Source organism: Mobula birostris, chromosome 26, assembly GCF_030028105.1.
Source record: "Mobula birostris isolate sMobBir1 chromosome 26, sMobBir1.hap1, whole genome shotgun sequence".
Classification (NCBI taxonomy): domain Eukaryota; kingdom Metazoa; phylum Chordata; class Chondrichthyes; order Myliobatiformes; family Myliobatidae; genus Mobula; species Mobula birostris.
The window spans coordinates 4,916,585-4,988,673 of NC_092395.1; the positions used below are offsets into that span (position 1 = coordinate 4,916,585).

Here is a 72,089-nt window from a genome sequence, read left to right on the forward strand (position 1 = left end):
CTGAGACCTCAACAGTGGAGCTGGTGGAAGACAGCGAGACATCAGAATGGCAGTGAAGGCTGCATTAGTGTAGGGTCCCCAGTCATCTTGCACTCCATGCTACAGGACTCTGATCCCAATCTGTCATGGACCATGGGTGGCTGCCTGCGCATCAGCCTCCCCAGGTTAAATAAAGTCACGCATTATTGTTCTCCTTTCAGGGAATCCACCAACCCCTTAGGAGAGCATCATGCTCGATTCGAGTGATTGCAAGAAGGCATCATTGAATCTTTGAAGTATTTTTGAAGAGTGAATTTAGTCAGTATTCCTGTGCAAACACAAGGGAACTGTTCAGATTATCATCACGTAGTAACTCTAAGTTCCCAGAATCGTAATTCTTCCAGGGAAAGATATATCGCAAACCACCTGCGTACAGGTCACCACAAGGAAACGAAGCTAGAGAGTGCTTCAATAAAATTCACAAGAGAAATATTGCCAAACCAGAAGCAAGTTTGGTCTTGTACCGAAAACAAGTATTCCCTCTCTCCAGGGAGCCTCTGCTTTTCTATATCAATGGCATTTCTAATAGAGGCCTATTTAAATATTCACCAGCACCAGCCTACCCACTGGCGAGGACATAGATACAGAAAGGTGTCGGAAGAGGGCCAGTAACATCATAACAGATCCCACCAACCCCGCTCATGGACTGTTTGACCCACTCCCATCAGGGAGGAGGCTACGTAGTGTCCACACCAGGACCTCCAGACTCAAAAACAAGCAAGAGAGCATCTGCAGATGCTGGAAATCCGAGCAGCACACACAAAATGCTGGAGGAACTCAGCAGGCCAGGCAGCATCTATGGAAAAACCAGTTACTTTCCCCAAGCAGTAAGGCTGATCAACACCTCCACCCACTAACCCACTCCTTCACAACCCCAACCACCACTACTTTATCATTTCCTGTCAAAGTCACCTTACGTACAGACATTTCTGTGCCTAGCTTAGCTTTATGGACATAAAATCAATCTACGAATATAAGCCATCTTATGTATTTATTTTTATTGTGTTATTTATCTTACTGTATTTTTTATGCTGCATCGGATATGGGGTAACAATTACTTTGTTCTCCTTTACAATTGTGCTGTGGAAATGACATTAAACAATTTTCAAACTTAAAACAAATATCGCCAACATTACAGGTGTAGTTAAAGCGGAAGTTGATAAGTTTTTGGTTAGGGTTTTAAAGGTGGATCAAGGATTTACTTTATTCCCCATACACATTTACATGTGTTTGGGATTTGTTGTGGTGTAAGGGTGTGACATGTAACAAGAAACACCATTCAACAATTATAAATAATAAAAATTACAGGCAGAAGGCAGGAGAAAGTTGTTGAGAGAGAAAATGAGCCATGACCAAATGGCAGAACAAAACTGATGGGCTGAGTGGCCTAATTCTGTTCCTCTGTCTTGTACTGTAGTACTGTTTAAGTGCATTAAGGATTTCTATCATCCCCACTACTTCAGGCAGTCATCCCTAGACATCATGAATTGAAATACTTACCTCTCCTCGAACCTCTCTACCTTTAACCTATGCCCTGTGGTTATCGGTTACCTACTTCTGATTCTCCTCGGGGTGGGTCAGTAGTGTAGTGGTTAGCGCAATTGGTTTACAGTGCCAGCAATCATTGATTCCCATCCCTGTCTGTGAGAAATTGGTACAATTCTCCCCATGGGTTTCATCTGGGTGCTCCAGTTTCCTCCGCCATTCCAAAGACCTATAGGTTAGGGTAACTACAGTAAGTTCTGGTGTACGATGTTGGCACTGGAAGGCTGAGGCTGGCTCCAGAACAACGCTCCTTGATTTCATTTGCTGCAAACAAGGCATTTCACTGTTTTGATGTACAGGTGACAAATAAAGCTAATCATTAATCTATCTTTAGCTCTCTCTGCAAAGGAATTGCATCTTTTTTGTTTAACCTGTCTCAGCCTTCCATGATAATACCATAACACACAGGGGCAGAATTAGGCCATTGGGCCCATCAAGTCTGCTCTGCTATTTCATCATGGCTGATTTACTATCCCTCTCAATCCCACTCTCTTGCCTTCTCCCTGTAACCTTTCACACCCTGTCTAATCAAGAACCTATCCACCTCTGCTTTAAATATACCCAATGACTTGACCTTCACAGCTGCCTCTAGCAATGAATTCCACAGATTCACCCCCCCCTCCATGGATAAAGAAATTTTTCCTTATCTCTGTCTAAAGATATGTCCTTCTATTCTGAGTCTGTGCCCTCTGGTCCTAGATTCACTCACTATAGGAAACATCCTCTCCATACCCATTCTATCTAGACTTTTCAATATTCATTAGGTTTCAATGATTTTATATTCCTAAATTAAATCTCCCATCGTAAATACAAGAGATTCTGCAGATACTGGAAATTCAAGGGTCTCAGCCTGAAACATCAACTGTTTCTTTCCCTCTATGGCTGACTTGCTGAATTCCTCCAGCATTTTGTGTGTGTTGCTCTAAATCTCTCCTCAGCTGTCTTTGTCCCAAAGGAAACATCCCGAGCATCGCCAATCTGCCTGAGGACCTCCTTTGGCCAGGGTTGACCATGGACGTTGTGCCCTCGCTCTCTACGTTGTTGATGAGCACTGTCAGTCGATACACAAGTCGGGGCAGTATGATCTGGAGAGAAAGCCGTTGTCCATTCAGCAGGTTCCCCTCTCCACGTGGCTGATGAATCCATAGGATGAGCAGAGACCAGTACATTTGGGTACCAGCAACTTCGCAGGAGTTGCCAGTCAGCATTGAACTCAACGTAGGAATGCCTTAGGGTCTCCAGCTCCAGATTGTTCCCTCGGGCTTTACTCCCAAAGCCTTCCCCATGAGTGGGTATAGCCCCAAGGCAGTGGAAGTTTGAGATCAGAATTTTCGTTCTCCCAGATGAGGTACCAACCACAGCTTACAAGCCCCATTTGAGCAACCAGTTTTAAATTGCCAGTAACCCGCCCTTGCTCCTTCTCCCATCAGTAGGAACAGTTCTGCTGAGCTTAATAGCCAAGCCACACGTGAAGGCCAGGAGCTGTCAGAGGTTATTTAAGATGCATGTCATTGGGAGCATTTAATAGGTACTGGAAGCTTATCCGAACTATCCTACCCCCGCCCCCGGTTGACGTTTTGGGCCGAGACCCTTCATCCAATAACCAGAGAGCAGATGCTGGGTAGGGAAGGAATAGCTAGCTCCAAAATCCATACTGGGATTGGGATTGAGTCTTAATCACATATTCCATATTCAGCCATCTACTTCAAAACATTGCCTTTGGTTGTGTGATGTCAGTCATCACAATCAGTCACTATGTGGTTGCTGTTGTACACACAGTTGTTGAGGCTATGGAAACCATTCTTCCAATCCCTAGTTTCACTTATTTGAGCGAGCAAACATAATAGTCACTGTGAGAATAATATCAAACCTTGATTATTCCTTCAGGTATGCTGACAGGAATGTCTGTTGGATTTACCTTCAGGAAGGTTTATTCAGGAAGTATGTATTGCAGATACAGCAATAATAGGGTGGAGGGACCCACAGCAGGTTTATGAGAATTCCCATTGATCCACCTTTTTTTTAAAACACAGGTGGGGTCATTAATAAAGGACTGGTGACTTCATGGAGAAATGTCAAATTATCTCACACCCAGGAAATGGTGCAGCTCCTCAACGTGATCTGTCACAAAGAGACCCAGCCGGTTACACTCAGAAATTAGAGACATCTCGGTGACTGACGAAATGCTATGATGTAAACCTTCAATCTCTTTTCACTTTTGTTTGCATCCCTGAGAAAAGATGATTCTCGCAAGAAGTTGCAGCATTGTTTTCTTGAGAATCATCTGGGTAATAAAAGGGTTATTGCAAGAGGTGTTCTTGAAAGCTCTGGGCTGTACTCACTGGAGTTTAGAAGAATGAGAGAGATCTCACTGAAATGGCTTGAAAGAGTGGATGTGAAGAGTATGCTTCCTATAGAGCTGAACACCACAGATCACAGCCTCAGAATACAAGAACATCCCTTTAGAACAGAGATGAGGAGGAATTTCTTTACCTGGAAGGTGGTGAATCTGTGGAGTTCATCGCCACAGAAGGCTGTAGAGGCCAAGTCATTGGGTATATTTAAAGCAGAGGTCCTTGATTAGTAAGGGTATCAAAAGTAATGAGGAGAAGGCAGGAGAATGAGGTTTTGAGAGGCATTAAATCAGCCATGATAGAATAGCACAGCAGACTTGATGGGCTGAATGGCCTAATGCTCTCCCTCTCTTATAAGATTACTGAAATATTAAATACACAACAATAATAACCTTAGGGAACCATCCTCAGCAATGTACACTTTTCCAGCCGTGGTAACTACCTTACGAATCTCCTCTCCCATTAGATGCAAAGAGTTGCAATTTGATTGGATTAAAAACCAAAAAAAGGAAGTATGTGGACGTGTGGTTGGGTTAAGTCGCTCTCTGATCTTCACAATTTAGTTGCAAACGTTTTGTCACCATGCAAGGAGACAGCAAGGCATCAGTGAGCTGTTGATTGTTGTGTGTCTGTAAACACACAACATAGTGTGTCATTCTGTAAACAAACTCGTAGACCTCCACCTTATTTATGAGCCAATGCGGGCAAAATTCCAGACCACGGTGCTTGAGGTCCACCACGCAGCCAATCAGTGATGAGATTTCCTTCCCACATCACAACTGAGTTTCCAGAATTATGACCAATCAACTGATTGTTAAGTATATAAAGGCCAAGCACTCGGAGGACGCATCACCATCAACAATGCATTGACAATGTCTCATCGGATGGTGACGAAATGTTTGCAAGTAAATTGCCAAGATGGGGGAGCAACTCAACCCAACCATCAACCAACCGAGGTACACATCTTCCGAGTTATTTTCAACTTGAACGTGAGTTTCCTGGTCTGTAAGTCATCAGCACAAGAGATTCTGCAGATGCTGAAAATCCAGAGCAACACACACAAAATGCTGGAGGAACTCAGCAGGTCAGGCAGCATCAATGGAAATGAATAAACAGTTGACATTTCAGGCTGAGGCCTTTCATCAGGACTGGAAAGGAAGGGGGCAGAAGCCAGAATGAGAATATGGCGGGAGGGGAAGGAGGACAAGCTGGCAGTTGATAGCTGAGACCAGTTGAGGGGGAAGGTTGTGGGTGGGGGAGCAGGAATGAAGTAAGAACCTGGGAGGTGATGGGTGGAAAAGTTAAAGGGCTGAGAAGAAGGAATCTGATTAGAGAGGAGTGTGGACTGTGGGAGACAGGGGAAGAGGAGGTGCATCAGAGAGAGGTGATGGGTGGGTGAGGAGAAGAGAGGGGTAAGAGTGGAGCCAGAATGGGATATGGAAAAAGCAAGAAGTGGGAGGGGGAGAGATGGCCAGAAACTGGAGGAACAGGTGCTCATGCCATCAGGTTGGAGGTTACCCAAATGGAATATGAGGTGTTTCTCCTCCAACCTGAGTGTGGCCTCATCATAGTAGTAGAGAGGGCAAAAGACAAACATACCAGTTTTGGAAAGGGAAGTCAAACTGAAATGTGTGTCCATTAAGAAATCCCGTCTTTTGTGGTTGATGGAGCGAATGTGCTTTACGAAGTGATCCCCCAATCTCTGTCAGGTCTCACTGATGTAGGGGTGGCCACACCAGAAGCATCCATCATGAAGGAGCATCACCATCCAGGGGTGTCCTCTTCACATGACTACCATCAGGGAGGAGGCACAGGGGACTGAAGACAAACTCGCAATGTCTTAGGAACAGGACAGCTTCTTCGCCACCACCATCAGATCTTTGACCAGTCCACCAACTCATGAACTACCTTGCTGTCTTTTTTAGAATCAGAATCAGGTTTAATATCACTGGCGTATATTGTCTAATCTGTTGTTTGAGGCAGCAGTACAACGCAATACATAATAATAAAACACCTATAAATTATAATAAGAAATATATATAAAAATTTAATTAATTAAGTAGTGCAAATGGTGACGGGTTGGAGATACGTCTCTCTCAAAGGAGGTGTAAGGCGCTCCTTCCCACCGCTGGCCTACAGGTCACCCTTGGGCAAGGTGGTGCCTATCACGAGTCCTGGTTATGTGACCACAGAACCAGGCAGACAACCTCTGAAGAGTAATGGCTGGGGTCACCCATCTTGTAAAGTCGCTGCCTAGAAGAAGACAATGGCAAAACACTTCTGCAGAAAAATTTGCCAATATCACTCACAGTCGTGTAAAGACCATGATCGCCCATGTCATACAACAAGGCACATAATGAACAAACGAGTGAACAAGTGCAAAATGAGAGCAAAAAATAGAAAAATATGGTGAGGTAGTGTTCATGTGTTCATTGTCCATTCAGAAATCTGATGATTTCTATTTTTTTGAATTTTCTATATTCGTTATGATAACAGATTTTTAAAAATGTATTGCAATATAATGGTGCTGCAAAACAGCAAACCTCACAACCTGTGTCAGCTGATTCTGACTTTGATAACATACCAATGTGCCGGCAGAAGATTTGCAAATTACTTTCACAGAAATTTTGAGAGGTATGGTAGAGGACTGATGCAATTCCTGGGCAATATCACCATTTGCTGAGGGACTCATTCACCGGGCAGGGTGTTATTGACTCACTGTGGTACATGAGTCACAATTTCGGGAGTTTTGTGAGGTTGTGCTGTCAATGTAGAATTATTGCCAAACACAAAGCCAAAGCAGATGATAAGTTGCATCAGAAAAAAATGAACATGAATAATTATTCATTCCAAGGTTTTAGCACAGGCTCTGTTTACTTGGCAAGTACTTCTGTTTTGTAAATATATTTACTAAACAGAACATTAGTAGCATCATGAAGGGATCTGCCTACCCTGTTCGTGGACTGTTTGTCCCACTCCCATCAGGGAGGAGGCTGTGTACCATCCACACCAGGACCACCAGACTCAAAAACAGTTACTTTCCCCTAGCAGTAAGGCTGATCAACACCTCCACCCATTGACCCACCCCTCCACACAACCCCACCACCACTACTTTATCACTTCCTGGCAGTCACCTTATGTACAGACACTCCTGTGCCTAGCGTCACTTTATCGACGTACAATCAATCTCTGTGTATAAACTGTCTTATGTATTTATATGTATTGTGTATTTTTATTATTTATGTTCTTTATCTTATTATTTATTGTGCTGCAACAGATCTGGAGTAACAATTAAAATATTTCATTCTCCTTTACCCTGGTGTACTGCAAGTGACATTAAACAATCTTGAATCTCGGATCAGGGTGGCGGGATTGAGATACATCTCCACCAACGGAGGTGTAAGGTGCTAACCTGCAGGTCACCCTTGGGCAAGGTGTGGCACCTGGCTATTCCACCCCCCACCTCACGATCAGGGTCAAGTGAAGCCACGGGAGCAGGTGGTGGATAGTCGTATGATCAGCTGGTGCATATCACAAGTCCTATCACAAGACACTGCCCAGAAGAAGGCAATGGCAAACCATTTCTATAGGAAAATTTGCCGTGAACAATCATCGCCTGGGACATACTACATTGCACATAATGATGATGTCATTTGACACGGCACATAATGATGATGTCAAACGACATGGCACATAATGACGATGATGGATGTGAACCCTGAACAGAGGCACAAGGATGTAAAATTATTGGGTCATACAGCACAGAAACATAGAACATAGAACATTACAGCACATTACAGGCCCTTCAGCCCAAAGTTCAAAGCAAAATTATTATCAAACTACAAGCTGTATATGCCACCATATACAACCCTGAGATTCATTTTCTTGTGGGCATACTCAGTAAGTACAAAGAAATGCAACCGAATCAATGAAAAACAACAAGACGGACAAAAACCAATGTGCAAAAGTCTACTAACTGTGCAAACACAAAAAGAGAAGAATAACAAGAGATAAATAAGCAATAAATGTTGAGAACATGAGTTGTGAGACCATAGGTAGTGGAACTGGATCAGTGCTGGGATATTTGAAGTTATTCCCTTTGATTCCAGGAGCCCACATTGAGGGGTAATAACTGTTACTGAACCTGGTGATGTGGGTCCTAAGCTCCTGTACCAAATGGCAGCAGCAAGGGTCGGTGGGGTTCCCTGATGATGGATGCTGCTTTCCTGTGACAGTGCTCGATGTAGGTGTGCTTACGATGTTGTGCCAACCTTTTAACCTACTCTGAGATCAATCCAACCCTCCCCTCCAACATAGCCCACCGTTTTTCTATCATCCATGCGGCTTTGAGGAAAAACTTCTTCACACAGAGAGTGGTGAATCTGTGAAATTCCCTGCCACAGGAAACAGTTGAGGTCAGTTCATTGGCTATATTTAAGAGGGAGTTAGATATGGTCCTTGTGGCTAAAGGGATCGGGGGTATGGAGGGAAGGCTGGTACAGGGTTCTGAGTTGGATGATCACCCATGATCATACTGAAAGGCGGTGCAGGCTCGAGGGGCTGAATGGCCTACTCCTGCACCTATTTTCTATGTTTCTATGTTTCTAAGAGTTCCCTAAATACCGCAACGTATCTGCCTCTACCACCATCCCTAACAACATTCGCCACTCTCTGTGTAAAAAATCTACTTCTGACATCACCCCTGTGCTTTCCTCCAACCACCTTAAAATGATGCCCCATTGACACCAAAGCATCTTTTCCCTACCAGTGTTACAGATGAAGATTAGCTTTATTTTTTATGTGTGCATCAATACACACAGTGAAGTGCATCGTTTTGCAGCAAATCGAATCAGCAAGGGTAGCCTGCAATGTTGCCACACTTCTGGCTCCATCTTAGCACGCCCTCAGCTAACAAACCTTAACCCAAGTGTCCCTGGAATGTGGGAGGGAACTGGAGCACTGGAGGAAATCCAAGCAATCACGGGCAGAACATTCAAGGTCCTCACAGACAACAGCAGAAATGGAGCCCCAATCTTACAGCTGACGCTGTAAAGCATTGTGTTAACTACCATGCTACCAGGATGCATGCCAAGATGCCAAGCCAGTGGACAAAGACCAATTTAACTAAAGGCAGAGCACAGCTGAGTTCTCAGATTCCCTGCGTTGGTGTAACTGCCCTGTGCCATTTGTGGGCCTCATCTGTGCAAGGCAATTTTTGCAAGAAATGAAAGCCCATGATGAATGCCACCACGGCCTCGATCTGACGCCCGGAGAACTTCGCAGAAGTTGCTGCGTGCAGACAAAGCATAAGTTCCATTTGCCAGAGGATTTTAGATAAAATTCATTGAAGTGGCTCTCAGATTCATTCCACAATTCACGAGGATTTCTAGGCTGGTAACTCAAAATGGGACATTACAAAAAATCAGAAACAGAGCCAGGTTTATTATCACTGACTTTTGTATGTTTTGTGGCTGCACTGCAGTGCAATATGTAAAATTTACTAAAAATTACAATAAAATATAGATTATGGTGAATAAGTAGTGCAAAATGAGTGGGGGGTAGGGTTCGTGGGTTCATTGTCTATTCAGAAATCCGATGGCGGAGGGAGACAACCTGCTCCTAAAGCATTGAGTGTTTTTCTTCTGGCCTCTGCTTTGGTGGTAGCAATGAGAAGGGGGCACGTCCTGGGTGATGAAGTGGGTGGGGGGGGGGAGTCCTTAATGATGGATACTGTCATTTTGAGGCATGGCCTTTTGAAGGTATCCTCGATGCTGGGGGGGGGCGGGGGTTACTGCCCACGACAGGACGGCCCGAGTTTATAACCTTCTGCAGCTTTTTCCGATGCTGTGCGGTGGCCCCTCCATACCAGTCAGTGAAGCAACCAGAATGGGATTGGTGGAAGATGAAGGAAAAGAGAAGTGGAGATTCAAAAGGCGGGAGATAGTCAGATGTGACATCAGGGTTCTCCTTCCACGGAGTTTTGTGAATTTTTAAAGCCTCTTACACTAAATAGAGGGTGGTGAGAGTGTGGAACGAGCTGCCAGCACCATTTTGATTTCAACGTACAAGAGAAGTTTGATGGAAGGAGTGTGGAGGGCTATGGTCCAGGTACAGGTCAATGGGAGTAGGCGGGCACAGACTAGATGGGCTGAAGGACCTGTTTCTGTGCTATAGCTTTCTATGACTCGATGAATCTAAACTACCCCCAACTAACATTTATTGTTGGCGCTCTGCACACAAAGATTATAACGGCTGACTGTTTGAATATTTAGAAAATATCCCTGGAATGTTCTTCAGGCTGGTTTTAATTTCAATGTGCAGTTAAACCTTAACATTCCAACTAATGAAAAACACATGTATGTCAGTCTGACGGGGAAAGCATCTGCATCTTCCTCTGGCGTCATCACGAGAGGGCCAGGTTATATGTTCCAAAGCCTTGGCCAACAGACCAAAACTTCCCTTCAGTCAAGGATCTGGATGTACCTTTTTCTAAATAAATATGTCTGATGTGCATAAACAGAGAGCATTGCAAAACTCATCTGGGTAAAAAGTTCAAGGTTCTTCACAGTCACACTGGTCTGGGCTGGGCAGGCGTTGAACAGGGTGGACGATGTTGGCAGTGAAGTTACCCAATACCAAAGAGTCTCCTCCGTACCCACAAGAAGGTGCCAAATAAAACCATAAGACCTAAGAGCAGAATTAGGCCATTTGGCCCATCGAGTTTGCTTCACCTTTCCAACATGGCTGATTTATTATCTCTCTCAACCCCACTCTCCTGCTTTCTCCACATAACCTTTGACACCCTGACTAATGAAGAACCTATCAACCTCTGCTTTATATATACCCAGTGACTTAGCCTTGACAGCCACCTGCAACAACAAATTCCACAAATTCACCACCCACTGGCTAAAGGAATTCCTCCTCATCTCTGTTCTAAACGGACGTCCTTCTATTCTCAGGCTGTGCCCTCTGGTCCAAGACCACCCCCCTCCCCACTATAGGAAACATCCTCCCAATATCCACATCTAGGCCTTTCAATATTCGGCAGGCTTCAATGAGATCCCCCCTCATTTTTCTAAATTCCAGTGAATACAGGTCCAGCGCCATCAAACACTGCTCATGTTAACCCTTTCATTCCTAGAATCATTCTCATGAACCTTCTCTGGACCCTCTCCTTCACCTTTCCCTCTCTCCTCCTTCCCTTTCTCCCATGGTCCATTGTCCTGTCTGATCAGATTTCTTCTTCTTCAGTCCTTTACCTCTTCCACCTATCATTCCCCAACTTCCTATTTCACCTTCTCTTCCCTATCCACCTACTTCCCCCTTCACCTGGTCTCACCTATCACCAGCCAGCTTAGATAGATAGATAGATAGATATACTTTATTGATCCTGAGGGAAATTGGGTTTTGTTACAGTTGCACCAACCAAGAATAGAGCATAAATATAGCAATACAAGAACCACAAACAATCAAACAACAAAATGCAAACTATGCCAGATGGAAATAAGTCCAGGACCAGCCTATTGGCTCAGGGTGTCTGACCCTCCACGGGAGGAGCTGCAAAGTTCGATAGCCACAGGCAGGAACAACCTCCCATGACGCCCAGTGATGTATCTCGGTGGAATATGGCCGGAATCCAACAGCAAAAAGTTCAATATCCGGTCTACAAACACGTTCCTCGATCGTAATATGACCCGGATTGCACCATCCGTTGTTAACCAGAACAGCAAGCCCCCAACTCCTTTACGCTTACCACTCTCAGTGCACTTCCGGTCAGCTGGAACGGTCTGGAAGCCGTCCATGGAGAAGTTTTGATCGGGTATGTCCTCGTACAGCCCCGTTCCGGTGAAACACATAACACTGCTCTCCCGAAATGTTCTCTGACGCCTGGCTAGCACCGTGAACTCGTCCATTTTATTACCCACCAAACTCCTCTTCTCCGTAAGTCTCTGTTGTCTCGACCCGGTCCTCTTTCCTCACCTTTGTGATCACCCTCTGCATCCTCTGTGTGTTTTCCTCCAGATTTCAGCAGGGGTGTGCGCCGCTCTGCTCGCTAAACCGGCCGGCATAAGCTAAACCAGCTGGTCCCTGGAATAAACAATGCGATCATACTGCTGCCCCGCTAATGAGACGTGTCTGAATGTAACTATTTCCAGCGCTAATAACCCAAATAAAACTCTCTCTACCAGCATGTTAGAGCGGGTGCAGCTTCAACGTGTTACCGTGAAAAAAAATACAACAAGTAACGTAAGTTAAAAAAGTAAGAAAACTAGTCGGAACGGTTGTAACAGGCTGCATGCACGACCGGTGCATGCGCACGTATTCCCTCCTCTTCTGGTTTCTACTCCCTTCCTTTTCCACCCTGATGAAGGAACTCAGACCGAAACATTAACTGTTTATTCTGCTCCATAGAAGCTGCCTGACCTGCTGAGTCCCTCCAACACTTTTGTGTGTGAAAGACATCCCTTCGGAACAGAAATGAGGAGAAGTTTCTTTAGCCAGAAGGTGGTGAATCTGTGGAATTCATTGCCACAGGTGGCTGTGGAGGCCAAGTCATTGGGTATATTTAAAGTGGAGGTTGATAGGTTCTTGATTAGTCAGGGTGTCAAATGTGGAGAAGGCAGGAGAATGGGGTTGAGAGGGTTAATAATCAGCCATGATGGAATGGAGGAGCAGACTCGATGGGCCAAATGACCTAATTATGTTCTGAGTTCAAAGTTCCAAGTACATTTATTATCAAAGTATGTACACTATATAAAACCTTGAGATCTGTCTCCGTTCAGGCACCTGCAAAACAAAGAAACTCAACAGAACCTATCAAAAAAGACAAACACCCAAAGTGCAAGGAAAACAAAACAAATCGTACAAATAACAAAAGTGAATAAATAACATTCAGAAAGTGAATCTAGTCATCTCTGCAGCCGATCCAGGAGCCCGGTAATTGCAGGCCACAGCCCCAGTTCAGCACAGAGACGGACGAGCAAAACTCGCGAGCGGTGAACTGAACACTGGCCCGTTCCTCGCCTCCAGCCCCAACACTCTCACCTTTTCGTTCTGGCCTGGCATTCAAATCAATGCTCGCGGACCCAGGCCCTCCCGCTTGATACTATGTCTTATGTTTATCTTTTAAATAAGTGGCGAAGACTACGTGTGGTGGTGTGACGGCAGCAGAAGATCAAATTGAATAGCAATCGGAGACACTGATTTCCCATTTTCCTAATGACCTTGGAGACCATTCTGCCTATTGAGCTGGCTCTAAAGAGTATTCCTATCGATCTCGTTCCCCCACATACATTCCTGTAATCTTTCACATGCTCATCCACTCTGTCCTGGTTGTCTTGTCACACATCTACACCCCCTGTAAGTTACAGCCTTAACGTATTTACAAGACAGTTGTGCAGGCGAAGGTTTGCACAATGTCCGAACTGATGATGCATGCCGCCTGATGTCACTATGCAGACTGCATGGCCGTGGTCTGTTTGTCTTACACAAGGAGAAGTTTGCAGAAGATGCAGGCAAAGTGTCTGATTGCATTTCATCAGAGGATTTTAGATAAAATTAATTTCTGCAGCTCACAGGCTCATTTCACAATGTACGTGGATTTCAAGGTTCAAGTTTATTTATCATTTGTACATTGAAATGCGTTGTTTACGTTAACCACACACACACAAAGGTGTGCTGGGAGCAGGCCGCAAGTGTCGCCACACATTCCAGCCTCAACATGGCATCCCTCAGTGCTCAGCAGAACAACACACAGAACACAACAAGCAACAAAACAACAACAGCAAAACAAGCGCCGTTCGTCTCTCCCACAAGCACAGTCCTCTAACCCCAATACAGTCCTTTCTCTCCGGCCACCTTCCTCCACTAGACTTGGACTCAAGCTCATTTCTGATGCGGCCATGCAGGCCTTCGACTACACCAGTGGACTCGCAGAGGCTTATAGACCCAGGGTCTGGCTGGTGGGTTTTAGCCCCCAGGTTCCTGATTTGACCTTCAAGCCCTGATCTTCGGCATCAACCACAGGACACACTGATTTCCGAACACCATGCCTCAAACTCAGAACCCCAAACTCTAGCCCCGATCTTTGGCATTGACCACGGACCCACTGATCACCAAACCCCATGCCTCAAACTCAGGACCCGAAACTCTAGACCTCAAACTCTGGTCTCACCCAATAAATCAAAATGAGACATTACAAATACTTGGGTAGGAGCAGGAAAAGGAAAAATAATAATGACAAAACAGGAGTGGAGGTTCAGAGGGATAGAGATGGTCTAACAGAGCACATTTGTGCTTCAGACTGCACAGTCTCAAAATACAACGTCCTTTCGAACAGAGATGAGGAGGAATTCGTTTAGCCAAAGTGTGGTGAGTTTGTGGAATTCATTGTCAGATGAGGCAGTGGAGGCTAAGTCATTGGGTGTATTTAAAGTACAGGTTGATAAGTTCTTGATTAGTGAGGGCATCAAAGGTTACAGGGAGAAGGCAGGAGAATGGGTTTGAGAGGGATAATAAATCAGTCATGATGGAATGGTGGAGAAGACTCAATGAGCTGAATGGTCTAATTCGGCTCCTATATTTTAAGGTCCCATGGTCTTATAGTCTTTCCCCTTTCTCTTTGCCTCTCCCATCAGGCAGAAAATTCCAAAGCCTGCTACTATCAGACTCATTTCCTCATTATGATCTTGCACTTTTATAAAATTATACAAGAAGGAACACACAATTCACCTTGTTGTGGGCCTTGCATTTTATTGTCTACCTGTATTGCACTTTCTCAGGACTGCAGCATTATATCTTACCTTCCGTTGTTGCCGTTCCCCCACTATGTGCTTATACTTTGAAATGACCTGCGTAGATTGTCACGGTGGCCGCTGGCAGGACTGGACCCAGGTGTGGTGGAACAGCAGGCTCTGACAGGCTTAACCCTAGGTACGGAGCAAAGGCAGACTCCCGTGCAGAGGAGGAAAGGAGAGGTTAGATACAGGAATACCAACAGGAATGACACAGCGAAAGAAGTCTTTCTCCATAAACTTAAGGACGCTGTTCCAGTGCTGATCTATAGTCCAAATTAAGTAATCATGGAATACAGAAAACCCATGCCAGTCGCAACTAACTTGTCAAGATTAAACAGAAAACACCAAGGCTCAATGGCTCCAGTTAAAATTCAAAGATTCAGAGTGCACTTATTATCAAAGATTGTAAATTATACAAACTTGAGATTTGTTTGCTTACAGGCAGTCGCAGATCAAGGAACCTGAATGAACCCAATTTAAAAAAATAAGACCAACCCCCAGTGCCCAGTGAAAAAGAGAAAAAAAAGATCAAAACAAATCATGCGAAGCATAGAAGCGAGCAACAACAGCAATCTGAAGCAAATTGATTCGTTAGTTCCAAATCCCCGGTGTAGGCTCAAAGCCTCAGAGTTCAGTTCATCATATTCGCGGGGCAAATCAACAATTAGTAAATACAGGTGCTCGAGAGAACTAGAAGCCTGATGCTCTACAGCAAGCTGCAGAGGCCTGCAGGGCCAGTGACAAAGATGCTTGCAAACTAAACTTTTCATTGCATCTCAGTACGTTTGCCAATAATAATCCAACTGCCAATCCCAATTTTAATTCCAATCCCAAACTGCCAGAACATTCTGGCCACCTGGGAGTTAACTTAATTTCCTATTTGGATGGCCCAATGACATTTATTGTGGTTCCATTCTATTTGCGCAAGAACCATTGGGCAAGAAGAAGGCAATGACAAACTACTGTAGAAAAAATTGCCAGGTGTAATCATGGTGACGGAAGGACCACAATCGCCTATGTCATACGACACGACACATAACAAACGAATGAATGAGCTCTTGATCTCCTTGTTTACATCGTTGTGGCCCTGAAGCTTATTATCTGCCTGGATTTCGCCTTATCTGTAACACTTCATTCCGCATTCTGTCATTGTTTTCCCTTGTGTGACCTCAATGCACTGATGTGATGAAGTGATCTGTGTGGAACCATGAAAAAAAGGTCTTTCACTGTACCTCAATACGTGTAACAACTCTAAATCCAATTTCCGTTCCACTTCTCCAGCAGACTGTGTCCAAATCTCATCTCTGGTGCTCACTGTATGGAGTTTGCATGTTCCCTGTGTTACTCTGTGTATCCTCTGACTTTACCCCACATTGCGCAGGTTACTAGGCCAGTGTAGACTATCCCTCCAAGGGAAATTAATAGGCACTGGGGAAGAGTAGGTTACAGAGAAAATTAGTGGATTGTTTTACAAACTAATGCAGACTCAATGGGCCAAAGAGGCTCATGTGGTGTCTCAACCTAAATCTTCAACTATCTCATCCCCCACCACATTGATGTGTCCTAGTCCAATGAGATTCTCCTGCACGTAGCCTTTGTTGCTCTAGATCCCAGTAGCTGCAGCCTCTTGTCTCTCTTCCCTCCTGTGTTGTAAGTAAATACTATGCAAAAAAAGATAAGGTGGTCGACAACATTACCTCTAATATTTTCCACAGCTGCACAGACCAGCCTTTGCTCAGAGCAGGAAATGTTTACATGGCCTGACAACTGCACTTCATTTAAAATTTTTTTTTGTAATATGCACATTGAACAAACACAAACCACAACTCATGTAAACAATGTTAGGCAGTCGAAACAACTGACAGGCACAATGGCAAAAGTAAAATGTTTTGGCTAGACGGCATTGGCATTCAGCAGGCCTGCAGTTTATTAACAATGAGCCACGACTTCCATTTTGTGTTTATCATTGCAATTTGTAACAGTGTTGTAACTTGAAACACTGACAATGTAAATTCGTTGAAGTGCAAAAATTTTCGAAGTAAAGGTTTGGTACATTTATTATTTAGAAAATTTACAGATTATTTTCATGAATATATATTACAGGGTATATCACAAATATATTAACATAATTTCAAAATTATATTAACAGCTTATAATAGAAAATTCCAGTGCACAGCAACAAAGGCTATGTGCGTGGGAGCATTTCAGTTACTGCATGACTGTGCACCCTCGCAGCTTACTGAAGAGGCCTTATAAAAGTATTCAACAGTGGTGTTTGACCTGAAATAGAAGCAAACGACAGAATCAGTTTATTGGTGGCATCCATTAGTCTCACGAGACCATGGATCTGTGCCTGGAAAGTCTTGCTTCTCCAGGGCACAGGTCTGGGCAAGGTTGTGTGGAAGACCGACAGTTGCCCATGCAGCAAGTCTCCCCTCTCCACGACACCAATGTTGTCCAAGGGAAGGGCAAGGGCCGATATAGCTTGGCACCAGTGTTGCCGCAGGAGTTGGCAGAATGAGGTTGAAGGCAACGTCGGACTGCCTTAGGGATTTACTCCTCAGGCTTTACTCCCAAAGCCTTTCCCATAAGTGGGTATGGCCGCAAGGCAGCAGAGGTTTGAAATCAGAGTTTTCCCTCTCTTAGATGGACTGCCTTCCCAGGCTGACGAGCTCCATCTACCCGAATCAGTTTATTATCACTGTCTAATTTGTTCTTTTGTGGCAGCAGTACAGATCCAAGGCATAAACTTACTATACATGGAAAATAATTAAGTAGTGTGAGAAACACTACCAGAGGTAGTACATAAGAAATAGGAGCAGGAGTAGGCCATCTGGCCTATCGAGCCTTCCCCGCCATTCAATAAGATCATGGCTGATCTGACCATGGGCTCATCTCCACCTACCTGCCTTTCCCCCATAACCTTTAATTCCCCTACTATGCAAAAATCTATCCAACCTTGTCTTAAATATGGTAGCCTCCACTGCTTCAATGGGCAGAGATTCACCACTCTCTGGGAAAAGCAGTTCCTCCCTCATCTCCATTCTAAATCTACTCCCCCAAATCTTGAGGTTATGTCCCCTAGTTCTAGTCTCAGCTACCAGTGGAAACAACTTTCCTGCCTCTAACTTATCTACCATTTTCATAATTTTATATGTTTCTATTATATCTCCTCTCATTCTTCTGAATTCCAGTCTCAATCGTAGTCTAACCCCCTCATCTCTGGAATCAACCTGGTGAACCACCTCTGCACTGCCTCCAAAGCCAGAATATCCTTCCTCAAGTATGGAGACCAGAACTGCACACAGTACTCCAGATGCGGCCTCACCAGTACCCTGTATAGTAGTAGCATAACCTCCCTGCTCTTGAATTCAATCCCTCTAGCGATGAAGGCCAACATCCCATTTGCCTTCTTGATAGCCTGCTGCACCTGCAAACCAACCTTTTGTGATTCATGCACACACACTCCCAAGTCCCTCAGCACCAGCGGCATCACAGGAGTTGCCAGTCAGTGCTGAACTCAGTGTCGGACTGCCTTAGGGACTCCAGCTCTGGATTTTTTCCTCAGGGTTAACTCCCAAAGCCTTCCCCAACAGTGTGTATAACCGTAAGGCAGCGAAGGTTTGAGATCAGAGTGTTCCTTCTCCTCAGTGAGCTGCCAATCTCAACTAAAGAGCTCTACCCGGCCAAAGCGACCAATTTTAAGTGCCGGTAGCCAGCCTTTCCCCTTCTCCTGTCATTGGAAATGGTTCTGCTAGGCTTAGCAGCTGAGCGACATGTGAAGGCAGGAGGTGGACTTGGTTGTCGGGCTATTTGAGACGCATGCCACTAGGAGCGTTTAATAGGTAGTGGGAGCTTATCCACCCACCAATCCCGGCAATGACAACCTGAAGGAATCATGGTTATGCGCCCTGAAATTCAGCTTACAAGAAGGGTCAGAGCCGTCTCTATTTCCTGAGGAGACTGAGGTCCTTTAACATCTGCCAGCCAGTGCTGAGGATGTTCTACGAGTCTGTGGTGGCCAGTGCTATCATGTTTGCTGTTGTGTGCTGGGGCAGCAGGCTGAGGGTGGCAGACACCAACAGAATCAACAAGCTCATTCGTAAGGCCAGTGATGTTGTGGGGATGGAACTGGACTCTCTCACGGTGGTGTCTGAAAAGAGGATGCTGTCCAAGTTGCATGCCATCTTGGTCAATGTCTCCCATCCACTACATAATGTACTGGGTGGGCACAGGAGTACATTCAGCCAGAGACTCATTCCACCGAGATGCAACACAGAGCGTCATAGGAAGTCATTCCTGCCTGTGGCCATCAAACTTTACAACTCCTCCTTAGAGGGTCAGACACCCGGAGCCAATACGCTGGTCCTGGACTTATTTCATAATTTACTGGCATAATTTACATATTACTATTTAACTATTTATGGTTCTATTACTATTTATTATTTATGATGCAACTGTAACGAAAACCAATTTCTCCCGGGATCAATAAAGTATGACTATGGACTATGACTATGACTATGACTATTTCAGTGAGCAGGAAGATTGGTGGACAGGGTATAGAATTCTACAATGTGTTGATCACTCAGTGAGACCGAGATTGTAAACATAAGATTATGTCATTGCACTTGAGGAAGTGCTTAGACAGTACATTCTTCTCGAACCGGCTCGGCGAAGGTTAAAAAAGTGCGCGTCCCAGGCGGTCCGATTGTCTGATGCAAGCTGGGTGGGGATGGAGCAAGGCTGGGGCGAGGAAGGAGTTAAGTGCACGTAGCGAGGAGCGCTGTGATTGGCGAGGCCGGGCTGGGTGCTGGGTGCTGGGTGCTGGGTGCTGGGTGCTGTGCAGGGCTGCACACTGTTCCCAGGCTCCGTGGCTCCGCGGCTCCGCACGTCCCACTGTCCCGCACGTAGGCGGTCCCGCAATTGGGGCTGCGCTCTGTTTACAGACGGGAGGTTATAAATCCGCTCGTCGCGCAACAGCCGCTCGTAGATTAGCACTAGGCTGCTGGCTGGCTAGTGAAGGAGTGTTGTGCGGGTAAGTGACCCTATCTCTTGTGTTCATGTCTGTGGGTTCCCAGTGCAAATTTAAAGTGCCCACTGACTATTTTTGAATGCAGCTGCTGCACAGTAAAAGCAGGCATTGTAAAGTGTATTTTATGACATGGTTTAGAGAAGAAGAGCTTGGTAGGGATAAATCTGAAGTGCGACCTAGCTCTTGTTTTGAGATTCGTGCGGATTTAATGAAACGGAGGCGCTCCTCAATATAATGTAAGCCTTCTCGTTTGCGTTTCAGGCCATATACACTGAGACAATAGCGGGTTCCTGCCTTCTTCGTATCTGAGACTTTTTGTGGATTTTTTTTGTGTGTTTTGGAAATTGTTACTGGTACTGTGAAGAAAAAAAATGGTTCAGAACAAGATTGCAGAGCTGAAAGGTTTCCACCGTTCCTTTAAGGTAAAAAACTCGCGAGTGTCAACAGAGTGGGTGGGTGGGCGGAGGGAATTGCGGAATAATTATTTATTTGCAAAGAGGCATGAAAATATGGGATTAAATGTTGGTGCGGCCGAACTGTGGCAAAGGTGGGCTATGTAAGCAGACCCGCCGCTTGAAACTAAACAGACAATGTTTTTTCCCGAATTTTCACTGCGCCCTTCTTACATGAATTACTGGTTATTTGGGTTTAGATGAGCTTTTCAGTATGTGAATTAATGTTCCGGTCTTTTTACTTTAAAGCCGCCTCCATTTTGTGGTCCGGCTGATGCAAGAAACAAGTAGGCGGACTTCAGCATATTGCTGAAAGATCCTCAGAATTTTAAATATATATTATGCGTTCTAGTTCTGCTTTGTAGAAACTCTACATTTTATTCAGAGCTAATTTTATAATAATTTTTCAGGGCTCTTTTATAAACAACTTGCTGACGGTTACTATTGTATGACAGGGTCAGACTCCCTTTGATGGATATTGTGATGACACTGAACCATCTCATATTGAGAAGGTGTTTAATTTTGACCGTCCTGGAAGACCTGGTAAGTTGTCAGTGAGTTCAGTTTTTTAATATATTGCATTGTATGCTTAATTATTGTGTTTATGTGCTCAAATTTGAAATTTAAAGCTATTTAAATTGTTTTTATTGTAGACATGCCCTCAAGTAAACCCATTGACATCCCAGACGCAAAGAAAAGGAACAAAAAGAAAAAACGATGTCGGGCCACAGACAGCTTCAGTGGCAAGTTTGAAGGTAGACCCCCTCTTGTAGAATGAATTATTACAGTGACAAGTTTGAAGGAGACCCCCTCTTGTAGAATGAATTATTACAGTGACAAGTTTGAAGGCAGACCCCCTCTTGTAGAATGAATTATTACAGTGACAAGTTTGAAGGCAGACCCTCTCTTGTAGGATAAATTATTACAGTGGCAAGTTTGAAGGCAGACTCTCTCTTGTAGAATAATTTACTTGTGATAGACCGCATTCCAGTGTCCAAGATTCAAGATTGTTTAATGTCATTACCAGTACACAAGTGTGAAGGAGAGTGAGATAATTGTTGCTCCGGATCTGATGCAGCACAAAAAACACAAGATGAGTCACATGATAATTAAAAAAAACAATAAATATAAATACTTTAGATGGCTTATACACTTTGTATGCCGTAAGGTGACACTAGGCACAGGGGTGTCTGTACATAAGGTGACACTAGGCACAGGGGTGTCTGTACATAAGGTGACACTAGGCACAGGAGCGTCTGTACATAAGGTGACACTAGGCACAGGAGCGTCTGTACATAAGGTGACACTAGGCACAGGGGTGTCTGTACATAAGGTGACACTAGGCACAGGGGTGTCTGTACATAAGGTGACTGACAGAAAATAAATAAAAGAAACGCACATAAAGAAAACAATTCTGGATTGTTGGTGAGTTGTGATTTAAACCTCCAGATCTAAACCACAGGCTTCAATGATGTTAATTGGTCAGACTTCCAGCTGTAACTAGAGAGCTGACTGTCAAAGAAATATCAGTCTGAAATAGTTGGTGTGGCTTCACCAGGTATTGCTGAAGTGGAGACTCAGTATGCGAGTTACAAAAATGTTTACATTTGATAATTGGATGGTAACTGTTTCATCCCCACGGTAGGGGTGTCCAAAGCTAGGGGCACATTGACTTCTCTAACTTCCGCTAATGCCCCACCTCCCCCTCGTACCTCATCCGTTATTTATTTATATACACACATTCTTTTTCTCTCTCCTTTTTCTCCCTCTGTCCCTCTCACTATACCCCTTGCCCATCCTCTGGGCTTCTCCCTCCCCCTTTTCTTTCTCCCTGGGCCTCCTGTCCCATGATCCTCTCATATCCCTTTTGCCAATCACCTGTCCAGCTCTTGGCTCCATCCCTCTCCCTCCTGTCTTCTCCTATCATTTTGAATCTCCCCCTCCCCCTCCCACTTTCAACTCTCTTACTAACTCTTCCTTCAGTTAGTCCTGACGAAGGATCTCGGCCTGAAACGTTGACTGTACCTCTTCCTAGAGATGCTGCCTGGCCTGCTGCGTTCACCAGCAACTTTGATGTGTGTTGCTGGGCAAAAGTTTATAGGCTGATGGGGGGGAAAAGATTTAAAAGGCAACCCAAGGATAACTTTTTCACACCGATGGTGTTAAGTGGAACAAGCTGCCAGAGGATGTGGTTGCAGCGGATACAGTAAGCATGTGAGAAGGTACAGGAAGGGTGGGGCTCAGATGGGTATGGGCTGAGTGTAGGAAATTGGTGCAGGCTCTGCAGACGGTGATTGGAATGGACTGGTTGGGCCGAGTGACCTCTCCCCTGAGCTTTTGCTGTCCTGACTGAAGGGGCAAGATCTTGTTCAGAAACTTAGGAGGCGTCTGAAACTGTAAACCACCTTCCTTTGGTTTTCTCTTTTGTAAGCGCAAGTGTGTAGGTGATGTCCGACAAATTCTTACTATGAATAAGTCTAGTAACTGTCCTTGAATTTGTGGAAGTTTTGTGTACAAGTTTGAGTTTTGGAGGAAGTGATGTTTACTTTTTCTTGAACTATTTATTTGTGCATTTTAAGTTTGGTCAACCTTCCTTTTGGTTGCCATGCGTTATAGGAAGGCTGTTATTAAGCTAGAAAGAGAGCAGAAAGTGTATACCAAGATATTACCTGGACTTGGGGGCCTGAGATTCGAGGAGGGGTTGTGCAGGCAAGGACTTTGATTCCTGGAATGGGGGTGTATAAGATTGTGAGGGGGGAGACAGGGTGAAAGCACAGTCTTTTTACCGGGGAAGAGGGGTACTAAAAACAAGAGGGCATTGATTTAAGATCAGAGGTGAGAGACTCAAAAGGGATATCAGAGGCGGCTTTTGCACGTGAAGGCAGTTGCGTTCTTAGAGCGAGCTGCCGGAAATGGTGCTTGAAGTGGGCACATTGGCGCCATTTAAAAGCCATCTAGGTCAGGTTCCCAGCCTTTGTAATGCCAAGGACCGACGCCATTATGCCATGGACCCCTCATGGGTAGAAGAGGTTTAGAGGGATGTGGGCCAAGTACAGGCAGATGGGAGCAGCTGGCGATGCTTTGCTCTGACCGTATGGGTGTGTCTGTGCTGACCCTCTCTGTTTTTTCCCCCGCAGATGTTTACAAGCTGAATGGAGAGATGTTGGGGGAGGGGTCTTTTGCCAGGGTACAGACCTGTGGAAATCTAATCACCAATAAAGAGTATGCTGTGAAGGTGAGTGTTGCACCCCGTACCTCGGAACGTACACTCAGTGGCAACTCTATTAGATACACCTCATTAATTCAAATATCTAATCTGCCAATCGTGTGGCAGCAACTCAGTGCATAAAAGCATGCAGTCATGATCAAGATCTTCAGTTGTTGTTCAGATCAAACATCAGAATGGGGAAGAAATGTGATTTAATTGACTTTGACCATGGAATGATTGTTGGTGCCAGACAGGGTGGTTTGCGTATCTCAGAAACTGCTGATCTCCTGGGATTTTTGTAGGCAACAATCTCTAGATTGTTCCCAACCTGGGGTCTACGGACTGCTTGGTTATTGTTAGGGGCCTGTGGCATAAAAAAGGTTGGGAACCCCAGCTGTAGAGTTTACAGAGAATGGTGCAAAAAAAAAATCCAGTGAGTGGCAGTTCTATAGACAAAAATACCTTATTAATGAGAGAGGTCAGAGGAGGATGGTCAGACTAGTTCAAGCTGCCAGGATGGCGACAGTAACTCAAATAAAAACATGTTAGAACAGAGGTGTGCAGAAGAGCACCTCTGATTGCATGACATGTTGAACCTTGAAGTGGATGGGCTACAGCAGAAGACCACACTGGCTTCCACTCTTGTGGCCACTGAGTGTGGATGGCATCTACTGAGTAATGTGTTAGTTTGGGGGGGGGGGGTGGGGGGGAGAGTGGTTAGCTGCATTAGGAACTGTTACTCCAAGACTTTTTCCTTTTCCTTGCCAACTAGTTAATAAGGATGTGACTGGTTTTGGTGCTGGTATATTGTCCTTTTTTTAAATTCAGATTTTTATTATTATTATTATTATTATTTTACAAAGTAGCACAGCATATCACAGAGCAGATACAGTGCAGTATATTTACACAGCCGTCCCATGACAGGAAAACAAATAAAACTTAGAGGCAGAAAGAAGTTCTAATTTAAGTTTAAATTAACATCCAACCAAAATTGATCCCACGCATCTTGCACTTTTCCCTCACTGTTAATTCTTCCCAACGTGTTCATATGATGAAATCTTAATCATTTCCTCAGTCCATTCCTTCACAGTTTTTTCCAGTTTTGCAATATAATTCTTGCAACTGTGATGAGACCCACCTTTAAAATAGTAAATTTGCCATTGTTTACATTAGGTATCATTGTCCTATCATCCAGCAGACAAAGCTGTGGGCACAAGGGCAGTGTGGGACCCGACCAATTCCCCAACAAATCAACAACTTTGCACCAAAATGGACGAACTATGGAACACTCCCAAATCATGTGAAAATATGTGCCCACCTCATTTTTACATTTCCAGCATAAATTATTATCAACAATCCCCATTTTGTAGAGCCTAGTTGGTGTCCAATAATATCTGTGTACTATCTTATACTGAATAAATTTCCCTCTCGCTTCCCTAATATGTCTACCCACATTTGATAAAATATTTGACCACCCATTATCTTCAATATCGCTTCCAAAGTCCTTCTGCCATACTGCTCTGAGATTGTTACACGGTTCACCCACAGAGTGCTTGAACAGTTTATAAAACACTGAGGCTTTATGAACTTCCTGTGCTAATGGAAAGTATTCAGTTAAAGAGTTACTTTGTGGGTCACTGTTCTTAAATATGCTACTAATGCAATGTCTTATTTGTAAATACTCTGGTATATTGTCCTTGTGTCCAGTGGTAGGATATGCATCACACAGTCATTGTGGGCAGAAGGGCCTTTTTCTGTGCTGTACTCTAGTAGAAGTGTCGAAAGATCAACTTGATGCACACAAGAGGGAACTGGGAAAATGTCATCGAGCCCAGGTCATGTTCAGAATGAGTTGATATTGACATCAGGTTGCAGGCTGATATCCCAATCACCCTCCTGCCTCCACAGACGCTGCCTGACCCACTGAGTTTACCCAGCAGTTTGGTTTTGACTCTAGACCTCAGCATCCATCGTCTCTTGCTTCACAGCCTTCTGTAGCTGTTTCAGTGTTGTGGTCGGTGGAAGGCTAACGTCACGCACCACAACTCTGAAACTGTGCTAATAAATCATATTGAGAACAAGAGTCCTTGGGAATGAGTTATGGAATCAGTTGTCTTCTCTTGCACTCGGTTGTTTGTTAGTCTTTGCTTATGTTTAGGTTTTTGTAAAAAAAAAAAGTGTGAGGGGCAAGTTTTTCTTTACAGAGTGGTGGGTGTCTGGAATGCTTTGCCTGAGGTGGTGGTAGAGGCAGATACATCAGGGACTTTTTAAAAGACATTTAGATAGGCACATAGGAAAATGGAAGGGAATGGGAATCGTGTAGGTAGAAGGGATTAGTCTAGATGGCCTTTTGATTATTTAGTGTAGTACAGCACTATGGGCCGAAAGGCCTGTGCCAGTACTGTACTGTTCTGTTGTTTAATAAATTCTATTATAGTTCTGTGTTTTCTTGCCTATAAAATGAGTGTCAGGATAGTATATGTTATAATAAATTTACTGTGAATTTCAAGGCTGGTACTGGCCACCTTGGTAAATTGGGTCATGTTTACTGAGATACGGTGAAAAACTGTCTTGCATGCCATCCGTACGGATTAATTCATTGAATTAGTACAAGGTAAGACAATAACGTGGAATAAAGTATTACAGAGAAAGTGCGTGGCAGATGATGAGTTAGATTTGCAGAGTCAGATTTAATATCACTGGCATATGTTGTGAAATTTGTCATTTTGCAGCAGCAGTAATTTGCAATATGTAAACTAAATTACAATAATTGCAGTACTGTGCAAAAGTAAAAAAGTTCTGTAAAGTGAAGATGCTTTCAAAAATAATGAAATAATAAGTTTCTAAATATCAAAAAAATTACTATTAAAAAAGGTAACCAGTAAAAAAAAACTAAATCAAATCAATATTTGGTGTGAGCGCCCTTTGCCTTTAAGACTGCATTAATTCTCTTGGGTACACTTTCATGCAGTTTTATAAGATAATCAGCTGGTAGGTTGTTCCAAGCATCTTGGAGAACTTGCCACAGTTCTTCTGCAGACCTCGTCTGTCTCACTGACCTGACCAGACTGCGTCGATGATTTTGAGATCAGATCTCTATGGAGGCTAAACCATCTGAAACTATATTTTTTTAAAAAAATCTAAGGTGCTTAAGACTTTTGCACAATAATGTATATAGGAAAAAAAGTGCAAAAAGTTTTTTTTAAAAAATGGTGTGCTAGTGTTCATTGTGCATTCAGAAATCTGATGATGCTGCGGAAGAACCCTTTCATCTTACTGAACAAAGGACCATTCAGTAGTCTTACAACAAGGATAGAAGCTGTTCTTTGAGCCTGGCTGTGTGTGCTTTCAGAGTTTTGGTATCTTCTGCCTGCTGGGAGGGTGGGGTGGGAAGTTTCAAACTTTTGACTCTGCAGGAGGTGGAATTGGTAGAAATGTCATAACGCGGAGCACAGAGCTTTGTAGCTGCCTTCCGAACTACAAGTAAGAAAACGATGTGGGAGATTGTGGTAGCTACAAATAAATATGCAAATAACTTGCTGTACAAATGTCAAAGCTCAGAAACAGGTTTATTATCTCTGATTGTCGGTAGACTTGTTTTGTGGAAGGAATACATAAAATATACTACAAATTACAATAAGACTATATTAAAAAAGTAGTGCAAAAAGAGAACAAAATGGTGAGGTGGTTACCATCTGTGGATTTTGGTCCATTCAGAAGTCTGATGGCGGAGAGGAAGAAGCTGTTACTGAAACGTTACCTCCTCCCGGATGGTAGTGTTATGAACAGGGCACATCCTGGACGGTGGGTTCTTTCATGATGGATCCCGCTTTCTTGAAGATGTCCTCGATGCGAGGGAGACTAGTGCCCATGATGGGGCTGGCTGAGTTTGCGGCCATCTGCAGCTTTTTCTGATCCTGTGCAGTGGCGTCTGCATAGCTGACGGCAATGCAACCAGTTAGAATGCTCCCTGCAGTACGTCTGTAGGAGTTTGCCAGTCTTTGGTGACATACTGGGTTTCCTCAAACTAATGAAATGCTGGCTTACTTATTACCTAAAGAGTTCTGAAGGCAAATTGACAGCCGGACAGGCTTCAACCCGAGGGGATGGGTGATGGTATTCTTGTAAAAGTGTAGGCTGAATAACTATTAAATCTACAGCTGGAGTTGCAATTTCAGCTGTGGAGAGGGGATAAGAGAAATGCAGGTGGTGGAGAGACAGTGGGACTGGCTAATGGAAGGGTGAACAAGGGCCTCCTTGGGGGATGGAGCCCTTTTGACAGTCTGGTCTGTTGTGATGGTTGTGCACTTGTGCATGTTGGTGCTGGAGACAATGTAGAGAATGATTTTGAATCCCAGCCCAGAGTGTAATTTTTTTTTAAACTTGAGTTTCGGGTTAGTTTCCTGACCATACTTGGCAGTGGCCTTGGCGGAGGAGGATAAACTTTGTGAAGACTAGCTAAAAATCTCAGAGTTAACCCATAATTCTCATGTGTGAAACTCTGTGAAATGATGCGGGCTGGTATTTATGCACATTTTATTCCATATCCAAACTTTAACCTCTAACTTTATTTTTTTAATATAATTCCTTACAATTGTTGGATGTTTTTGTTGCATGTCATGCCAACACACCACAGCAAATCACTAATAAATATAAATGTATATGGCGAATAAAGTTAATCTGTGATTGTTAAACCGGTTAAGACCAGTGTGGTTGCAGTGGGACAAGATAGACTTCCTTCTATAATGTAGGACACAACATAAGGAAGGTCAGGGGTTTTACATTGTTTTGAAATGACAACATGAATTTTAGTATCACTAGTAGAAAGAGGCCAGAAATGATTTGGAGTTACTAAGTGTGACCTGAATAAATATGGTGGCTGTGTAATGTGGAAGGAAAGGGGTATTTAAAATACAGGCGACCTTGAGTTCAAGTTTATTGTCATTTGATTACATAGAAACATAGAAAACTCTATAGTACAATACAGGCCCTTCAGCCCACAAAGCTGTGCCGAACATGTCCCTCCTACCTTAGAACTACCTGGGCTTACCCATGGCCCTCTATTTTTCTACATGTACACAACCAAATGAAACAACGTTCCTCCAGACTACAATGCACCCACAATACATACATCACACACAACACATAAAACAAAATATTACCATAAGTAAGTTAATAAAACATAATTCAGAGTGCATGTTGTGCCAGGGCAGTTAAATGGCTCACTGTACTAGTGATGAGACCTCGGAGGTTAGTCTCACAGCCTGAGGGAAGAAGCTGAACCTAGTCTGGCAGTCCTAGACATGATGCTTGTGTACCTCCTTTCTGATGGTAGTGAGTCTAAGAGACTGTGAGGTGGATGGGAGGAATACTTTGTGCCCTTCATCTGGAATGGGAGGGAGTGATCCCCTGGGCAGATTTTGCTAAATGATATTTGAGGCCTCAGGCAGACATTCTGCAAGCTGCAAGCAAACGGTAGCTTATTTTCAATGAAAATCAAAAACAAAATTCATTACTTTGAGGTAAAACAAGGGCAGTGCAAGTGAAGTGTCTGCCAGATTTCTAGAGGATGAATATGGAAGCTGTAAGAACAGAATCCTGCTTGCGCTGTCTGTCCCATTATGATCTTGCGCCGTGCTGTTTATGTGTGCTGCACTTCCTCTGTAACTCTGCCCGCTGAGAACGGAGAAGTGTTCGGCATGGGGCTAGTAATCCCGTCCTGTAAAAATCCAGAGCTACAGAATGGCTACAGAAGCTCCAAAGACCTCATCCTTGGAAGAGGAAGGATCGTCGATGGGCGGACCCAGGACAGGGGACTCTGTCAGCAGCCTACGCCCCAATAGAGGTGAAGGACTTAAGTCAAAGAAGAACTTTCTTTGTTGCTGTTACACTTGATTCTGCATTGTTATTGTTCCACCTTAATGCACTCTGTAATAATTTCATCTGTATGAACAGTATGCATGACAAGTTTTTCCACTGTATCTCAGTACCTGTGACAACAATACACCAGTTCCAAATTCTGTTAACCCTTCAGAGGGTCGGGCGGCATCCGTGAAGAGAGACGGATAACATTGGGGATTTCTCCTCACAATGTGCTCAGTGTTCCCAGCATTCTGCTTGCAGCTTGTGGAAGCCCCGAACGTTTGCCTACCTTGTCGAAGATTTAAAAACAGCAAAGAACATAATTTTGTGTACCTCTGTGAAATCTAAATCTCCCTCCCCCCATTCTCCTGCGCTCCCAGATTTGATGGAAGTTTACAAAATGGAGGGGTAGAGGTCGGGTAAATGCGAGCAACATTTTTTCCACGGGGGGGGGGTCAGACTAGAATGGGAGGTCATGGTTTAAGCGTGAGAGGTGTGAAATATTTAAGGAGAACACGGGGGGGTGGGGAATCTTCACAGAGGGTGGTGAGAGTGTGGAGCGAGCCTTCAGTGGAAGTGGGGGGTATGGGTTTAGTTTCAATGTTTAAGCGAAGTTTGGATAAGTACATGGATGAGAGAGGTATGGAGGGCTATGGTCCAGGTGAGGGTCAATGGGGCTAGGCAAAATAACAGTTTGGTATGGACTAGATCGGCCGAAGGGCCTGTTTCTGTGCTGTAGTGTTCTATGACTTAAAAGAGCACTTAATCCCATTACCTGCACTTGCCCCATGGCCTTCTCTGGCTTGCCTAGGCAATTGAACGTTCTCAGGGTATTTGCCTTTACCACCTTGGGCAGTCCAGTCCGGATTCCAGCCACCCTGTGTGTGTGGGGAAAAATGTCTCCCTTGGATTGGATCCTGCCCTTTACTTCTGCCTTCTAGTGTCAGACACCTCTGCTGGGGGTGAGCTGGTGGAGAAGAGATGGGCGGCACGGTAGTGTATTGGTTAGTGCAATCACCTGACAGCGCCAGTGATCGGGGTTCGATTCCTGCCACTGTCTGTCAGGAGTTTGTACGTTTTCTCTGCGACCGTGTGGGATTCCTCTGGGTGCTCCAGTTTCCTCCCACATTCCCAAGACGTCCGGGTTCGTAGGTTAACTGGTCACGGGTGTAATTGGGCAGCGTGGGCTCGTTGGGCTAGTGTGCATGCACCGTATTTATGTTTGTTTGCAGATACCCCAAAGGGTAGGCCCTTCTGGCCCACCAAGCCATGTCACTGGATTTGACCCTAGCTTAATCACAGGACAATTTACAACCTCCTAACTGGTACGCCTTTGGATTGTAGGAGGAAACGGGAGCAGCCGGAAGAAAACACGGGAAGACATATGAACCTCCTCACGGGGGACGCTGGAATTGAATTCTAGCTCCCTGAGCTGTAATATCATCGTGCTGACCGCTACGCCAGACACGAAAATGTTAAGGGTATTTGCCTTCTCCCTCTCGGGCAGTCATCTAGATTCAGCTACCCACTGTGCGGGGGAGAGTATTTGTCCTCGGACCCTCCCTAAACCTCCTGCCCCTTACCCCTGCCTCTCTGCTGGGGAGTAACGCAGGTGGATTGATTCTGGTGAGCAACAGAGAGAGCCCAGCCACTCTCACGGGGTGTGACTGTGACCCAGTTGTCTCCAGCGCAATCAGGGCTCATGTTATTGGTGAGTGGAGAGGGTGGGGCTGTTGCCTGCAGCCTGTCTCATGAGCGCCTGCCAGTCAGGACATTGTGTTCAGGGCTGGCAGCCAAAACAACAGCGGTGTTGGTTGGTGTCACTGGGGGAGGGGACGGGAGGGGAAGAGCAAGAGGAGATATTGAGACTGCAGCCATGCAGCTGCTGTGTGCAAACTTTTTCTGCTTGGAGCAGCTGTTTTTAATTTGTGCCCGCAGTGATCACTATAGAGCTTTCCATTTCAATTGCATTGCTGAGCTAAAGAAGCTACCAAATCTTCTGAATTGGGAGAGGATTTGAAAAAAAAAGAGACAGCTTTAAAACATTTCCTTTGTGCTAAAGGAAGCTGAGTTCAGATGGTATGTGAATGGAGTTAAGTGCATTGGTGGAAAATGCATGCTCTTTTTCTCCTTTTCGTTTCCAACTTCAAATGTTTTTGTTAAACTTCTTATTTTAAAAAATCTTTAGACCAAGTGTACATGTGTTGTGTGATAAGCTTTTTTAGGGTGGTTCTGCCTTATGGTTCTGTGTGTGATATGCTTCAGTACAAAGTGTAAACGTGTGTTTGCCTTGTGAGTGGTTGATATCAGCAATATTTTTTTCCTGGAGGCTTTTAACCCTTGCTCAAATTTGGACTCCTGAACCAAACATGGATTACTTCTCACTCCAGCACTGAACTACTTATGGGCTCGCTTTCAAGGTTCATAGTAAATTTATTAGCAAGCTACGTACACTACCCTGAGATTCATTTTCTCCCAGGCATTCTCAGTACATCCAGAACAAAAATGGTAACCACAATAGGATCAGTGAAAGACCATGCCAACTTGGGCATTCAGCCAGCATACAAAAGACAATAAACTGTACAAATATAAAAAGTAAGAAATAATAAATAAGCAATGAATATTGATTCTTGAAAGTGAGTCCATGGGTCATGGGAACATTTCAGTGATGTGGCGAGTGAAGTTATCCTCTCTGGTTCAAGGAAGCTACAACACATTCTCAGTATTTTTTTTCTGTCTGTCTCTCTTTTTTCCTGTATTTGCACAATATGCCTTTTGCGCATTAGTTGTTAGGCCATTTTGTGTGCATTTTTTCAATGTTTCTATTGTGCTTCTTTGTATTTACTCTTCAGCACAGCATTGTGGGCCGAAGGGCCTGTATTGTGCTGTAGTGTTTCTACAGTTCTTTAAATGTCCACAAGAAAATGAACCTCAGTGCTGTATATAGTGACATATACGCACATCAATAATAAATTTATTTGAACTTTGAAATCAGCAAAACTGTCGATGAACTGTGACCGTGCCCTGTTGGCGTGGAATGTGTGGCGACAGTTGCGGGCATACCCTTAGGCATTTTGGTTCTAACGCAAATGGCACGCTTCATTTCACTGTTACCGTGTACGTGTGGTAAATAAATCTGAAGTTGAACCGTCAGTGACAGACCGTTTAAGGCACAGTACTTGCTGCCAGAAGGAACCAGTGTACAAGGCATGCATTGGAGACAGGCTGCAGATGCTGGTTTATTACACTGAGTGCTCCATTCTCCTCCCACATATAGGTCAGGGTTAGGAAGTTGTGGGCTTGCTATGTTGGTGCCAGAAGCGTGACAACCCTTGCGAGCAACCCTCAGCACATCCTCAGACTGTCGGTCGTTGACACAAATGACACATCTCACGGTTTCTATGTAGGCGTGATAAAATAAAGCTAATCTTATTAATCTTGTTACAGATTATTGAGAAACGACCGGGCCACAGTCGCAGTCGGGTGTTCCGTGAGGTGGAGATGCTTTATCAGTGTCAGGGACACAGGTACTGGTTGGCTCTCAGTTAATCCTAAAAGAAGCAAGAGCCTGTTAATGCTCCCGATGTTGGTGTTTGCTGACAGGATCAATTTTAGTCCATCAGGTGATTGCCATAAATAGATAATCCTGATGTAAGACAAGGAAATGACTTTGTTTTAACAAAGCTTAAATGTGGCAGCAGCACAATTATTTCTGCTACGCTGCACTCTAATCTTGTTGGAATATTTTCCCCCATTCAGTGGCATCTTTTATTTAACAAGCCAGCAGTTTTTCATTGTATAAAAAAAATTTCAGCACAGGGTGACGTCAAATGTTTGAATAGAGCTTGGCACATTAGATGTTGCAGACTGAATTGTGATGTTTCGCTTTTTAGAACTTTTTTTTTAATCCTTTACCTCAGGAACATTCTTGAACTTATTGAATTCTTTGAAGATGAGGACAAGTTCTACTTGGTGTTTGAAAAAATGGAAGGAGGTATGAATCTTAACTAATTACTGGGTGTTTTTCGTCAGTGCAGAGTTTGAAAGACGTCTAACCATGGATTCCCTTTCTCCCACAGTCCACTCTCCTCTCCTATCAGATTCCTGCTTCAGTCCATTACCTTTTTCACATCACCTCCCAGTTTGTAACTTCATCCCCCTCTTCACCTATCACCTAGCTTGTCCTCCTTCCCCTCCCCTCACCTTCCTATTTTAGCATCTTCTCCCACTGCCCCCCCCCCCCAGTCCTGATAGAGAGTCTCGGCCCAAAACATCAACCATTTATTCCCTTCCACAGATGTTACCTGACCTACTGAGTTCCCCCGCCATTTTGTGAATGTTGCTATGAATGCTCAAAGGCTGCCTTTGAGTCAACACGGTCTGGTGACAGGCCCTTTGCCACTCTGTGCTGGCCAGCACATACCCACCCGTCGGCACTTGGCTCATAGCCTTAAGTGTCTTGGTGACTCAGGTGCACCCCTGGTTGTGAGAGTGTCTGCCTCCAGCATTCCATCAGTGTGTTCCCACTTCCAGCCGCCCTCCGGCTGAGGGACGTTCCCTTGTATCCCCACTAAACTCCTCACTCAGACTTTCCCCCGCTGGTCACTGACACTTCCTCCATGGAGACGTGTTTATTACTGTGTACCCTTGCTTTGCTTCTAATAATTTCATGAAGCTCCACATCTGGTCACCCATCAGCCTACCCCACTCCAAAATGCCACACATCACTGGCTACAGTGACTTTTCATCCATCTAATCTTGATTTTGGGATCATTATTTGCGTTGTCTATTCCTGTAGATTTTTTTTAATTTCAAAAGTAAATTTTGTTCATAAACATATATGATATATATTTGTGTGTATCTGTATGTAAAATGTGTGTATATATTTTGAATAAATTGCTGCAGATTTTTTAAATTTCAAAAGTAAATTTTATTCATAAAATATACACATAGGAGAAAAAATATTGCAATCTGTTTGCATGAATCGTCTTTACGTTCAGTAGTATGAATATTTTTGAAACCGTAGGTCCATTACCACTCACGTACCCCACTGGGTTTACAAAGTTCAGATGTCAGAGAGGCTTCCCCTCCTGGCTCAGCCCCTCCAGGTACAACAGTGGAAGGAGGCCAGGTCCAGGCTGTGCTCCTGCCCCAGCGAGCCCTCACACTGGCAGCAGCAAACTTCAGTGTGTCCCTCAGCACGTTCTCCCACTCTGAGTGGCGAAATCTCTAGTCAGTCAGGAAAGGATAATGAAAACATCGTGATTAGCTTTCTGTAAGCCTTATGGCCTTGGAGCCACTTTACATTTGGCCTGTGTGATTTTAGTTCAAATCAAATAGAGAATGCCTACTGGTGAAGAAGATAAATGGATCACTTTAGAGAGATGTTTGGATGTTGCCAAGTATTTGATAAGTGTTTACCTTATCTCTCTGGAAAGTTAGAGCTCCGATTAGAATCTTTACCAGTTGGTATGATATACGTTGAACTTCGATAGCAATCAATGTTCCCTCTAATTTTTTTTTACAGCTGTACAGACCAACTGTTGCTCTGAGCAGGAAATTTTTGTGTCCTGAAGACTGTGCGGCACTTTATAATAGTATTGTATAAAAGAAAGTCCCAGCTGCGTGGCAATAAAGGCTATGTGCGTGGGAGCATTTCAGTTACTGCATGGCTGCACAACTTAGAGGGAACGGTGTTTTTTTTTTAAAAAAAAATTTTAAAACATACAGAAAATTTGAAATGAAAGAAGAAGCTGGAAACATTCAGCAGGTCAGGGAGCAGAGGGAGCATCTGCAGAAATCAAGGTTAAAGATCAGCTTTATTTGTCACATGCGCATCAAAGCAGAGTGACCACAGTCCACAAATGTCACTGTGCTTCCAGCACTAACATAGCACTACAGACCAACCCTAACTTACATGTCTTTGGAATGTGTTCGGAAACCAGAGCACCCAGAGGAAACCCATGAGTTGTGGGGTGAATGTAGAGATTGCTTACAGATAGCAGCAGGAATTGAACCCCAGGTCATTGGCACTGTAAAACGCTGTGCTAAGCTAGCTGACCAGGAGATTTCCACCCCCCTGTCCCCCGAGTGGCCCTCTCCCCTTTCCGTACCACATGGCTGCAGATCATGAGCACGGGCCAGCTCCGAGACTTCATCAGCCTCTTTCCACAGATGCTGACTGGCTTGCCGAGTATTCCCAGCTTTTCCTGGTATTTACTTCAGTTTGCCTAGTTACCTGCAGTTCAGGTGGGAAGGTGCTCCCTGGCGCAGAGCACATTTTGGATGTTGCATTTCATCTGTCACTGCAATCATTGCTTTTTTTTTCCCTCCCCAGGGTCTGTATTAACGCACATACACAGACGAAAGCACTTCAACGAACGGGAAGCCAGTATTGTTGTCCATGAGATAGCAAGTGCATTGGACTTCCTCCACAACAAAGGTAATTTTCCTATTGCAAGGAGTATCTAGACATGGTTACAAATGCAGTTAATATAGAAAGGGAGAGTGTACAAGGTGGCAATGCTGTTTTTCAAGTAGTGAGCACCAGATGACCACATTTTTTTACTTTGTTTCGTATATGCTCAGTGGCCACTTTATTAAGTAACCCATACACCTCGTTAAGGCAAATATCTGATTGGCCAATCACATGGCAGCAACTCAATGCATAAAAGCATGCAGACATGGTCAAGAGGTTCAGTTGTTGTTCAGCCCAAACATCAGAATAGAGAAGAAGTGTTATTTAAGTGACTTTGACTGTGGTGTGATCGTTGGTGCCAGATGGGGTGGTTTGAGTATCTCAGAAACTGCTGATCTCCTGGGATTTTCACACACATCCAGTGAGCAGTAGTTCTGTAGGTAAAACTGCTGAGAGAGGACAGAGGAGAATGGCCAGACTGGTTCAAGCTGGCAGGAAGGTGACAGTAACAAATAACCCCATGTTACAACAGTGATGTGCAGAAGAGCATCTCTGAAGACACAACACGTCGAATCTTGGAGTGGATGGGCTACAGCAGCAGAAGACCACACAGGATTCTACTCCTGTACCTAATAAAGTGGCCATTGAGTGTAGTTATGACAACTGTGTCAATACGTAACGGCAACTTCGGTAAGAAGGAAATAACTGAAAATGTTCATCTCCATTGGGAACTGGAAGTGTAGGAAAAGCTTTACTCTGTTAGCTAACTGTGTCTCCACCGATGCCATGTCCTTCTCAGCTTCTCCTTGGGCTGGCAGGATCCACCACGGTCGTTGTCCCATTTATCCAACTCGGTCCATTCTCACCCAACGTGCGGCGTGGTAGCATAGTTACAAATGGCCCAAACTTGAAAAATTTATGGTTTACTTCAGGTTGGTATTGACATTGCTTTGAAAGTAGTCGACATATGATAAGTATGCGTGGCAGGGTAGCGTAATGGTTAGCACGACACTTCACAGCATCAGCCATTGCCTGTAAGGAGTTTGTACGTTCTCCCTGTGACTGCGTGAGTTTTGTCCAGGTGATGAGGTTCCCTCGCGATCCAGAAGTGTAAGAGTTACTAAGTTATTTTGTTCCTCAGGTGTAAATGGGTGACGGCCTTGGACGCAAAGGGACTGTTACTGTGTTGTATCTCTAAATCTAAAAAAAGTAATAAATTACTATTTTCATCCTTGTGTAACCAATACCATTTGGCACTCCTCCGTATCCCCCATCTTGGATCCAACAACCTTGGTGTCAGCCCGAGGTGTTTATTTGTTGAGATCTGGCTCAGCGCCGGCCCTTCTGGCCCTTCGAACCACGCCGCCCAGCTATTCCCCGATTTAACCCGAGCCTAATCACGGGACAGTTTACAAGGACCAATTAATCTACCAACCGGTACGCCTTTGGACTGTGGGAAGAAACTGGAGCACCTGGAGGAAACCCGCACAGTCATGGGGAGAGCATACAAACTCCTTATTGACAGTGGCAGGCATTGAACCAGGTTGCTGGTACTGTAAAGTGTTGTAACCATTACGGTACCGTGCCACACGTATTTGTCATGTGTCGACTACTTTCAAAGTAATGTCAGTACTAACTTGAAGTAAGCCATAAATTTTTCAAGTTTGGGCCATTTGTTACCCAGCAGCCCCTCCCTGTGACGTTCAGATGAAATGATTTGGGTATGGAAGGAGAGCTTTATACCAAAGGCTGATCCAACTCCACTAACGAGAATTCTCTCGTTTGTTAGGCATGGCCCACCGCGATTTGAAGCCGGAGAACATCTTGTGTGAAAACCCAGAGCAGGTGCGTGCCTTTGGAATCCGTATGAAGTTCAAGTTTATCGTTACCTGACTAGATATAGATAATCAAATGAAACAATATTCCTCTGGACTACGGTGCATCCACAAAAAATGTATCACACACAGTGCATAAAACAAAATATTACCATAAATAAGTTAATAAAATATAATTCAAAATACATGTAGTGTGTAGCACAGGTAAACAGCTCACTGTTCTAGTGATGGGATCTTGTTGGTGGCAGCCACAGCCTGAGGAAAGAAGCTGTTACCCAGTCTGGAAGTTCTAGTCCGGATGCTTCTTTATCTCCTTGCTGATGGTAGCGCGTCAAGGTGATTGTCACATGGGTGGTAGGACCCTGATAACCCTCTTGACAGTTTTTACTATCCTGAATTGGAAGGGATTTTCATTAAAAGCAAATGAATGCACCTTTTCATTTGGGAAGAATTTGTTAATGATTCCAGTTTTCCGAATTAAGAGTCTAGCAATCTAGAAACCAAAAGCAAGCACTCACTAAGTAGGAATGAGGGTTTAATGGGGGGTCCCAGTCTTTCTCATCGTGGGTCTCCTTGGGGCACAGCCAGGACTACCTGTACTAAAACTGGCATGATGTTATCACCTCCCCTGAGATGAATTGGTCCTGTAGACTGGTGAGGAGGGATAACATGTTTCTGTAAAACAAATCAATCAATGAATAGCATTGTTGGACATTTGAAACTAAATATAGAAATACACACTGGCAGTCAGCGCCATGGGGGAGTTTCGTCTAGGACAGGGGTTCCCAACCTTTTTTATGCCATGGACACCTACCGAACCGTGGACGCCAGGTTGAGAACCCCTGATCTAGAACCTTTCTGAAACAAAAGCAAGGTGGTGTTGATATGCCGATATGTTGAGATTAGGACATACAGACCCTTCAGTCCATTATACTGTGCTGAACTTTTAACTACTCTAAGATCAATCTAACCCTTCTCTCCCACATAGCCTTCCATTTTTCTATAGGCCATGTGCCTATCAAAGAGCATCTTGAATGTTAGGGTGCCCAGCACTGTAGTAATTTTATGTATTACACTGTACGACTGCCCCAGAAATAACAAATTTCTTGCCTTATGTGAGTGATGATAAGCCTGATTCTGATATGGGTCTCCATTGTGGACTGAGAGTGGGAAGGGGGCAGGGAGAGGGGAATCATGGTTGGGAAAAGAGGAAGGGAGAGGGGAGAGAGCGGGAAACACCAGAGAGACATTCTGTAATGATCAATAAACGAATTGTTTGGAATCAAATGACCTTGCCCTGTGCCTCAGGGCTGGGTGTGTCTGCACCCGTGCCACACCCCCACCCTGCCCCTGGCACAGTACAGTACTGTAGAGCAGCGCTCTGCCACCTGTCCCACATCCCTCCTGTGGCACTTCACCCTCACCATTCCAACACCCTTAGCTCCCAGCAGATTTACAAATTTGCTCTCTGCTCCATGTTGACAAATACAGTACTGTGCAAAAGTCTTGGGCACCCACTTGCGTATGCATTACATGTAATAGTACATACGTATTACATACCTGGTTGGTGAGGCTTGGTAATAATTTAAAGACCAGTATGATGAACCCAGCTGAAATTTGTTTATCAGCTTGTGATTTAATTAATGGCTTTTTCTTCTTTTGCCTTTCAGCTCTCTCCTGTAAAGATCTGTGACTTTGACCTGGGAAGTGGGATAAAACTGAATGGAGACTGTTCCCCCATTTCGACCCCTGAACTTCTGACGCCGGTAAGCGGGGAGTTTAATTAGAACTGTTCTCTGAATTGCACACAGGACCTGCACTTGCCTCATCGCTGTGAAATCTGGAGCTATTAAAAACCTGAAATTCTGCGGCAGACTGCAGATAACTTTATCGTGTTGTAGAGATCCACTTGTTTTAAGATGATCTCAGCTGTCACCAATGGCCCTTGGTCTTTTGCATTGAGGAGTGAAAGGCTTCTCAGATTCAGGTTGCTGGATGTGGGTTTGATTGCAACATTTAAGAGAAATTTGGATAAGCTCATGGATGGGAGGGGTGTGGAGGACAATGGAGCAGGTGCAGTTCAATGGGACTAGGCAGAATAACATGGGCATGGACTAGATGGGCCGAAGGGCCTGTTTCTGTGCTAGAGTGCTCTATGACTGTAGGTTAAATCACATGGCTACAGTGTTTTGGAAAGATTAATCCTGGCCGGTTGGAGTTGGAGGGGTATGGCCTTTCAAGTGTCGCTGAACTTGTGAACCCTCGCTGGCTCGCATGCTGTTGTAGAGTTCTGTTTTGGTACTGTTCTAGTTCAAGGTCGTCATGTTCCAGCCAACAACTGCTTTCTTAGAAAGATTTTCAGCAGTCCTCGGGGATCATGGGCAGGATAATTTTCATTGCGCTAATAGGCTGCCCGGGAGGAGGAAGACCTATGTTTTGGCAAAGTGCTTGAAGTGAAACTGTCACAAATACTTTCCTGTTCGGATTTGTTTATCGAAACACGCGGTGAGATGTGTCATTTACGTTAGTAATCAGCACACGTAGGGATGTTCTGGGGGGCAGCCCGGCAGTGCCACCACAGTTCTGGTGCTAATACAGCAGGCCCCCAATACTCAGCAGAACAACACTAGCTGGGCCCTCTGTTGGCCAGGGTTGACCATGGAAGTTGTGCCTCAGCAGTCTGCGTGATACACAAGCCAGGGCAGTACGATATGGGGAGCAAGCTGTTGCCCGTGCAGCAGGCTCCCCCTCTCCACGCAGCTGATGAACCCAAAGGAACAGCAGAGACGATAAAGTTTGGTACCAGCGACGTAGGAGTTGCCAATCAGCACTTGACGTAGGACTGTCTTAGGGATTCGAGCTCCTTGGGGTTTATTCCTGAAACCTTCCCCATGAGTGGGTACAGCGGAGGTTTTCCTTCCAGATGAGCTGACGAGCCCGTCTGCACAAAGCCACGGGTTTTGAGGTGTCAGTAGCTGCCCTCCCCCACCCCTTCTCTCAATAGAAACTGTTCCGCTGGGTTTGGTAGCTGAGCCGCATGTGAGAGCCAGGTGTGAGACTTGGTTGTCAGAGACTATCTGAGAGGCATGCCAATGGAAACATTTAATGGGTAGTGGGAGCTTATCCCCACGACCTTCCCCCACCCCAGCTATGCCAACCTCGACACCACAAGACAGAAAATCAGCTTGTATGGATTGTGAATGTATTGCTCTGACAAATAGCTGCTGGGCTTGTACAATCAAAAAGAGGTTTAAGTGAGTGCAGATATGAGAACAAATGACAGGAGCAGCAAATCATGAACACCTCACCCAGGGTCAAGGTCCACGCTCCTATCAGAATCCTGCTTCAGACTTTACCTCTTCCAACTATCACCTTTCTGCTTCCTACTTCACTCACCTTCCCCCTCCCCTGGCTTCACCTGCCTCCCTTTTACTTCATCTCCCCTCCCGCCCCCCCCCCAGTCGCCCACCCACTCACCTCCCCCCCATCCCCTCACCTGCCTTCATCTGCCTCCATCTCCCCTCCCCCCATCCCCCCCCACATACCTTCCCCCTCCTTGGCTTCAGCTGCCACCTTCTTACTTCATCTCCCCTCCCCCCCGTCACCCACCCACTCACCTCCCCCCCTCATCCCCTCACCTGGCTTCACCTGCCTCCATCTCCCTTCACCCCCCCCCCATCTCCTCACCTGGCTTCATCTGCCACCTTCTTACTTCATCTCCTCCCCCCGTCCCCCACCCACTCACCTCCCCCCCCATCCCCTCACCTGGCTTCACCTGCCTGCCGCTTCATCTCCCCTCCCACCCTCCCGTTGCCCACCCATTCACCTTCCCCCTCACCCCCTCACCTGGCTTCACCTGCCACCTTCTTACTGCATCTCCCCTCTCCCCCCGTCACCCACCCACTCACCTTCCCCCCTCACCTGCCACATTCTTACTGCATCTTCTCCCCACCCCCACCTCCCCCTCACCCCCTCACCTGGCCTCACCTATCACCTGCCGTCTGCTTACTTCATCCCCCCTCCTCCATTTTCTGATTTATTCTGGCGCCCAGTCCTGTTGAAGCGTCTCAGCCTGAAACGTTGACTGTTTATTCCTCTCCATAGATGCTGCCTGACCCGCTGAGTGCCTCCAGCATTTTTTGTGTGTGTTACAATAAATGATGGGAGAGTATTTTGTTTGAGGAAGCTGCTGCAGTTCAGTCCGGCACACACGCAAAGCCCGGACTGTGGGTTGTCTGTTTTTGATCGCGTCCTCTGGCACCCTGCGGCAAAGTGGGTTCCGCCCTGTTGGAGCTGCCTGTTGCAGTTTTGGATGTGAGAGTGTTTCTCCGAGAAAGAACAGAGATCATTTCAACTCCGCACTAAGTTGTACTGTGGGGGAAGGGTCTGTGCACTTTGCCAAGTCAGAGCTACTTTAGCTCTGTTAACCTTTTCTTAGCAGAATCAGGCTTAATATCTCTGACAAATGTCAAAAGACAGTGCAGGATATAAAAATTATTATTGATTGTAATAACTGAACTACAGTATATTACATAGAAGTTAAATTAAGTTGTTCAAAAAGGGAGCAAATTAGTATTCATGGGTTGATTCATTGTCCATTCAGAAATCTGGTGGTAGGTGGGAGAAAGTTACCATGACACAGGAGCCATTTGTCCCATCGAGTGTTCGCCACCATTCCGTCAGGACTGGTTTACTATCCCTCTCGACCCCATTCTCCTGCGGTTATTGGCTCGTCAGCCATGGTTGGGAGCACATCTAGCAGAAGGAAACTGTCAAACCTCCGCTGCCTTATCTTCTGTGGCCTACTGTGGACAAAATGATAAAAAGATGTTCATGAGATTCATGTGGTTTTTCAATAATTGATTTTTAAATAAAGTCATACGTCTATTGTGAAAGCATATTAGCTTCTCCAGTGTTTATCCATTTCAAACGGAAATGTTTTTTCTCGGAATCGTCTTTAAACTGGGCATATAGCACAGCATGACCTGAATAGTTACCACTCAATGGTTCTCTTGTTTTAGTGCGGCTCAGCAGAGTACATGGCCCCCGAGGTCGTGGAGGTGTTTAACGAGGAGGCTTCGATCTACGATAAACGCTGTGACTTGTGGAGTCTGGGTGTTATACTGTACATCATGCTCAGCGGCTATCCACCCTTCGTTGGGAACTGTGGTACCGACTGTGGTTGGGACCGTGGTGAGGCATGTCCTTCTTGTCAGGTGAGTAGCCAAATGTTTTAATGTTTTTAAACTCTTCGGCGTTTCTAGTCACTCTGTTTTAGTTACTGAAACTTAACCAGCACCGAAGATATCTGGTGAATCAGTTACTGAAGGAATACTCGGTGGTATCGTGTGGTTCTTGCACTGAGTTGGGGATAAGTGATGTCATGAGCGTGGTCACCTTCAAGTTCAGTGCTCTCACAGGCATGTGTAAAGATCAAAGTCACCATGTACTACCCTGGGATTCATTTTCTTGCAGGCATACTCAATAAATCCAAAGAATAGTAAGCACAACAGAATCAGTGAAAGACTACCAATGTGGGGGTTCAACCACAGTGCAGAAGAACACAAACTGAAATAAATAACAATAAATATTGAGAACATCAGATGAAGCATCCTGGAAAGTGAGTCCATAGGTTGTGGGAACAGTTTGGTTTTGGTTCAAGTGTCCGATGGTTGAGGGGTAATAGCTATTCCTGAACCCGAGGCTACTTTACCACCTTCCTGATGGCATCAGTGAGAAGAGAGCATGTCCGTGACAGATGCAAATTAAAATTGATTATCCATGTGTGCAAAAAATAAACAACAGTATAAAATAACAGGACCTGTACAGGTTGAGACAGAAATCCAGTCTGAGGTTGTATTAGGGCTTTAGGTCAGTTGGGGATTCTGATGGCAGTGGGGAAAAAAGCTGTTATACCTGAAGTTGTAGGCTTTTAGGCTCCTATACCTCCTGCCTAGAGTGATGTAACACAAACAGGCCATTCGGCCCAACTGGTCCATGCTGTCTAAGATGCACATCTAAGCTACTCCTGTTTTCCTATGTCCCTCTAATGATTTAAAGATGACGTGAAATGTGTCATTTCTATCAGTGACCAGTGCAGTCTGAGGATGTGTTAGAATGGAGATGAGAAAGAATTTCTTTAGCCAGAGGGTGGTGAATCTGTGGAACTTGTTGCTACAGGTGGCTGTGGAGGTCAAGAAATTGAGTGTATTTAGGTCTGAGGTTGATAGATTCTTGATTGGCTGGGACAAGAAATGATAACGGGGAGAAGGCAGGAGATTGGGTCTGAGAGGGAAAATGGATCAGCCCTGATGAAATGGAGCAGTCTCGATGGACCAAATGGCATAATTCTGCTCCTATAACTTATGGTCTTGTGTGCTGGGGCAGCCCACAAGTGTGGCCACGCTTTCAGTGCCAACATATCGTACTAACAGTGACTCGTACGTCTTAGGAGTGTGAGAGCTCAGCATTTTTCCAATCCACATGTATATCCAAATGACTTTTAAATGTTGTTATTGTTCTTGCCTCGACGCGTGGCAGCTCATTCCACATGTCTACACACCCTCTGTGTGGAGAAGTTGCCCCTCACTCGGATCATTTGTAAATCTCTCCCCCTCACCTTGAACCTATTGCCTGTTTCCCCTTTGATTCTCTGTCCCTGCGATAACTGTGTGCATTCACCCCCAGAGGATAGATTAATGGAATGATAAATCAGTCAAATTTCACAAAGCTGTGTCTGGCCAGCTGAAGGGTAATTAATTTCTCCATAATGTCTCTCCATTTTACCCCTTCTCTTCTCCACTGCCCGTCACCTCCCTCCTGTTCTGCTCCTTCCTGTTCTTCCATAGTTCACTCGGCTCTCCTATCAGATTCCTCCTTCAATCCTTTATCTTTTCTACCTATCACCTCCCGGCTTCTCACTTCATCAACCTTCCCCCTCACCTGGTCTCGCCTATCAGCTGCCAGCTTGTACTCCTTTGCTTCCCCCATCTTCTGCCTCCTTCCTCCTTCTTTTCCAGTCGTGGTGAAGCATCTCAGCCCAAAATTCCAGTGGTGACTAGTGGTGTTCTGCAGGGGCTGGTGTTGAGGCCGCTTCTTTTCACGTTTTTTGTCGATGATTTGGATGACAGAATACTTTTCTGCAGATGAAACGAAGATGAGTGGAGGGGCAGGTCGTGCTGAGGAAGCAGGGAGACTGTAGAAGGACTTGGACATTTTGGGGGGGGGTAGGCAAAGAAATGGCAGATGGAATATAGAATAGGGAATTGTATGGTCATGCACTTTGGTAGAAGGGTTAAATGTGTAGACTATTTTCTAAACGGGGAGGAAATTCAAAATTCAGAGGTGCAAAGTGATTTGGGAGTTCTTGTGGGAGATTCCCTAAAGGTTAATTTGCATGTTGAGTCAGTGGTGAGGAAGGCAAATGCAAGGTAATAATGTGTTGGCATGTGGCCAGGTGGTTAAGGCATCCATCTAGTGATATGAAGGTCGCCAGTTCGATCCTTGGCTGAGGCAACGTGTATGTCCTTGAGCAAGGCACTTAACCACACATTGCTCTGCGACGACACCGTTGCCAAGCTGTATGGGTCCTAATGCCCTTCCCTTCGACAACATCGGTGGCATGGAGAGGGGAGACTTGCAGCATGGGCAGCTGCCAGTCTTCCATACAGCCTTGCCCAGGCCTGCGCCCTGGAAACTTTCCAAGGTGCAAATCCATGGTCTCATGAGACTAACAAATGCCTTTAAAGAATAGTGAAGTTTTATAAGGCATTGGAGTGTTAACAAATAACTCAAACCTGGAGATAAGTCTGTTTTATGGAGGGAGGGTGTAGCCTACTCTGTAACACAGTGTGTGTGGGAACATGATCTCTGCTGAAGGTGGTGAGGGTGTGACCTGTAGGGTCGTGCTGGCTAGATCGGGTGAACAGAAAGCACCATTGTCCATGTTGGGACCAACAGGGACGGCTCTATCAGTTTGGTAAAAGTGTGACTCTGGACAATTGAGACCTCTGGACACTGGGTGTTCAATAGCACAGAGATGCAGCGAGTGGAAGAAATGCATGCATCAAGAGTGACATGTTGGTCCATGGCCGCCTCTTCTGCCACGACGAGGTCACTCTCAGGTTGGAGGAGCAACACCTCATTTTCCATCTAGGTATCCTCCAACCTGATGGATGAACATCAAATTCCCCGACTTCCAGTAGTGATTCCTCTTCCCCTTTCCCTCTTCATTTCGCAACTCTGGGCTCTTGCCTCTTCCTCTCAGCTGCCTATCACCTCCCCCTGGTGCCCCTCCTCCTTCCCTTTCTCCTATGGTCCACTCTCTCCTATCAGATTTCTCCTTTAGCAGCCCTTTACCTTTCCCACTCACCTGACTTCAACTATCACCTAACTTTTCCACCTTCCCCTCCCCCCCATCTTATTCGTGACATCTTCCCCTTTCCTTTCCAGTCCTGATGAAGGCTGTTGCCCGAAATGTCGACTCTTTGTTCCTCTCCGTAGATGCTGCCTGACCTGCTGAGTTCCTCCAGCGTTTAGCATATGCTGCTCTGGATTTCCAGCATCTGCAGAATCTCTGTATTTGTGCATCAAGTTTGTTGTCTGTCACCTTTGAACCTCCCTCAAATTTGGGTGGGTTTTAATCTTCAGATGCATTACAGCTACACCTAACAGTAGTTTTATCTAATGTCCACGGTCACTTTTCCTTCAGACCATTGCTCCTGTCAGCGGCCTTTGATAAGGACAGAACTTGTGTGTCAGTCAAAAGCAGATAACTGACCTTAAACCCTGAGTAGGTTAAAGCCGATGTTTGCTTCCTGTGCTGAAGTACAGGCAGACTGTCAGGTTTTATGAAGAGTAATCCAGTGGCCCTAAGGTATGAGGAGCTCAAATGCTCAGATATCTGGGGAATTTCCACTTAATCGGGAATTAAAACAGTAACAGCAATAACAGTAACCTTGAAACTGAGGGTCTTGAGCACCAGAACTCTGGATTTTCATTTGCGAGCTTTGTGGGAGGGGGTGGAAGAGACAGCAAACGTTGCTAGTTCTGATACTGGAAACCTGGAAAAAAATATAAACTGCTCAAATATTCAGCAGATCAGGCAGTGTCTGTGAAGGAGAAAGTTATTGTTTCAGGTTCGGGAGCCTTCATCAAAATTCTGTGTCAGTCATGTTGGATTCTGGTATTTCTGATCTTAAGTTTCTTTCGGAAGTCGGGAAAAAAGGCGCAAAACTAGTTGCTTCATGATCATTTAATTAAGCGCCAATAGAAAAAAGAAAATTGAAAATGGATGGCAATGGGAGCAGAGACTGGTAGCAAAGAGAAAGGCAAAAAAAAAATAGTGCCATTGCGTGGTCAGCTTATTCTACCCATAGATGAGATGCATTCCATTTAACTTTGCAGATAGAGCCAACCAATCAGTTGCTCCCATTGAAGTAATGCAGCATCAGAGAAGCTTCCAGAATTCTCCAGAATCATGCAAATATAACCATTCTATATACATACTGTAACCACTGGGAAGTATACTAGACAGTTACATATATATAGGTAGTTATATAAAATACAGTGCCTATGGAAAGTATTCACCCACCCCATCCCGGAAGTTTTCATATTTTATTGTTTTACAACATTGAATCACGCTGGATTTGTTTTTTTTTTTTGACACTGATCAAGAGAAAAGGACTCTTTCATGTCAAAGTGAAAACAGATTTCTACAAAGCGATCAAATTAATTACACGAAAGGGTCTTTTTTGGTGGTCAGTGTCCAAAAGAAGCCAAATTAAATCCACTGTGATTCAGTGTTGTAAAACAATAAAACATGAAAATTTTGGGTGGGGGTGAACACTTTTTATAGGTACTGTACACCCGTGTAATTGTTAAGCTTCAAATAAAATAACAGTTAAATAGTCTAATCCAACAGATAAAAAATACAGACTAACCACAGATGCAGACTAATCTGCCAGATATATCCAGCGTTCAGTTTTTAATTTTTGTATTGATTTTTTATTATCTCCTTCTCATGTTATATGTCAATGGTCTGGATGACAGAATTGATGGCTTTGTGGCCAAGTTTGCCGATGATATGAAGATAGGTAGGGGCACAGGTAGTGTTGAGGAAACAGGGTATCTGCAGAAGGACTTGAATTGGGAGAATGGAGAACTGAAAGAAGCGACAGATGAAATATGGAGTAGGGAAGTGTATAATCATGACTTTGGCACAAGGAGTAAAGGTGTGGACTATTTTGTAAATGGGGAGAAAATTCAAAGATCAGAGCTGCAGAGGGACTTGGGAGTCCTCATGCAAGATTCCCTAAAGGTTAACTTGCAGGTTGAGTCTGTAGTAAGGAAGGCAAATGCAATGTTAGGTTCATTTCAAACTAGGATATAAAAGCGAGGATGTAATGCTGAGGCTTTTTTAGGCATTAGTCAGACTGCACTTGGAGTATTATGTGGAGTTTTGGGCCCTTTATTTTAAGAAAGGATGTGCTGGCATTGGAGAGGGTCAAAGGAGATTCACGAGAATGATCCCGGGAAAGAAAAGGTTTTTGATGAGGAGCCACGTGGCCGCCTCCCTGTTGGGAGTGAGACAGCAGTCCGTGAGCAGGGTGGTGGGATCCTTCATGGTGTTACTGGCCCCTTCCTGTAAATAATGTGTGTAGGTTTCGTAGGTTAAATGGTCAAGAGTGTAATTGGCGATGTGGGATGGACTGCTAGCATGCTGCATCTCTAACTGAATAAAAACATTCATCACACAGACAGGTAGCTCGAATGAAACTGCATCAAGCTTCTCAAGGTCAGCAGCAGACAGGCAGTAATTCTAGCGTTGCCCTAACACCTCCATTTCAGTTTCAGTAAGACCTGCTGTGAAGAAGTCGGGTCAACCTGTCTGTACAGTGCAGTAGTTTTGTATTTGTAGCCTGTGTGGGTAGACATCATCTGTAGTCACCGCTGACATAACAGAGGTGTGAAGCTGGAAACGGCTGCTGTGGAAACCACCTACAGAGAGAAGGGGCTCTTAACTCGAGCAGAAACAGCTTTTCAAAACTACTTCTGCTCCAGATTCACAAAAGACATGTTCCTAAGTCTATTCGCTTTTTCAAAAGAGAGTAATAGTCATAGGCAAGCAAGATGAAACCTGTGGGATTGGTGGAAGTTTGGGATTTCATTGACAGTGTGAGTTGAGGCTTGCACTACTTAACCCTCATTAGAATTGGATATAGAAATGGTAATGATCCAGAGATCGCTGTCACTGTAAACACTTTAAACCACTTTGATGCTGTTTACATTATAAATACATGCTGGTATTTATGCACGTTTCATCCCATATCCGTACTTTAATCTGTTTATTTTTTATAATTGTTGAATGTTTTATTACTACATGTCACACCTTGACCACCACCACAGCAAATTTCCAATACATGTAAATGTACATGACAAATATATCTGATCTTTGACCCAAGGATTAAATCATAAATCTTTTATTTACAGAATAACCTATTTGAGAGCATCCAGAAAGGAAAATATGAGTTCCCTGACAAAGACTGGGCTCACATCTCTTTTGGTGCCAAGGATCTCATTACGAAGCTCCTCGTCAGAGACGCCAAGAAGAGGTTGAGTGCAGCACAGGTGCTGGAGCACCCATGGGTGCAGGGGGTATGTATCCAATACAAAGGGCTGCAACTGCCCAAGCTATCAAATTGCTAAATTTCCAGCCTCTGCTCTGTATATTGCACAAATTTCCATTGATTCCTCCTATTCGTCTGTTTTCAGCATGCACCAGAGAACACGCTGCCAACACCTCGTCTTCTCCAGAGGTAGGTCGTCCGATCACTCTTCAGTTTGGAGGGGGGCGCTGTTGGAACGTTCTGAGGCGTGTTTGTCAAATGTTTTGGTTGGGACAATTTTTCTGCTTGCTGACAGCACTAACATTGCAGTGAGGGTGGAGGGGGATCTGACCAGTCAAATACGGACAAAGCCTAGAAGATAAACCATCGAGGTTGGGTGGGAGTAAAACTAGAGGTCGTAAGTTACACACACAAAATTCTGGAGGAACTCAACTGTCAGCTGGAAATGTTGGCTGTTTATTTCTCTCTGCAGATGCTACCTGACCTGCTGAGTTCGTCCAGTATTTTGTGTGTGTTACTCTGAATTTCAAAGTTCAATGTAGATATATTATCAAAGTACATATATGTCACTATATGTAACCCTGAGATTCATTGTCTTGCGGGCATACTCAGTAAATCCAAGAGCCCTGTTTATCTTCCCCCCTGACCTGGATCCACCTATCACCCGTCAGTTCTTGCTCCACCTCTTTATTCTAGCCGTCTCCCGTCTGTCTTTCACTCCCGGTGAAGGGTCTTGTCCCGAAACACTGTCGCTTGGCCGTTTTCCTCCACAGATGCTGCCTGACACGCTGAGTCCCTCCGGCATCTGGAGTATTGCTCCACATCTCAGCCTCTGCAGTCTCTCGTGTCTTCGCAAGCAGCGGTGTTGTCTTCAGCTGTACTGCTCAGCTCAACTGGTTCATCCTGACCAAGACTCCAATCTGAGCTCGTCCACTTCCCCCGGGGTCATTCTGAACTCTTCCTATCCTTGTACCTACCTAACTGCCTTGAGTGTTGTTAACGTACCTCCCTCAACCACTTCCTCTGGCAGCTCGTTCCGTACTCTCACTGCCGTCTGTGTGGGGGAAAACTTTGACCCTCAGGCTCCAATTAAGTCTCTCTCCTCGCATCCTAAACCTGTGCCTTCTGGTTCTCGATTTCCCCAAACCTGGGAAAAGAGGTGTGCACAATTACTCTCTCTGCCCCTTGTCCACATTTTTTTCATGGCTCCTTTTGTATTTTAGTTCTTTATTTTTCTGTTTGACTTCCTATCGCTGTCTTTTCTTTGTATTCTGTACAGTCACACTGATTTTATCTCTAAGCATAACCCCCCCAACTTTCAATTAATTCTGTGTTCATATTTCTGACTTTCTTTATCTGTCGACGTTCCTCCCATACTCGCACTAAATATGCCTCTCGTGAAGTTCCCTTTTTAAATACACAAGCTAGCCACTGCCGGTGACTAGTGGTGTTCCGCAGGGACCTCTCCTTTTCACACTGTCGGTGATTTGGTTAATGGGATTGATGGCTTTGTGGCAAAGTTTGTGGATGATACAGATTTAGGTGGGGGGGTAGGTAGTGCTGAGGAAGCAATGTGATTGCAGCAGGACTTTGACAAATTGAAAGAATGGGCAAAAAGTGGCCGATGGAACTCAGTATTGGGAAATGTATGATCATGCATGTTGGTAAAAGGAGCAATAGTGTAGACTATTATCTCAATGTTGAGAAAATTCAAACATCAGAGGTGCAGAGGGACTAGGAGTCCTCGTGCAAGACTTCCAGAAGGTTAATTTACAGGTCAAGTCTTTGGTAAAGAAGTCAAATACAATGTTTGCATTTATTTCAAGGGGAATAGAATATAAAAGATAGAAGATAATGCTGAGCCTTTATAAGACGCTAGTCAGGCCACACTTGGAGTATTGTCAACAGTGTTGGGCCCCTTTCTGTTCTAAAAGGTCACCCCTCAATTTTGAGGCTGTGCCTCAAAAAGAAACGATGTGCTGTCATTGGAGAGAGTCCAGAGAAGTTTCACAAGGATAATTCTGGGAATGAAGGGGTTAACATTTGAGGAGCGTTTTGCAGCTTTGGGCCTGTACTCAATTGAATTTAGAAGAATGTAAGGGGATCTTGTTGAAACCTACCAAATATTGAAAGGACTAAATAGGGTGGATGTGGAGAGGATGCTTCCTATGGTGGGGGTATTCAGAACTAGAGGACACGGCCTCAAAATTGAGGGGCGACCTTTTAGAACAGAGGAAAGGTGGAATGTTGTCAGTCAGAGAGTGGTGAATCTGTGGAATCACAGACTGTCCGTGGGTATATTTAAAGCGGAAGTTTTAAGTTTTCCAAATGGTCAGGGTATCAAAGGATATGGCAAAGTTAGGTGTATGGGCTTGAGTGGGATCCGGGATCAGCCATGATGGAATGGTAGAGCAGACTCGATGGGCTGAATGGCCTAATTCTGTTCCTATGTCTTGTGGTCTAAACTTGTTTCTTGTTCCTCCCAAACTCATACTAAATCTCCTCTGTCTCTCTGTCTGTCTGTCTATTAAATATACAATCTTTTGTTTGTCTTTTTTCTCCCAAAGTCTCTAAATCTCTCCTGTGTGTCTGTCTCTTGTGAAATTCCCTTTTAAATACACAAGGTGTTACAAAACAGCACCACCACCCCCTCTCTTGGCTGTTATTGCTGGAATTATGTTTTAAATGTTACCTCCATTCAGCTGTAAGCCAAACCTTCCAGTGCCTCCCGTTTTTTTTAAAATGAATCATTTGTTTATCAAAGGGTCTTGGCTTGTTAAAGATTTAAGCTGCTGAGACAAAGGGCTGTGAGTGGGTTATTGAGCAGTGCGGGGCAGGCGGGATTTGGAGCCTGTTGTTTATGTTACACTTTGGGTAGAACTGTGTCAATCCTTTGTTCTGCCCTGTCCCCCAGGAACAGCAGTGCCAAAGATCTCACGTACTTTGCGGCCGAGGCAATCGCCGTCAACAGGCAGCTCACTCAGCACGAAGAAAATCAGGACGAGGAGAGTCAGCCAGTCCTCATCAAAGCTACCTCATGTTCCATGCGGCTGTCTCCTCCCTCCGAGTCTAAGCTGGCCAAACGGAGGCAGAAGACGAGTGCAATCCACGCAGCCAATCAGCAGCTGTTGCCACCCTTGGTCCTGGTTGACAATTGTGCGTGACATCATTTATTCCCTGAAACACATGAGCAATTAAGCCAGGGCTCTCTGGCTGGTTTCCAATTCTGGCAATATTACAATACTGCTTCACACAAGGAGGAGCTGTTTACAGCATTTGAAACCTGTAAAGGATTGTTGCAATTATAAAATGCTTAAGAGTCAAACAGCTGAGAAGCCGAGCAAGAATTTAAGCACCTGTCTCTTCACCAAAGGAATGTTTTCTTCTTTTAAAAAAAAAGCAGTTTTTAAACTTGTACTGTGATCACCTCCATAACAATTGTGGTTTTATTTTAGCTGCTTTTTTTTTCATTGTGTTAGCTTGGGCTACTGAGACTGAGCTGTGTGTCTCTGCATTTTCCAGCAGTTCCCATTCTTTCCATTGTCTTCCCTGGGCACTGGCAATGGGGGCGGGAGAGGGAGGGAGGGCTGGATTTAGAAGGTCTCGGCTGCATAAGACTTGGGAGACTAGACACACCAAACACTCATTGAAAGCTAGTGTACTCTACAGTTTATTTAAAAACAAAAAACACAGCTACTTTTGCATGCCAGAGGAGGGTGTGCAAGAGAGATTTTTGTATATTCTGTTTTTTTTTTAAAAATACTTTAGTTGTGCATTCATCTTACCTGTCACTTTTTTTTTCCATTCTTACTGCATTTTTTGGGAGGGAAAATGTATAAATTCTGCTTCCTTAATTTCTACCAAGTCACACACTTTGATTCTTTGAATTCTGCAGCAGGAGTTAGGGAAAGACGAGAGTATTAGAGGTGGGCTTGGGACAGGAGAAAGATTTTGAGGAAAAAGGCATTCCAGATACAAAAATAAGAGTAGTCTTTTTAAGGTTTGTGTGAAATCTTCCAAATTTTATTGTTTGTGTTCATTTTGTTTTGCAAAACTCTAGATGGGCTCTGAAAGTGCCACATACTGATTTTTTTCTCTTTTCTTTTTGAAGCTTTGAAAAGTGAGTGTTAGTGTGTGTTTTTCTGTGCTTGTGGGCTTACATGCCCGTCCTTGTTAATGTGGTGGTTGTGTTCAAAGCCACTGAATGTATACTTTAAGTTTTTCTCTCTGTTGCTGACTTGAAATCCTGTTTGGAAGTGTCCAGTGAAAGTGGATAGAGAGTGGGGCAGTGGTTCCTCTGTTGCCATAGGGTGGGGTGGCAGGGAAGCTTGTAAGGTGTGGAGTTTATGTAAACAACCTCTGAGGGGGTGGGGAAACTGGCTGTGTCTCGGCCACTGAGGAACATGTAGCTGGAGTGTAACAATCCACTGCCATATTAATAGTGCTTCAGCTCAGAAGCTCGTTCCCAGGTGTGGTCGCATCTGATATTTCCCAAAAAAAAGGCTGCTCGTTTTAATGTAAGAAAACATGTCTCCCTGCTGTACAAACGAAGAGAGCTTCAAATATGTTCAGTCAGTCTCAGTCAAGCCTGCACTAAGGACAAGTTGCAGTCGATCGCTGGGTTACTGGAGGGAGCTCTTGCAGATTGAAAATGTGAAGGCCTTTGCAGGTGGGAGTGAGTTCGGTGATGTCACAAACTTTATCAGCTCTGCACAAAGGAAACACTTATGGGGTCGCAGAGGGCACTTTGCCAGTGGAGGGGTGACAATGTAGTCTGCAGTGTGGGAATGAATTAAAACTATTTCCTTCATCTTCAAGTATTTTGAGTAAAAGTACCTCAAAATGTAACAATTATATAGAAACCATTTCCTTGTAGGTGTACCTTCTGATTCTGTTTGCTGTTATGAATGGGTTTTCCTTGAATGGAAGAGTGGATTGAAAGTATCTTTTGGCTGTAACATTCACTATTTTGTTTTGTAGTTACAAGTTTGTCTGTCTTCTATCTTGAGTCTTCCTGGTGGAATCTATGCAAAAAATAATTGCATTGAGGTGATGTTTGTTGAAGTGAATGACTTTAAATTTGGACTTGCCTCTCACTTTGGGAGGATCCACGGCTGGTGGTGAACCTTCTCAGTTGTGGGAACTATTTTGGATGTGAAAATATTCAGGCAGAAACTTGGAAGCCTTTAAAATCAAAAGTTTTTGTTCTTCTGAACATTGAGTGGATGAAACTGAAGTCCAAACTCACTCATTGGAAATGTGTGAGTGATGGCTTAAGAATATCCTTTTAATGCAAGTTAGATCCATTGCCCAATCTGACTATTTTTTGAAACAGTATTATCAGCGATTGTACGGTACTTTATAATGGACCGCTGGTAGTACACGCAGCCAATTTCGACTCTTGTACATTGCTATTATGTTTTGCTGAGTATGACATGTTCTCGTTGTCTTATACTAAGACAACTAGAATTTTGTAAGTGTTGTATCATCTCATTTGAATGGTGGCCTGCGCTGAGCAGTGGCACAGCTTGGTCTAGTTAAAGCACCAGCTGTAACTGAGTACTGTTGGTATATTAGCTGGCTCCTAAGGGGCATGAAGCAAAAGCACTTTATACACCAGGTGACTGATGAGATTCACTCTGAAACTTCTTACTGTTGTTGCCAGGATATTTTGTATTGTTTTATAAAAATTTTAATAAATGCTTCAAACTTAAATGATTGTCTCTCATCGTTAACAACATTCATGTTGTACACCAACCATTGCCCATCAGATTCGGGTTAAATACCACTGACATACCACATCGATATAACCAGACTTTTGCACAGTACTTGTCAATGTGGAGTGGAGAGCGGGTTTGTAAGTTTGGCAGGAGCAAAGGACGTTGGGAATGGCAAGGGTGGTGTGCTGCGGAAGGGGTGGCAGAGGAGTTGGTGCAGGTGCTAACACACTTGTCCCTGAGACACCAGGGAAGGGAATGTGATTCCACACAGTTGGTTTATTGATCATTGCAAAATGTCTCTCTGGAGCTTCCCGTTTTCCCCCTCCTCTCTCCTTTCCCATTTCTCCCCACCATGATTTCCCTCTCCCTGACCCTTCCCACGCTCAGTCCACAACACAGATCCACAAAACGTTTGTCGTCACTCGTGTCATTAGTGTTTCTTGCAGCGGCAGTACAGCGCAGTTGTTGGATATGTGGGTTATGACCAAACAAAAAAATGGTTGGGATTGATTAGCACTTTAGTTTAACGGTGTTTATTGGGTGCATCAAAAATTAATGAAAACTGCCAGTATTTACAAAATAATACTTACAAGTAAACAATAATTGCATACTTATTCTTGTCCAGTGTGAACTCCTGGAAGCTCCGTCTCTCTCTCTCATCGTGAGGGCATTAGACATGCTGTCTTCAATTATCAACTAGTTAACTTAAGACTACACATGAATTAGAATATGATGCACTCCACAGTGTAGTTACAATCATGTTACAAAATAGACAAGTATCTTCCTTCACTACAGTATACAAACAACATTATTTACATGATTCCTTTACAAGAGAAATGGAATATCACCCCAGTGAATGGCAGGGCAGGCACCATAAAGCCAAGCGGAGTGCATCAGCTCGGTTTAGGACCCAGCAGTGAAACAGCAGAACGCTCAGCACAATCGCACACTTGCAGTGAAGTACAAATAAAGAATAAAATAGTCTGAGCTTCGGTGTCTGACTCAATGTATGTAGCAATTCCGAGGGAAAACGATGAGTTAATTATGAGAATATACCAGGAAGACATTGAAGTGCGTGCACTCACCGCAATGGCCAGGCAATGTTTGTGCGTGTGTGTGGATAGAACAAAATCCTTGTGTGTATTAATACATATAAAACCGTAGTTATATATGTGCCTAAGCCTTTTGCATAGTACCGTATGTCATGAAATGTGTTGTTCTGTGATATCAGTACAGTGCCAGTGGTTCCTTAGGTCTGTGTTGGATTCTGATGTTTAAATCCAGGGTTCTTTCGGAAGTCAGGAAAGGGGCACAAAAATTGTTGCCTCGCGATCATGTTATTAAGCATTAATAGAATGAAGGAAAGAGGAACAAACAGAAGCTAGTAGCAGAAGGTTTAACAACAAGGGATTAAGATGCAAAGATGGTGCCCAGCATGGAACAGAGATGAGGAAAATTCCATTGAAATTTTTAGATGAGAATTAACCAATTAGAAAACTAGTATTCCAATAATGTAGTACCAAATTAACCAATGAGAAATCACTTATTCGAAATTATGCAGAACAAAGAAGCTTTCTGAGCTTTCCAGAATTTTACTCTGTCTAGCCACTAGAGGCATATTCAAAGTTTAAATTAAATTCATTGTCAAATTACATATATATCACTATATACAGCCCTGAGGTTAGTTTTCTTGCGGGCATACTCAATAAATCCAATAGCCATAATAGAATCAATGAAAACTTTGCCAACAGGGCAGACAACCAATGTACAAAAGACAACAGATTGCAAATATAAAACGAAAGTAATAAGAAATAAATATCGAGAACATGAGATGAAGAGTCCTCAAAAGCGAGGCCATTGGTTGTGGGAACAGTTCAGTTGATGGGGCGAGTGAAGTTATCCCCTTTAGTTCAGGAGCCTGATGGTTGAGGAGTAATAACTGTTCCTGAACCTGGTGGTGTGAATCCTGAGGCTCCTGTGCCACCTTCCTGATGGCAGCGGTGAGAAGAGAGCGTGGGCTGATGTTGGATGCCGCTATCCTACAGCAATGCTCGGTACAGATGTGCTCAATGGTGGGGAGGGTTTTACCCCCCATGGACTGGGCCGTATCCACTGCTTGTTGTAGAATTTTCCAAGGGCAAATTTCCAGGCGCTTACAGTACTTTAACAGTTTAATATTGTTTTGCGGGCTATGTACAATATTAAACTGTTAATGCATATAAAAACTACTTAAATACCAACAGATAATTAATTGTTAAACTCCAAAGAAAATAACAATTAAATAGTCTAATCTAAGAATTAAGCAGTCGGATCCAACAACTGTCGTAGCCTGGTGCGGGTGGGGGGGGGGGAGGTTGAGGGAAGAGTGGATGAATTCCCGAGCGCTCCCAATGCCATGCATCTCAAATTGTCTCTGACAACCAAGTCTAGCTCCTGGCCTTCACGGGTGGCTTAGCTACTACGCTCAGAGGAACTGTTTCCACTGACAAGAGAAAGGGTAAAAGTGGGTTGCTGGTGCCTTAAAACCAGTTGCTTTGGAAGATGGGGGGGGGTCATCAGCTGCGGCTGGCTGCTCATCTAGGAGAAGGAAAACATTAATCTCAATCTTTGTGGCTATATGCGCTCATGGGGAAGGCTTCAGGAGTAGACCCCGAGGAAAAATCCAGAGCTGGTGTCTGACATTGAGTTCAACGCTGACTGGTAACTCCTGCAATGCCAGTGGTACCAAACTGTATCGGTATCTGCTGTTCCTTTGGATTAATCAGCTGTTTGGAGAGGACAAGCCAGCTTACTCTCCATATCGTAGTGCTCTGGCTTGTGCATGGAAAGGTAGACGGCTGGGAGGCAACATGCATGGTCAACTCTGACCAACAGAGGGCCTTAACAGTGAGTGCTGTTTGCATGCTACAGCAGCCACACCCCGGTACACTGCTTTGACAGGCATTCTAAACTGAGGGAGGGTTCATACACCGGTGAGATATGGGCAATACTGTCCTAGCATGTGAAGTCTGCTCTGGCAGCCTGGGCAGATGAGATCTACAGCAAGATCCAACAGACAGGAAGGTTGTTCTGCTACAGGCCGTGGAGAGTAAAGGGCATGGCAAGGCACAGAAGATGTCATGTTCATCCACTGCAACCAAGGAAGACCCCTGTTTTGATGACTACTCGTACCACAGGGCCCAGATGACCAAGGCTGAGAGAGTGGAACTGCCCCAGTGCCATGGCTCTTCCACTTTAAAAACTCTTCTGCACAGATCTCCTGTCATTGGAGACAATGAACAACTAATCATTTTAACTATTTAGAAAGTATCTTTGAATTGGTCCTCTTGAAGATCAGAGTGGTCGGCTATGTGCGGAACCAAGGGAAATGGGGGAGACCTTAACTAGGTTTTTTGCGTCTGTATTTACTAAGGAAGCTGGCATGAAGTCTATGGAATTGAGGGAATCAAGTAGTGAGACCATGGAAACTGTACAGATTGAAAAGGAGGAGGTGCTTGCTGTCTTGAGGAAAATTAAAGTGGATAAATCCCTGGGACCTGACAGAGTGTTCCCTCAGACCTTGAAGGAGACTAGTGTTGAAATTGCAGGGGCCCTGGCAGAAATATTTAAAATGTCGCTGTCTACAGGTGAGGTGCCGGAGGATTGGAGAGTGGCTCATGTTGTTCCATTGTTTAAAAAAGGATCGAAAAGTAATCTGGGAAATTATAGGCCAGTAAGTTTAACGTCGGTAGTAGGCAATTTATTGGAGGGAGTACTAAGAGACAGAATCTACAAGCATTTGGATAGACAGGGACTTATTAAGGAGAGTCAACATGGCTTTGTGCGTGGTAGGTCATGTTTGACCAATCTATTGGAGTTTTTCGAGGAGGTTACCAGAAAGTGGATGAAGGGAAGGCAGTGGATATTGTCTACATGGACTTCAGTAAGGCCTTTGACAAGGTCCCGCATGGGAGGTTAGTTAGGAAAATTCAGTCGCTAGGTATACATGGAGAGGTGGTAAATTGGATTAGACATTGACTCAATGGAAGAAGCCAAAGAGTGGTAGTAGAGAATTGCTTCTCTGAGTGGAGGCCTGTGACTAGTGGTGTGCCACAGGGATCAGTGCTGGGTCCATTGTTATTTGTCATCTATATCAATAATCTGGATGATAATGTGGTAAATTGGATCAGCAAATTTGCTGATGATACAAAGATTGGAGGTGTAGTAGACAGTGAGGAAGGTTTTCAGAGCCTGCAGAGGGACTTGGACCAGCTGGAAAAATGGGCTGAAAAATGGCAGATGGAGTTTAATACAGACAAGTGTGAGGTATTGCACATTGGAAAGACAAACCAAGGTAGAACATACAGGGTTAATGGTAAGGCACTCAGGAGTGCAGTGGAGCAGAGGGACCTGGGAATACAGATACAAAATTCCCTAAAAGTGGCGTCACAGGTAGATAGAGTCGTAAAGAGAGCTTTTGGTACATCGGCCTTTATTAATCAAAGTATTGAGTATAAGAGCTGGAATGTTATGATGAGGTTGTATAAGGCATTGATGAGGCCGAATCTGGAGTATTGTGTTCAGTTTTGGTCACCAAATTACAGGAAGGATATAAATAAGGTTGAAAGAGTGCAGAGAAGGTTTACAAGGATGTTGCCGGGAGTTGAGGAACTCAGTTACAGAGAAAGGTTGAATAGGTTAGGACTTTATTCCCTGGAACGTAGAAGAATGAGGAGAGATTTGATAGAGGTATATAAAATTATGATGGGTATAGATAGAGTGAACACAAGCAGGCTTTTTCCACTGAGGCAAGGGGAGAAAAAAACCAGAGGACATGGGTTAAGGGTGAGGGGGGAAAAGTTTAAAGGGAACATTGGGGGGGGGGCTTCTTCACATAGAGAGTAGTGGGAGTGTGGAATAAGCTGCCAGACGAGGTGGTAAATGTGGGTTCTTTTTTAACATTTAAGAATAAATTGGACAGGTACATGGATGGGAAGTGTATGGAGGGATATGGTCCGTGTGCAGGTCAGTGGGACGAGGCAGAAAAATGGTTCAGCACAGCCAAGAAGGGCCAAAAGGCCTGTTTCTGTGCTGTAGTTTCTATGGTTTCTATGGAATTCTCCCTGTCTGTGGCTGCACATTGGGATCTGGTAATGATCAACTGTTTCATAGAATATAGAACTGTAAGCATATGAACCTTGGTTCATGGTATCTTGCCAAACTAATTAAGCTAAAGATGCTAATTACTAGTGCCTTACAACACTCACTTCAGGCAGATGGTCTCGTATGTGTGGTTGGCAGATCATCTGGGAGAAATCCTCTGCCCTCCGCTGCCTCGACGCTATACCCACTCACAGGAAAGGCTTCGGGAGTAAACCCTAAGGAAAAATCCAGAGCTGGAGACCCTAAGGCAGCCCTACACTGGGGTCAACAGTGTCTGGCAACTCCTGCCATGTCGCTGATGCCAAACTATATCATCTCTGCGGTTCCTTTGGATTCATCAGCTGTGGGGAGAGGGGAGGCCTGCTACATGGACCACAGCTTGCTCTCCACATCGTACTGTCCCAGCTTGCGTACGGTTAGGATGCAACATCCATGGTCAACACCAACCAAAGGAGAGTCTCAAGAGATCTAGAGAAGCAATGTCAGAATTTGGAGTTTTGAGAGATTAAGGTTTCATAGCAATAGTGGAACCAAATTGAAAGAGGAGAACTTGAACCACAAATGGGTGGGGAAATCAAAGATAGGGATTGGTGTTATTGCGGAGGGATTTGGAAGAAAGTGAAATTTTTAAATCAAGGTATCACTAGGGCAGGGAGATCATTTGCATCATTCTTCACTGTGGAAGACACTAGCAGTGTGCCATATGTTGTAGTGTTTGAAAGAAGAGAAGTGGGTGCAGTTACTATTACAAGGGAGAAGGTGCTCAAAAAGCTGGAAGACTTAAAACTACTTAAGTCACCCAGACCAGATGAACTGCACCCTAGGGTTCTGAAAGAGGCAGCATTAGAGATTGTGGCAGCATCAGAAATGATCTTTTAAAAATCATTGGACTCTGGCATGGTGACAGAGGACTGGAAAAATGCAAATGTCACTCCACTCTTTAAGAAAGGAGGAAGGCAGCAGAAAGGAGATTATAGACCAGTTAGCCTGACCTCAGTGGCTGGGAAGATGTTAGAGTCAATTGTTAAGGATGAGGCAATGGAGTACTTGGTGACACAAGACAAGATTGGACAAAGTCAGCATGGTTTCTTTCAGGGAAAATCCCACCTGACAAACCTGTTGGAATTCTTTGAGGAGATTACAAGTTGATTTGATAAAGGGGATGCGGTGGATGTTGTATACTTGGACTTTCAGAAGGCCTTTGACAAGGTGCCACACATGAGGCTGCTTACCAATTAAGAGCCCATGATATTACAGAAAAGTTACTAATATGGTTAGAGCATTGGCTGATTGGAAGGAGGCAACGAGTGGAAATGAAAGGATCCTTTTCTGGTTGGCTGCCAGTGATTAGTGGTGTTCTGCAGAGGTCGGTGTTGGGATAACTTCTTTTTATGCTGTATATAAATAATTAGATGATGGAATAGATGGCTTTGTTGCCAAGTTTGCAGATGATATGAAGATTGGTGGAGGGGCAGGTAGTGTTGAGGAAACAGGTAGGATGCAGAAGGACTTAGACAGATTAGGAGAATGGGCAAAAGAAGGGCAAATGAAATATAATGTTGGAACATGCATGGTCATGCACTTTGGTAGTAGAAATAAATGTGCAAACTGTTTTCTAAACAGGGAGAAAATCCAAAAATCTGAGATGCAAAGGGACTTGGGAGTCTTTGTGCAGAACATCCGGAAGGTTAATTTGCAGGTTGAGTCATTGGGTGAGGAAGGCAAATGCCATGTTAGCATTCATTTCAAGAGGTCTAGAATACAGGAGCAGGGATATGATGCTGAGGCTTTATAAGGCACTGGTGAGGCCTCACCTTGAGTATTGTGAACAGTTTTGGGCTTCTGATCTTAGAAGAGATGTGCTGGCATTGGAGAGGATCTAGAGGAGGTTCACAACGATTATTCAAGGAATGAAAAGGTTGTCATATGAGGAACTTTTGATGGCTCTGGGTCTGTACCCGCTGGAATTTAGATGGATGAGGGGGAATCTCATTGAAAGTTTTCAAATGTTGAAAGGCCTAGACAGAGTAGATGAGGAAAGGATGTTTCCCATGGTGGAAGAGTCTGGGACAAGAGGGCACAACCTCAGGATAGAGGGGCGTCCATTCAAAACAGAGATGTGAAGAAATTTCTTTAGCTAGAGGGTGGTGAATTTGTGGAATTTGTTGCCATGTGCAGCTGCGGAGGCTGGGTCATTGGGTGTGTTTCAGGCAGAAATTGGTAGGTTCTGGGCTGGACATGGCATCAAAGGTTATGGGGAGAAAGCTGGGAAATGGGGTTGAGGAGGAGAGGAAAAAAGGATCAGCCATAATTGATTGGCAGAGCAGACTTGATGGGCCAAATGGCCTAATTCTGCTCCCATGTCTTATGGTCTTATGGATGAATAACATTTTGAGGAAATTTAGGGTACAGGCAACAAGAATTTGAATGACCACTTTTGCAGATGTAGATCTCACAGCTATTATCAGGCAGGAGATCAGAAGCCTGAAATCTGATTCCACCAGGTTCAGGAATAGCTTCTTCCCTTCAGCCATTCAGGTGTTGAACCGAATGGCCCGACACTAATCATTACTGCTGTATGGCAACACTAACCCGTTTTGCACAACGGTGAAAGTTCTCAGGTTGGAGGACCAACATCTTATATTCCGTCTGGATAGCCTCCAACCTGATGATATTATACATTGATTGCACAGACTTGGTAATTTCCCCCCTCCCCATTCCCTCTTCTTTTTTTCTCCACTCTGGCCTCTTACCTCGTCTCACCTGCACCTCCCCCGGTGCCTCTCCTTCTTCTCTTTCTCCCATGGTCCTCTCTCCTCACTTCTTCCCCTGAAGAAGGAGTAGGGGAAAACGCAATGGGTAGTAGAAGGAGGCGGAACCATGAGGGAGGTGATAGGCAGCTGGGGGAGGGGGCAGAGTGACATAGGGATAGGGTAAGGGAAGAATTACCAGAAGTTGGAGAATTCTATGTTCATACCAAGGGGCTGGAGGCTACCCAGACGGTATATGAGGTGTTGCTCCTCCAACCTGAGTTTAGCCTCATCACAGCAGTAGAGAAGGCCATGTATGGACATATCCGAATGGGAATGGGAAGCAGAGTTGAAGTGGGTGGCAACTGGGAGATCCTGTCTGTTGTGGCAGATGGAGCGGAGGTGCTCGCCTTGCTGTTTCTTACCTCTTCCCCCATCCACTTGACTTCTCTAGTCCTGATGGAAGGTCTTGGTCGAACACTTCGCCTGTTTATTCATTATCATGTGTAGATGCTGCCTAACCTGCTGAGATCCTCTAGCGTTTTAAGTGTGTTGCAGTGGTGCTTTTTGTTCAGTTCGCGTTACTTCTTGTATAATTTGTGTTTGTTCAGCGAGTGGCTAATATAATGCTTCACAGTGCCTGTACGGAGTTTTGTGTTCTCCCCATGACAATATGGATTTCCTCCGGGAGCTCTGCTTTCCTCCCACATTCAAAATATATACAGGGTAGTAAATTGTGGTCCTGCTATGTCGGTGCCAGAAGTATGACGAAACTTGCAGGCTGCCCCAGAACATCCTCTGACTGCATCGCAAATGACACATTTCGCTATGTTTCAATGTGCATGTGGCGAAAGCTAACCTTTAATCTGGTTTTCGTGATTGCTGCTTATCTGATGATATGTACCTGTAGTGCTGCCACCAGGAAGTTTTCAGTCACCTCTGCACACGTGTACAGCACTGTGCAAATATCTTCGACGCAGATATGTACAGAAAGGGAGCTTAAGGCATGCACAGTACGGAGGTAATTTTATGTATTGTCCTGTACTGCTGCAAAAAAAAAACTAATTTCATGACGTGTGTGAGTGATGATAAACCTGATTCTGATATGGGTCTCTGTTGTGGACTGAGAGTGGGAAGGGGGCAGGGAGAGGGGAATCATGATTGGGAAAAGGGGAAGGGAGAGGGAGAGAGCGGGAAGCAGCAGAGAGACATTCTGTAATGATCAATAAACCAGTTGTTTGGAATCAGATGACCTTACCTGCTGTCTCAGGGCTGGGTGAGTCTGCACCCGTGCCAACCCCCAACCCTAGCACTCTTTCTCTGCCACCTGTCCCACACCCCTGCTGCGGCGCCCCATCCTCGCTCCCGCCAGATTTACAAACTTGCTCTCCATTCCACATTGACAATCTTAGGTACCCTGGCTATCATATATGTGCCTAAGACTTTTGCACAGTACTGTAATTCTGTATAATAATATAAAAACTCAGCACTGACTTATCTTTCACTGGAGAGTGAAGCAGGCTAGAAATCCTATAGCTATACTAGCCTGAAGACATCAGATTTCATCCAAAATCAGAAGCTAAGCAGGCTCAAGCATGGTTAGTACTTGGGTGGGAGACTGCCCGGGAACACCAGGTGCTGTAGGTGTAGTGCTTGTAGGTGTGAGATCAGGTTCAATTCCCACCACTCTCTGTAAGGAGTTTCTACGTTCTCCCTGTGACCGTGTGGGTTTCCTCCCACAGTCCAAAGACATACAGTTTAGGGTTAGTAAGTTGTGGGCATGCTATGTTGGTACCTGAAGCATGGCAATGCTTGTGTTCTGCCCAGCACAATCCTGGCAGATTTTATTTGATACAAATGATGCATTTCACTGTAGTTTTCAATGGGAAACATCTTTATCTTCAGCAGTGTTTCAGAAAATCCATTTCAAAATTAACTGTGACATAACTTGTCAACTAGTAAAGCGGGAGATGGTTATTAGATAAAAGATACCTCGAGATAATGAATCATTACCAGAGGAACGGTGAGAGAGGAAGATCCATCAAAGAGCATCACAAATGGTCTGATGTGGAAATGCATTCGTTTGTCAAGTTAGGAAAGAATCGTGCAGCCTCTCCTTCTGTTGGGCTGGAATAAGCTTGTGCCATCGCCCTGCAGTCAGAAAAGCGACAAAAATGGAAACAGGGAGGAGAGAATAAATAGAAGATTTCACCTGCGAAGCTGTGGAACCAGGGTGAAGCACCCAAAAGGGGATGCATCAAAGAGGCTGCCTCCCTCATTGAAGGACCCCCCACCACTGAGGACCTGCCATCTTCTCATCAAGGAGGACGTACAGGACCCTGAAGATTCACACTCAGCTTCTTCCCCACCACCACCAGATTTCTGAATGGACAATGAACCCAGAGCACTAACTCACTGTTGTTGTTCTCTCTTTTTGTACTATTTATTTAGTTTTTAATGTATATTTCTTATTGTAATCAAGAGTTTTTGTTATTATGTATTGCTATGTGCTGCTGCCGCAAAATACCACATTTCACCTCGTATGCCAGTGATACTAAACCTGATTCTGATCTTGTTTACTGAAGCTAAACAAAAAATGCAGCTGTGTACCTCAAAACAGAAGAGATCTTTTTGTGACACTTGAAGTGATACCACTTGCCATATTTCTTCTAGTTCATATATAGGACATAGAACATAACACTGACCTCAACCACGTCCTCTGAAAGCTCATTCCAAGTACCATCACTTTCTGTGTGAAGACGTTGCCCCTCAGATCTCTTCTAAATGTTCGCCTCTCACCTTAAACACATCCGCTCTAGTTCCCAACTCCTCTTCCCTGAGGAAAAGACTTTGTGCATCTGCCCTATCTATGATGGTCATGGTTTTATAAGGTCACTGCTCAGTTTCCTATGGTCCAGGTAATAAGGTCCCAGTCCATGCCTGCCCAACCTCTCCCTATAACTCCAGCCCTCGAGCCCTGGCAGCATCCTCATAACGCATCCCTGGGCTCTTTCCAGTTAGATGGAGACATGAGAGACCGCAGATGCTGGAATCTGGAGCAAAAAATAATCTGCTGGAGGAACCCAACAGGTCAGGCAGCATCTGCGGAAAGAAATAGACAGTCGACATTTTGGGTCGAGACCCTACATCTGAACTGGTGCCTTAAAACCGGTCACTTCTGGCAGACGGGGCTTGTCAGCCGTGGTTGGCAGCTCATCCAGGAGAAGGAAAACTCTGATCTCAAACCTCCGTTGCCTTGCATCTATACCCGCTCACAGGGAAAGTTTTGGAAGTAAACCCTGAGAAAAAATCCAGAGCTGGAGTTGTTTCAATTTTCATTCCAATATTCACAGTATGCAGATTACAAACAAAACATTTAAAGCATCGTGCAGTTTTCAGGCCGCGTAAACATTTCCTGCTCAGAGAAATGGTTGGTCTGTGCAGCTGTAACAAAAATTAGAGGGGGTGTTGTTTGGGATTCATCAGCTGCGTGGAGAAGGGGAGCCTGCTGCACGGGCACCAGCTTGTTCTCCATATCGTACTGCCCTGGCTTGTGTATGACAGCTAGGACACAATAATCGTGGTTGACTCTGACAGACAGAGGGCCTCAGTAATTAAAGTTAATATGCAAACATGCACACACCTCTGACTATTAACTCCCACTTCAAAAATACAGAGAACTCCAAAATACTGCTAAAAGATACTTAAGCGACTCGTTCAAGATTGATCTTTGTGTAGGTTAAATTGTTGGCACAACATCATCGGCCGAAGGGCCTGTACTGTGCTGTACTGTTCCATATTCTGTGTTCAACCCTCTAACAAACTTGTGGGGATAACTTCACCCAAGTTCACTCACCCCAACACAAAAATGTTCCCTCGACCAATAGACTCACTTTCAAGGACTTCTCATCTCATATTCTCAATATTTATTGCTTATTTATCATTGCTATTTTGCATTTTTTTCTTTGTATTTACATCAAATGCCTGCAAGGAAATGAATCTCAGGGTTGCATATGATGACACTTATGTAGTTTGAAAATAAATTTACCTTGAACTTGAACTTAAGTAAACATGATGTTACTTAGTTGCACACACACGCACACTGCAATTAGAATAAACAGCCAGCCTTTCACTTCTGACACACAAAAGTGAACTTCGACACAGTCCTGAGTAAAAATCTGTGGCAGTAGCAAAGTTTCCTCCTGAATGCTGTACTGACAGGTCGATGCAGGCTCAGAAACGAAACAGCTGCAGAACATGTCAAACAGAACTTGTGGACCTCAGTGAAAACCTAATCATCGAAACCTGACTGTTCAGAAGCCCCAGTGGTTTGGCAACTGGCTCATCAGAGCTATTAGAGATAGAGGCCCAGCAACCCACCGATTTTAACCCCAGCCTAATCACAGGCCAATTCACAATAATCAATTCAAAGTTCAAAGTACATTTTACTATCATAGTACATAAACAGTATCAACCCTCCTTAGAAGTTTTCATGTTCTATTTTGAGTTTTATATTTGTAATTCATTTTGATCACTTTGTAGAGATCTGTTTTCACTTTGACACAAAAGAGTCTTTTCCTGTTTATCAGCATCAAAAAGCCAAACTAAATCCACTGTGATCTAAATTAATTAGATTAGATTATGAGGACACGCAGTCCTCTTTTATTGTCATTTAATAATGCATGCATTAAGAAATGATACAATATTCCTCCGGTGTGATATCACAAAACACAGGACAGACCAAGACTGAAAAACTAAAAAAAAACACATAGTTATAACATATAGTTACAACAGTGCAACAATACCATAACTTGATGAAGAACAGGCCGTGGCACAGTAAAAGAGTTCAAAGTTTCTCGAATGTCCCACGTCTCACGCAGACGGGAGAAAGAAGAATACTCTCCCTGCCATGCCCGACCACATTCCGACTCTGAGTCATCCGAAAAATTCGAGCCTCCGATCAGCCCTCCGACACCGAGTACTGAGCACCATCTCTATCTGAACGATTCGACCTCAATCTCGGTCGCCAGCAGCAGGCAAAGCCGGGGATTTTGGGGCCTTCCCTCCATAAGATTCTCAATCGCCCAGTAACAGCGGCAGAGAACCGACGTTTCAGAAATTTCTCCAGATGTTCCTCTGTGCTTTCACGTCCATTCTCCATCAAATCAGAATTGCCCACGGCCCCTATTTAACGGATACGATATCATTTTCACTGGAGAGCTGTTTGCGCGCAGCGCAGTGCTATCTTCTCCTCCCGCCATATATTACAAATATAAAACAGAAAATAATTGATGGCATAAGTATTCACCCCCTTCAAGTCAGTATTCAATAGATGCAACTTTGGCAGTAATTACAGCCTTGAGTCTGTGTGGATAAGTCTCTATTAGCTTTGCACATCTGGACATTGTGATCTTTCCCCATTCTCTTTCACAAAACTGCTCAAGCTCTGACAGATTGCATGGGGATCATGAGTGAGCAGCCCTGTAAAAGTCCAGCCACAAATTCTCAATTGGATTGAGGTCTAGACTCTGACTTGGCCACTCCAGGACATTAACTTTGTTATTTTTAAGCCAATCCTGTGTAGCATTGGCTTTATGCTTGGGGTCATTATCTCACTGGAAAATAAATCTTCTCCCAAGTCGCAGTTCTCCTGCAGACTGCATCAGATTTTCCTCCAGGATTTCCCCATATTTTGCTGCATTTATTTTACTCTCTACCTTCACAAGCCTTCCAGGGCCTGCTGCAGTGAAGCATCCCCACAGCATGATGCAGCCACCACCATGCTTCACGATTGGGATGGAGTGTTTTGACGATGTGTGGTGATTGGTTTAAACCAAACATTGCGTTTAATCTGATGGCCAAAAAGCTCAATTTTGGTTTCATCAAACATAGAACCTTCTTCCAGCTGACCTCAGAGTCTCCCACATGCCTTCTGGCTGAGAATTCATGTGCGTTTTTTACAACAGTGGCTTTCTCTTTGCCACTCTCCCATAAAGCTGCGATTGGTGAAGCACATGGAAAACAGTTATTGTATGCAGTCTCTCCCATCTCAGCCACTGAAGCTTGTAGCTCCTCCAGAGTTGTCATAGGTCTCTCGGTGGCCTCCCTCACCAGTCCCCTTCTAGCACAGTCACTCAGTTTTTGAGGATGGCCTGCTCTAGTCAGATTTATAGCTGTGTCATATTCTTTCCATTTCTTGATGATTGACTTAATTGTACTCCAAGAAATATTCAGTGACTTGGAAATTTTCTTGTATCCATCTCCTGACTTGTGCTTTTCAAAAACCTTAACTTTTTTGCGGAGTTGTTTGGAGTATTCTTTTGTCTTCATGGTGTACTTTTTGCCAGGATACTGACTCACCAGCAGTTGGACCCTTCAGATACAGGTGTATATTTACTAAAATCAGTTGAAACAGCTTGACTGCACGCAGGTCTCCAAAAAAAAAATCTCCATTTAACTGGTAATGGGCGGGGATTTTAACTGTTGTTTAAATCCTATGATTGACAAGAGCTCAACCAATCAGCGACTTTCAAATTGCTCTGCGTCACTTATTAACTCCTTTTTGATTGATTTTGGATTGATCAAATTATGGAGGTATCTGCACCCTGATAACAAAGAATATTCTTTCTTTCTACATGTTTATAAAAAAATTCCAGAAATGATTATATTATAATCAATCCCCGCCTAGTGTTAAAACTTGTGAATATGACGCTATTGCTATATCTGATCATGTGCCTCTGAGTTTGTCTTTTGAATTTGATGATGTCATTCTTGTCCGCCCACCTTGGCGCATGTCTCAGACATTATTGCAAAACTCTGACTTTGTCAGTTTCATTGAAACCCGAATAAAAGAATTTTCGTTTTAATGATATAGGATGTATATCCAAATTAATTATATGGAATACATTTAAAGCATTTTTACGTGGTCAGATCATTTCTTATTCAGCTAAGCTTAAAAAACAGACTAAAGCAGAATTAGATAAGATTTCAAAACAAATTAAAGACTTAGATAATATTTGTGTAATTTCTCCTAATATTGATTTATTCAAACAAAGGGTGGAACTTCAATCACAATATAACCTATTACTAACTCATCCCACTGAAGGCTATTTGCTTAAGTCAAAGAGCCAATTTTATATGTTTGGAGATAAAAATAACAAACTGCTTGCATCTCAATTAAAAACAGCTAGAGCCAAAAGGCAAATTTTGAAAATTCGTAGGAAAGATGGTACCATGGCTTGGGAATATGAAGAAATTAATAAGATTTTTCAAGATTTTTATACTGAACTTTATAAATCTCAATGTCCAGTAGGTTCTTCTGAAATGAATGCTTTCTTATGAAAGATTGCTTTTCCTAAAACTTCTGTTGAGGATCAAAAAGCTCTTGATGCCCAAATTACTGAAGCCGAAATTCATAAAGCTATTTTTTTCAATCTGGTAAGGCCCTAGGACTTGATGGCTATCCTGTAGAATTTTATAAAAAATTTGGAAATATTGCTTTCTCTGTATATGTTGGAAATGTTTAAGGATCCTTTTGTGAAAGGTGATTTACCCTCTAGTTTCTATGAGGCTTCTATTTCTTTAATTCTTAAAAAGGATAAAGATCCTACTGACTGTGCCTCATTTCATTATTTCATTAACCTATTTCATAACTGAATGTCAACACTAAGATTCTGTCAAAGATAATGGCCAATCAGTTGGAGGATATTTTGGGTAAAATTATTTTTAAAGATCAAACAGGCTTTATAAAGGGTCGCTATTCTTTTTCAAATGTTCGGAGACTATTTAACATTATATATTCATCCTCTTTTAAAACTCCACAATGCGTCGTCTCTTTGGATGCTGAAAAAGCGTTTGATCGAGTCGAATAGAAATATTTATTTAATGTTTTAGAGAAATTTGGCTTTGGTGTTAATTTTAATAATTGGATTAAAATGATATATAAAGCACCTATTGCTACATTTGTCACTAACTATTGTAGGTCTCCTTTTTTTCAGCTTTCACAGGGGACAAGACAAGGTTGTCCATTAAGTCCTTTGTTGTTTAATTTAATATTAGAACCCCTTGCTATTGCTCTTCGTGAAGCTAAAAATATTTATGGGGTTTTTGTGAATGAGACCATTCATAAGATTTCTCTTTACGCTGACAATTTATTGGTTTATATATCTAATCCCGAAGAATCTATTCCTGCTTTGCTAAAATTATTCAATGAATTTGGAGATTTTTCAGGATATAAAATAAATTTTAGTAAAAGTGAATTGTTTCCTTTAAATGAATCTCTCTCTATATATGATAATACTCCTTTCAAAGTCACGGATTCTTTTAGATATTTAGGTGTTATTATCACTAAAAATGTAAAGATTTTTATAAATCCCTTGGTAGACTCTATGAAGTATTTATTTAGTAGATGGAGTCCACTTACATTTTCACTTGTCGGTCGTATCCATACAGTTAAAATGATGATTTTATCAAAATTTTTATATTTATTTCAGAATATCCCTGTTTTTTTGACTAAGAAGTTTTTTGATTGGATTGATTATATTATTTTATCTTTTATTTGGAATAATAAAATACCAAGAATTAGTAAATGTCACTTACAAAAGTTGAAAAAGGATGGAGGTCTAACTTTGCCTAATTTAAGAATGTATTACTGGGCTGTTAATGTGCGATACATGTCCTTTTGGTTAAATTGGGTTGATAAGAACAATCGGCCAATTTGGGTAGACCTTGAATTGAAAGCTGTGAAACAGTTTTATTTAACCTCATTATTGGGAGCTGCTTTACCTATACAATTAGCTAAAGTTGCTAATTTAAACCTATACCCTGTAATTAAGCATTCTTTACAAATTTGGCTCCAGTTCCGCAATTTTTTTAATCTTAAAAAATTTAAACTTGTAGTTTAATTTATCGAAATTACTTTTTTAAGCCTTCTTTGAGTGATCCAATTTTTTTACTTTGGAAAAATAAAGGTATTAATTCTTTTTTGGATTTATTTAAAGAAGATAGATTGATGTCTTTTGAACAATTAGTTGATAAATATTCTCTTTCATACTCACACTTTTTACAATACCTTCAAGTTAGACATTTCTTACAAAAATATTTAGTAATTTTCCTTACATATTGGAGGCTGACCTGTTAGATACTATTATGAGTATGAACCCTTCAACGAAGGGTTCTATTAGAAGAATTTATAATTTATTATTACAATGGGATAAGCATCCTTTATTTAAGATTAAACAAGATTGGGGAAAGGAACTCAATTTGACTTTTATGACGGAGGATTGGACGCGGATTCTGAAGCTGGTTATC

General features: G+C 43.9%; 1 protein-coding gene and 1 pseudogene across 3 annotated transcripts; both read left to right on the forward strand.

Moving 5' to 3' along the window:
* Nucleotides 1-19,598: 19,598 nt before the first annotated feature.
* On the forward strand, nt 19,599-54,883 carry LOC140188056 (MAP kinase-interacting serine/threonine-protein kinase 2-like). 3 transcript variants are annotated; one of them, XM_072243972.1, is made up of 14 exons: nt 19,599-19,769; nt 20,028-20,188; nt 20,674-20,761; nt 20,872-20,973; nt 23,356-23,453; nt 32,736-32,815; nt 33,209-33,282; nt 35,626-35,730; nt 37,496-37,551; nt 39,212-39,307; nt 42,563-42,757; nt 49,032-49,196; nt 49,314-49,357; nt 52,083-54,883. In XM_072243972.1, exons 2-14 carry the CDS (start codon nt 20,138-20,140, stop codon nt 52,330-52,332), a joined length of 1,404 nt encoding a protein of 467 aa, XP_072100073.1. In that variant the 5' UTR covers nt 19,599-19,769; nt 20,028-20,137; the 3' UTR covers nt 52,333-54,883. The 3 variants fall into 3 exon arrangements, with proteins under 3 accessions (XP_072100073.1, XP_072100075.1, XP_072100076.1); XM_072243974.1 differs by having other exon boundaries at nt 19,600-19,769; nt 20,629-20,761; XM_072243975.1 differs by lacking the exons at nt 19,599-19,769; nt 20,028-20,188; nt 20,674-20,761; nt 20,872-20,973 and adding an exon at nt 21,135-21,160.
* A 9,425-nt stretch (nt 54,884-64,308) lies between these two features.
* Nucleotides 64,309-64,427, forward strand: LOC140188428 (5S ribosomal RNA; annotated as a pseudogene).
* The last annotated feature ends 7,662 nt before the right edge of the window (nt 64,428-72,089 follow it).

What these genes read in the sequence shown, in the direction of transcription:
- LOC140188056 (XM_072243972.1), top strand. Translation starts at nt 20,138, where the DNA reads ATGGTTCAGAACAAGATTGCAGAGCTGAAAGGTTTCCACCGTTCCTTT. An exon ending in TGTGTGAAAACCCAGAGCAG is followed by an intron (nt 37,552 to 39,211) that starts GTGCGTGCCTTT and finishes TTTGCCTTTCAG; the next exon opens with CTCTCTCCTGTAAAGATCTG. An exon ending in ACACCTCGTCTTCTCCAGAG is followed by an intron (nt 49,358 to 52,082) that starts GTAGGTCGTCCG and finishes CCTGTCCCCCAG; the next exon opens with GAACAGCAGTGCCAAAGATC.